Source organism: Acinonyx jubatus, chromosome B4, assembly GCF_027475565.1.
Source record: "Acinonyx jubatus isolate Ajub_Pintada_27869175 chromosome B4, VMU_Ajub_asm_v1.0, whole genome shotgun sequence".
Lineage (NCBI taxonomy): Eukaryota > Metazoa > Chordata > Mammalia > Carnivora > Felidae > Acinonyx > Acinonyx jubatus.
Window position 1 is genome coordinate 26694505 of NC_069387.1, and position 72089 is coordinate 26766593.

The 72089-nt window shown below is 38.0% G+C and overlaps 1 protein-coding gene and 1 pseudogene across 1 annotated transcript; both read left to right on the forward strand.

The window, feature by feature from the left end:
* The first annotated feature begins 11329 nt into the window (after nucleotides 1-11329).
* MTPAP (mitochondrial poly(A) polymerase) lies at nucleotides 11330-43393 on the forward strand. The gene is made up of 9 exons (XM_015074793.3): nucleotides 11330-11521; nucleotides 17648-17820; nucleotides 18342-18575; nucleotides 20410-20634; nucleotides 26722-26933; nucleotides 28733-28959; nucleotides 40138-40230; nucleotides 40310-40383; nucleotides 42438-43393. The coding sequence occupies exons 1-9, from the start codon at nucleotides 11368-11370 to the stop codon at nucleotides 42798-42800; spliced, it is 1755 nt and encodes a 584-aa protein (XP_014930279.1). The 5' UTR covers nucleotides 11330-11367; the 3' UTR covers nucleotides 42801-43393.
* Nucleotides 43394-71292: 27899 nt separating this feature from the next.
* The window catches only part of LOC106977431 (E3 UFM1-protein ligase 1-like), a 5751-nt pseudogene continuing 4954 nt past the window's right edge, over nucleotides 71293-72089 (forward strand).

Consider the following 72089-nt stretch of genomic DNA (forward strand, 5'->3'; position numbering starts at 1 on the left):
CAAAGAAAATACAGTATTAAATGTGGCAAGAAGAGGGGCGCCTGGGTGGCTCAGTTGGGTAAGCGTCCGACTTCAGCTCAGTTCGTGAGTTCGAGCCCCACGTCGGGCTCCGTGCTGACAGCTCAGAGCCTGGAGCCTGCTTCACATTCTGTGTCTCCCTCTCTCTCTGCCCCTCCTCAACTTGTGCTCTGTCACTCTCTCTCTCGAAAATAAATAAATACTAAAATTTTTAAAAAATGTGGCAACAAGAGGGGCGCCTGGGCGGCTCAGTAGGTGTAGTCGGACTCTTTGGTTCAGGTCATGATCTCATGCTTTGTGAGTTCAAGCCCCCACATGGGGCTCCGTGCCGACAGCGTAGAGTCTGCTTGAGATTCTCCATCTCCTTCTCTCTGGCCCCACCCCTTCACTCTCTGTTTCTCTGTCTCTCAAAAATAAATACAAACTTAAAGAAAATGTGGCAAGAAGAGAAATGCGTTTTTCTGCCCTGATGACTGTGTGTCTGAGTGCGTGGGCTGGTTAGGATCCAAGTTCATAGAACTCCATATTACAGTTGGCTTCACAATCAAAATTGACATACAGTATCTGTGTATCCATAGAACTCTTTGTAATCCGAGCAAAAAATTAGTATAAGTGAATTCAGCAGCTGTAACAGTTATTATTAGTATTGTTATTGTTGTTGTTGTCGTTGTTATTCTGAATATGGCAAGAAAGCATTAGACTGTTCTCCAGGGAGAAAAGCAACAATAATCTAGCCATAACTCGACTATGTGAGGTGTTTTTCACGTGGTAAAACAACCTCTTCAGAAAAGCTAGACTTCCATGGGATCACACACACATGCAGTGATGGCCTTCAGCGGTGCCTCTCAAGTTTTAGCACACCTGACAGCTTCCAAAAAACGCAGATTCCTGAATCCCACCCCTAGACAGTCAGATTAATAAGCCTGCAGGTAAAGCCCAGAACTCTTGTATTTTAATAAGCTCACCAGATGCTTCTGAAGCGAGAATCAGGTCCCTGGACCAACTTTAGAAAGCCTATCCTCCCAAAAAGAGAAAAAAACACTTAGTCTAGAATATGCAAAGTCAAACTGCAGCCACATTAGGGTGACATCCCAAAAGCTGACGTTCACATTTTCAAAACATTTATTTATAAGCACTTGTACATGAGGTTAAATCTAATCGACCATTCATAGTCCCAAAATAGCAGCAATTGCTTAGAAAAAAAAAAATCATACAGGAGGGGCACCTGGGTGGCTCAGTCAGTGAACATCTGACTCTTGGTTTTGGTTCAGGTCATGATCTCATGGCTCATGAGTTCGAGCCCCATGTCAGGCAGCTAAGAGGCTACTCGGGATTCTCAGTCTCCCTTTCTCTCTACCCCTCCCCTGCTAGAGCTCTCCTCTCTCTCTCTCTCTCTCTCTCTCTCTCTCTCTCTCTCTCTCAAAATAAATAAATAAAAATTTTTTAAGAGAAAAAAATCATACAGGAAAGAGAAAAGTTGTCAATGCTACTTATTTGCATAAAGCATTTCAGAGGGTAGTGAAGAAGATACAGAACTCTCTTTTTTAAATTTTTTTAATGTTTATTTATTTTTGAGAGAGAGAGAATGAATGAATGAATGAATGAATGAATGAGTGGGAGAAGGGCAGAGAGAGCGGGAGAAAGAAAATCCCAAGTAGGCTCTGTGCTCTCAACCCAGGGCTCAAACCCACGAGCCGTGAGATCATGACCTGAGCTGAAGTCGGTCGCTCAACCGACTGAGCCATTCAGGTGGCCCAGAACTCTTTCTTTGTAGCTCAGAGTTCTATGAAATTCATTGAATTAAAGACATTCTTATAGTCCTGATGGAAATGTTTCCTATGATTTCAGGCCTGTCCAAAAGTCCTCCATGTATTCTGAGGTGCCCAAATCACTTTGAGGATCTTAGGTAGTTTTTATTTTTTTAATATTGTTAAAATATTATACTTTTCCTTCAGAGAGAGGTAGAGAGAGACACACAGAGATCTATCAAGATGGGACTGTTGAACACTGATCACTGTTCTGTCTTTGCTTACAGTCTTTTGTTTTGTTTTTAAACATGGAGCAAATTATTTAATCTCGCTGTGCCTCAGTTTCCTTACCCATAGAACAAGAGGTAATAGCTTATTTTAGTAAGTCTAAGATAAACACTTTCCCCATATTTTAAAATAAGTGTGCTTACCCATATTTTAAAATCTCCGAAACCATCAACAGTGAAAAAGCATTGTGTCCCAGGTTAATTGGCAGCATTTTTCTCAGTGGTACCTAAAATAATGGAGTGTTTTATAATAATGGAATACCTATATCCCAGGGTCTTGTGGGGGTTACCTGAGTCAAGAAACAAGATACTTAGAGCTGTGACTGGCTGGTATTATTCACTTAATAAATTCATGTATTAGATTCTAAATGAATTAGTCACTCCTTGTTGAACCTCTAGATTGTCTCTAATAACCCTACATCATATACTGTGTTGAAGCCTTGTGTGTAAACCTTGAAGTGTATCTCTAATACAGAAGTAGAATTCCTAGGTCACAAGCACAAACATATTGAAGGGATGGACTTATAATCATGGTGACTAGAAAGTCAGTCAGACCTGAGAGTGACAACTTTGCGATCTTGGTCATTTTACCTCATCTTTTCACATGTGTTTTTGCATCTATAAAGTAGGAATAATGATAACATTCACAGGCATATTGTGAGGTGTAAGTAAGACGATGCAGTTAGACACAATATAGCATAGGTCCGTAGTGAGTTACAAATCAGTGTAAGCTATTTTTTTAAACATGTATTTCTTTTTGAGAGAGAAAGAGAGACAGAGCGTGAGCGAGGGACTAGCAGAGAGAGGGGGAGACACAGAATCGGAAGCAGGCTCCAGGCTCTGAACTGTCAGCCCAGAGCTGGATGCGGGGCTCGAACTCATGGACTGTGAGATCATGACCTGAGCCGAAGTTGGACACTCAACCGACTGAGCCACCCAGGTGCCCCAGAATAAGCTATTTTCATTAGGACATTGGGACACAGGTATGACTGCATAACCTCATGCCAGCTTTGGATGATTCTGATCTCCAGTTTTCAACAGTGTCCCCATGTGGCCATAACTGGAACAGCAGCAGCAGAGAATGGGCGAGCGTAGTAAGAAATGGTCAGATTCATCTGTTCTGGTGGTGCTGACAGAACATTTGGAAGGCAGAAGCCTGTGCAGAGGATTCATGCATGATCTGAGGTAGACAGCCTCGGGAAACAATGAATGCTGCCAATCTGAATATGAGAGCCTGAGCGATTCCTCTAAATATTGAAAGACGATCTCATTTATATCTCATATGAGAACTGGTGAAAGATTACAACATCCTTTCTGTGGATACACCATAGGAACAGTTTATTTCTCTGCATAATATAACCATGAGAAATCACTTAGACAATTTTATTTGGACCCTATAAATTCTGGAAAATTCTAAGAAGACTGAATTTTAGTGAGTGGTCGGGATAAGCATGCTGATATCCAAGCTGCAATTCATGATAGGCCTCCTGGCTTGAACTTCTGGAAAAAATGGGATGCCTAGAGCTCAGAAAGACAACCAGAGGACTTCAACATATCTTTTTTGGACGGCACAATTCAGTCCTTAATAGTAGATACACTTTGTAAACAAAAAAATTAAGGCCACTATCTGTAACAAATATTCAGTAGTACCTGGAAGTTTGGTTCTTTCTTCCTGTATTTGAGAGAATCTATGTGGACAGTTATTGATAGACATAGAGAAACCTGAATGAACTGACCTCAGCTAACTAGAACCCCCAACTTTTGAACAAAGATTTATTTACACTAGCCTTTTCTTTTTTTTTTTTTTTTAAGTTTATTTTACTTATTTTGGGAGAGAGAGAGCAAGCACGGGAGGGGCAAAGAGAGAAGGAGAGAGAGAATCCCAAGCAGGCTCCACATTGTCCGCACAGAGCCCGATGTGGGGCTCGAACTCATGAGTTCATGACCTGAACCAAAATACAGAGTCGGTTGCTTAACCAACTGAGCCATACAGGTACCCCAGTATTAGCCTATTTAAAGAGAAGTCATTAGGGGCTCCTGGGTGTCTCAGTCGGTTGAGCGTCCGGCTTCAGCTCAGGTCATGATCGCACAGTCTGTGAGTTCGAGCCCCACGTCGGGCTCTGTGCTGACAGCTCAGAGCCTGGAGCCTGCTTCGGATTCTGTGTCCCCCAGTCTCTCTGCCCCTCCCCGACTCATGCTCTGTCTCTCTTTGTCTCAGAAATAAATAAACATTAAAAAAAATTAAAGAGAAGTCATTAACAATAAAAGAATCAGATATCATGGGTCTAACTTTTATTAAATATTAAGTAGATACAAAATAATATTTACAAATATGTGTATAGTAAGAAGAATTCGAATGTAGTGAACACACGTGGCCCTGCCACACAGTTTAAAAAATAAAACATTACCATATCTTTGAAATGTCCTATATGGAATTTTTTTAGCGGTAAAGTTAATATATTGAGACACGCTTACTGTAAAATATTGTATATAATTAGAATTCTATGATGTAACAATTTGAAGTCTTCTCATGACAAAAGTACTCTCTAGGCAAAGTAACTCATTCTTTGTAATAAAGGAAGAGAGTTTCATGGTATGTCTGCACCCTAGCTGATATAACCAACAACTGATACTGAAGTTATTTCCATCTTTCTGCTTTTACATTTAATGCTGCAGTGAACCTGATTGTATACATAATATTGCTCACTTGTGCAAGTCTATCTATAGGGTAAATTCCCAGAAATGGAAATGGTGGGTAAAAGTCATGAATGTGTATTTTACATTTACATAATTTGAGTTGGTTTTCTGATCTATCACATTAAAGTGCTTCCACGTAAAAGAACTGTTGCAACAGTCTCTAGAAAATGATAACAAGTCAGCCCTTGAACCCAAATTTAATATGGTAGACTATAACCTAGTTGACCATACTACATACAAAGATGACTTCAGTTCACAAAGGAGATCAGGGAAAGCCCCCTGATGCAGGGCCACTCGTTGGAATTTTCTGGGGCAAGTACTTTACTATTTGGATCAACCGTGAGTCATTCGTTTAACAAACATACTGTCTACTTACATCGTTTCCACAGGGTACAGATTTCTAAGTCCAGTCCCTTCACTTGGGAACTAGATTCCATCCTGCTGAGGACATAGCTCAGCAATTTTCTCTTCTGTCTACCATAGCACCTATGTTCTAGCTCTGCTGGATTGCTTTGATCAGCAAACATGCTATTTCTTCATAACTCACTTCTCTACTCACCTACTCACTCACCTTAGTAGTAAAATCCCTAAAACGATTTTCTGTATTATCAGTTTTGTCTCCTCTCATTTGCATTTGAACCCATTTCAATTGGGTTTTCATTATCCATCTTCCATTAAAACTGCTTTTATCAACAATATTAGTGACCTCCATATTTTTGGCAAAATCTTTCTCTATTCTACTTACCACCACTGACATACTCTCTATTTTAATTATATTTGTTTATTGAATGTCTCTCCCTGCTAAAAGATAAGCTTCATAAGAGCAAGGATTTTATCTGTTTTTGGTTTTTTTTTTTTTCATTTTATCTCCAGCATCTAGAACATTGCCCATAGTATTAAATCAATAATATTTGTCCAATAGGTATGTAAACATATTTAATTGAGCTTATGCTGAACTTGAAGAAAAACAGATAATAAGTAAAACAAGCATATAAATATATATAGAATGTCAGATGGCAAAATATGCTATCAAAAAAGGGCAGGTTAGGAGGATGGGGAATACCAAGCCATATTTTGGGGGTAAAAGCATTGTTATTTTATAAGGTGATCAAAAAAATTCTTCCCTCATGAGGCAATATTTGAAGAGACATGAAGGAAGTAAAGCAGTAAGGCATATGGGAGAAAAACAACCAAGGAAGAGAATACAGCAAATGCTAATGTCCTGAGGTGCAAACTTTCTTGGAATTTTGAGAAATATCAAGGAGACTAGTATTAGAAAGAGCAGAGTAGATGGGGCAGAGAGTGACAGGAAATGTGCTCTAGAAGAAGTGGAAGGCTGGCTTACAACAGATCTTGTAAGTTTTTAGCTTTTACTCTGGAGTGGGAAGAAGTCCCTGGAGGGTTTTGAAAATATCTACACATTCAATGCAATCCCAGTCAAAACTGCACCAGCATTCTTCTCGAAACTAGAACAAGCAATCCTAAAATTCATATGGAACCACAAAAGGCCCCGAATAGCCAAAGGAATTTTGAAGAAGAAGACCAAAGCAGGAGGCATCACAATCCCAGACTTTAGCCTCTACTACAAAGCTGTCATCATCAAGACAGCATGGTATTGGCACAAAAACAGACACATAGACCAATGGAATAGAATAGAAACCCCAGAACTAGACCCATAAAAGTACGGCCAACTCATCTTTGACAAAGCAGGAAAGAACATCCAATGGAAAAAAGACAGTCTCTTTAACAAATGGTGCTGGGAGAACTGGACAGCAACATGCAGAAGGTTGAAACTAGACCACCTTCTCACACCATTCACAAAAATAAACTCAAAATGGATAAAGGACCTGAATGTGAGACAGGAAACCATCAAAACCCTAGAGGAGAAAGCAGGAAAAGACCTCTCTGACCTCAGCCGTAGCAATCTCTTACTTGACACATCCCCAAAGGCAAGGGAATTAAAAGCAAAAATGAACTATCGCGACCTCACTAAGGTAAAAAGCTTCTGCACAGCAAAGGAAACAACCAACAAAACTAAAAGGCAACCAACGGAATGGGAAAAGATATTTGCAAATGACATACCAGACAAAGGGCTAGTATCCAAAATCTATAAAGAGCTCACCAAACCCCACACCCGAAAAACAAATAATCCAGTGAAGAAATGGGCAGAAAACATGAATACACACTTCTCTAAAGAAGACATCCGGATGGCCAACAGGCACATGAAAAGATGCTCAGCGTCGCTCCTCATCAGGGAAATACAAATCAAAACCACACTCAGATATCACCTCACGCCAGTCGGAGTGGCCAAAATGAACAAATCAGGAGACTATAGATGCTGGAGAGGATGTGGAGAAACGGGAACCCTCTTGCACTGTTGGTGGGAATGCAAACTGGTGCAGCCGCTCTGGAAAACAGTGTGGAGGTTCCTCAAAAAATTAAAAATAGACCTACCCTATGACCCAGCAGTAGCACTGCTAGGAATTTACCCAAGGGACACTTGTACCCCAATGTTTATAGCAGCACTCTCAACAATAGCCAAATTATGGAAAGAGCCTAAATGTCCATCAACTGATGAATGGATAAAGAAATTGTGGTTTATATACACAATGGAGTACTATGTGGCAATGAGGAAGAACGAAATATGGCCCTTTGTAGCAATGTGGATGGAACTGGAGAGTGTTATGCTAAGTTAAATAAGCCATACAGAGAAAGACAGATGCCATATGTTTTCACTCTTAGGTGGATCCTGAGAAACTTAACAGGAACCCATGGGGGAGGGGAAGGAAAAAAAAAAGGGAGAGGTTAGAGTGGGAGAGAGCCAAAGCATAAGAGACTCTTAAAAACTGAGAACAAACTGAGGGCTGATGGGGGGTGGGAGGGAGGGGAGGGTGAGTGATGGGTATTGAAGAGGGCAACTCTTGGGATGAGCACTGGGTGTTGTATGGATACCAATTTGACAATAAATTTCATATATTTAAATAAATAGATAAATAAAGTGGAAAAAATGAAAAGAAGAATGGGATGATCACTACACTGTAGCCAATGGGATGAGAACAGACTGTATGGAGCATGAGAGAGAGGCAAACTGGTTAAGAGGTTAGAGCAAAACTACAGGTAAGCTGAATGCAGCAACATGTAAAAAGAATTACACACCATGACCAGTGGGATTATTAGAGAAATGCAAGATTGGTTTAAAGGCTGAATATTAATTAATGCTATATGCCACATTAAAAGAATGCACTTATCATCTCGATAGATGTAGGAAAAAAACAAAACAATCCAATGTCCTTTCATGATAAAAATGCTTAACAAACAGAAAGGGAAGAGAACTTCTTCAACCTGGTAAAGGGTATTTACAAAACACCCACAACTAACATCATAAACTATACAGGAAGACTGGATGCTTTTCCACTAAGAACAGGAAGAATACAGGATGGTCATTCTCACCACTTCAATTCAACATTTCGCTGGAGGTTCTAGCCAGAGTAATTAAGTAAGAAAATTAAATAAAGGCTTCCAAACCATAAAGGAAGAAATAAAACTGTCTCTCTTTGCAGATTATCTTGTATATAGAAAAATCTAACACAGCTACAAACAAAACAAAACAAAAACAAAAAACAAAAATTATTAAAGCTGAAACTGAGTCATCAATGCTACTGGATACAATATAAACATACAAAAACCAATTGTGTTTCTATACCCTTGCAATGAACAATCTAAAGGAAAATAAGAAAATAATTCCATCTATAATAGCATCACAAAGAATAAAATACTTAGAAATACGTACATTTAATAAGTACAAGACGTATACACTGAACACTGGAAAACATTGTTGAAAGAAATTAAAGAAGACCTAAGCAAATGGAAGGCCCTCCCATGTTCACATTTTAGATCTAATGTTGTTAAAGATGACGATACTCCTGAACTTGATCTACAGATTCAGCACAATTCCTCTCAAAATCTCAGCTGCCTTTTTGGAAGCAACTGAGAAGCTGATAATAAAATTTATATGGAAATACAGGGGCTCATAACAGTTTCTAAAGTAATTTTGGAAAAAAAGAACAAGGTTGGAAAACTCACTTCTCAATTTTAAAAAACTTTCTGCAAAGCAACATTGATCAAGACAGGGCGGTACTGATGTAAGGATAAACATATAGATCAATGAAATAGAATTGAGAATCCAGAAATAAGCACAGGTATCTGTGATCATCTGACTTCAACAAATATGCCAATGCCATTTAATGGGCAAAGTAGAGCCTTTTAAACAAATAGTACTGGGACAAATTGAATATCCACATCCAAAACCATGAAATCAGATGCCTAACTCACACCATATACAAAAATTTACTCAAAATTAATCAAAGACCTAAATGTATGAGCTAAAAATGTTAAAATCTTAGAAGCAAACATAGGGATAAATCTTCACAACCTTGGGGTAGGCAATGTTTCTTAGATATAACACTAAAACACAAGCAACAAAAGAAAAAAAATTAGATTTCATCAAAATCAACTTTTATGTTTCAAAGGACACTATCAAGTAAATGAAGTTAAACCCACAGAATAGGATCAAGTGCTTGCAAATCATACATCTGATAAAGACATATCCAGACTATGTAAAGAACTCTTAAAACAGTAGTAAAATAATTCAGTTAAAAATGGGCAAAGGATCTGAATAAACCTTTTTCCAAAGAAAATACACAAATGACCAATAATCATATGAAGAGAGCTCAACATTCATCAAATGCAAATCAAAAGTGGGATACCACTCATACCCATTAGTAAGGCTATTAAAAAACACACACACAAAAACCCAGAAGGGCTACCTGGGTGGCTCAGTCAGCTAAGCATCTGACTTCGGCTCAGGTCATGATCTCAGGTTCATGGGTTTGAGCCCCACATCGGGCTCTGTGCAGACAGCTCAGAGCCTGGAGCCTGCTTCAGATTCCGTGTCTCCCTTGCTCTCTGCCCCTCCCCTGCTCATGCTCTGTCTCTGTCTCTCAAAATGAATACACGTTAAAAAAAAAAAAAAGAAAATAACAAGTATCGGTAAGAATGTGCAGAAATTGGAAACTTCTTACACTACTAGTGGGAATGAAAATCATGCAGCTGCTTTGGAAAATAGCCTGACATTTCCTCGAAAGATTAAACACAGAATTACCATACAGCCCAGCACTTCTACTCATAGGTATATGGCCAAGAGAAGTGAAAACATATGTTCATACAAAAACTGATAATGGATGTTCATAGCAGCATTATTTATAATATCCAAAAGACAGAAACAACAGAAATGGGAAACCATATGTGGCATATCCATTGTTAAAAATAAGACAACAGGCCCCAGATAGAGTCACTTGTGTAAGCCTCATGTAACCAAAACAAAACCTAATTACAGTTTCAACTCTCCCAGAAATAGAATCTTAAGCCCATCAATCAGAACTCACCTGATTAGAACCAGTTTATTTGACTGATAAACTGGGACGTCCCCTAAAGGAAAGTAACTTTATGCAAACCAGTGTGTTTTTTGCTCACTATTACTTCCTTGTTCCTGCTCTCTTCTGCCTGTGAAAATCTTTCATTTATATTTTCAAGTCTTCCCTTCTGCCTATAAACGCCCTTTCTGTCTGCTAGATTGGACGTTGCCTGATTTGAATTTATTTTTGTTCAAACAATCTCTTAAAATTTTTAATATGCCCCAGCTTATCTTTTAACACCACGTGATGGACTATTATTTGGCCATAGAAAGGAATGAAGTGCTGATAGATGCTACAGCATAGAAGAACCTTGAAAGTATTATGCCAAGTGAAGGAGGCCAGTCACAAAAAACACATATTGCATGATTCTATTTCTATGAAATGTCTAGAAAAGGCAAAAGCATGGAGACAAAAAGTAGATAAGTGGTTATTTAGGGCTGGGGGGAATGTGGGGACTGGGGGAGTGCTAGCTAATGGGCACAAGGTTTCTTTTGGAGCTGATGAAAGTGTTCTAAAAATGATTATGCCTATTGTTGCACAACTTTGTGGTATACTCACTCACAACCACTGAATGGGACACCTAAAGTGGTGAATTGTGCAGAATATGAACTAAATCTCAGTAAACTTGTTATAAGAAAAAAGAAAAACTTTGCACCAGGTAATCTAGGTTTAACTCCCATCTCTGTCCCGGACTGGCTGTGTAACTTTACAAATGTTACTTAACTTGCATACGCCTCAGTCTCCCCGTAAATAAACGGCGATAACGATAGCTCCCATCTCACAGGGTTGTTGTAAGGGTTGAGAGCCAGTACGTGTAAAGGTCTGATAAAGAAAAAGTGTTATCACTTACTCTACTCTTAAGTATAGATTCCCAAATAAGTGCTCCTTCCCTATGACCTTGAGGTCCGGTTCTATTTTCATCACTCTATTTGAAAGAGTAGGTGGTGGGCTCGTTCTACGGGGGGCTCTTCTTTTTAGAGAACCGTGGGAGAGCAAAACCAAAACGAATCTGAAAGCAAAAGCATCTTCAGGCCGGCAACTTTCGCCTAGTTTGACCCTCTAGGCTTCCCGTTCCTTATTCCTCAGCACGCACGCGCAGGAGCCAGGTGCCCTTTTCGTCTTCCTGCCTCTGTTACTTTGACAATGGCGGCTCGCGCTGTGGGGTTGTTGGCCAGTTTACCCCTATGTGCTCAGAGAAGTCAAGTGCTGCGTCCTATCCACAGGCTTCTCAGTTGCCCAAGAACTGTGGCCGCAGAAATTAAAAGAGAAGAGCAGTCGTCGGGGAGCGTGGAGACAGGTGATGGCGCCGTGTCCTCGGTTTGCTCTGTAGCCGCGACCCACCGCGGGCGAGGGAAGGGGGAAGAGACTGGGATCGCGGCCGAGCGCGTGGCCTGCGGACACGGCCGAGGAGCCTTTGGCAATAGGGTGAGGTTGTGTCCCATCCTCCTCTAATCTCACTAGGGGAACTTAGAGCCACCCGCTGCTCATGGTAGTAGTGGGGTGTGATGTTAATTCGGGGAGGCCTGTGCACAGTAACGAAGTTGTTTAAATCTTTGTGAAGTTCAGGCCACGAGCACAGTTTGCTTATATTTTATACTTTGATAAAATACAGTGATAACGGTGATGCCACATATCGGTCAGTTGCTTCATTCACAAATGTATCTGATTTACAAGCTGTTGGAGGACGGGTGTATTGAAGCATTAATGAGTAACAGTATTCCCCGCTTCCGAATGTAGGATTCTGCCTGTGAAAATTATTGCCTTTTGCTTTATCCTTTTGGCCGTTTTAGTAACCTGGTAACGGGTTTGCATTCACTGGAACAGGCTGCCGACCCGGTGACGTTCTAAATTTAGATGCTTCTTTGCGTATTATTGAAGCCCTGTTGTGACCCCCCAAGAGCTGTATCTTCTGTACAATTTTTAAAACAATCTAGCAAAAAATGTTTCATTGTCTCCACTTAACAGGTGTAGAAAGAGGCTAAAAGAACCAAGCACCTTGTGTAAGGTTACATATCGAGTTAATTTAGATCTCGAGTGAAGTTAATAGGCAAAATGTTTATTACTACCATTTCTTGGAGCTGTAGTTTGAAGAGAGAAAATTACTTCTGGTGGTAGTTTTATAGTAGGCTGAACAAGTAAAATGTTGCCTCCGAAAGTAAATGGTAGGATTTTTCTTCTCCCCAGACTGTAAATAAAGGGTCGTATTGACAGGGAGTGGAAGTGTTACTAATATGACTTTTCATGGAAATACTGATTGGATTGTTTTTGGTAGAAGCTGCTTCTGTTAAAAATTCTTAAGTAACTCTGAAAATTTGAGTAAGAATTCTGCCAAAGAAGCTGTTTTAATTTAGCATCTGAATAGTGGTTTAAATTTGGGAGTATTTTCATATGCTCTTTGAGAAAATAGAACTCTGTAAAGTTGGTATGAAAGGAGTTATTACTCGTTTATAGATGAGAAAACAGGCTAGTCCAAGTGGCTAGCTCAAACTTATCCATCTATTAAGTAGCAGTGGTAAGGAAAAAACCTGATTCCAAGGCTGTACTCTTCATTTAGTACAGCTTTGTTGTCTTTGTTAGAAAATGTGTTTCATTTTGTATCATATAACTGGCTAAATATACAGGGACTCTTGTGGTGTGCAACAAAATCATCATTCGAATTTCTTTTCCATTTTTAAAAAGAGAAGGAAGTAACTGCACCTAATACTCAGAAGCATAAAATTTTATCATTGGAAGGAACTTGGGAAATATCCAGTTGAGGTTTCCATTTAATGTGAGAACTCATTGGAAAACATTCCCAGTAATGTTTTCTAGTAACAAGGAACACACTATTTCATAAATCAGCTAATTCCCTCTTTTGGTTGGGTTCTGATGGTTTGAAAATGTTTGTAATGAGCTAAAATCTACTAATTTCCCATTTCCATGTTAGTTTTGACATAGCTTTCATTTGAGTAGTGGAAAAGAACCCTGATTTTAAGAGTAAGAATATATAGTGTATATAGTGTATTATACTCTTTGGGATGCAGGTGACAGAAGCTAAGTCAAATTAGCTTAAGTAGAAAGGGGAGAATGTACCAACCCATGTAACCAAACTCCAGAAAGAGCCAACTGCTTTAAGGTCAACTGGGTGGATATGGTCAATGTGCGGTAGTGTTTTCTTCAGCTGTTTTTTGGTGGCCTCCTTATCTCAGATTCTTCTGCATGGAGGCATGACCACCAGCAGCTTCAAGTTTACATGCGTATAGCCTTTTCCAAAGGGAAGAGTAAGATAATCTTATACCTAAATTTGAAGAATTCTGAGAAGGAGCTTTTGATTGATCACACCCCCACCTCTTGGACCAAGAGGAGCTTTCCAAAATAGTCTGATAATCTTAGTCTCTCCGAGGGGATGAGGGTCAGTATCCTAGGTAGGATAACAATATTGACAGCCCCCCACAACCTCGTAGAGTGGTTTCCTGCCAGCAGGGGTGTGCTATCACTTAAACAAGGGGGACAGAGGCTAGGCAATCAGATAACAGATAGCAATCTAGAAGATGCTATCCAGCTTATTAGATATTTGATTTTGTGCAAGTTTTTTTTTTTTTTTTTTTTCTTTTTTACCAGTAATGATAACCTGCTCCATCACAAAGCTTATTCTGAGATTTGAAATAGAGCGTATTTGTAGAGGCTTGGAAAACTGAAGTGCTGCATGAACAGAGGGTTTGCTGTTAAGAGTTGAAGACAGCATTCGGGTTCTCATTAGTTTTCCTCCAGACTGCAAATCCCGCTTAATCTACAGTAATTCTCTGTCAGCTTCTAGACCTTTTACCACTCCTCGCCAGGTGGTCTCTGTTTCATCAGTATCCTTCATATCCATTATGGCCACAGTAGAACATATACTTCGTACGTGGCCTGACCAGTAAATAGTAAAGAAATGCTGTTATCCCTTGAATTTGTGTTTTTAAGAACATTTGTTTCCATGAAGTTTGGAATTTTATAGATGTATATATATCTGTTCATTCCCTGTGCACATCCCAGAGGTGAAGACGTCGCTTTGACTCATTTTGAGCTTTCATCAAATCAAACTTTTGGGCCTCTTGTATGCAACTGCTGCTAGGTTAATTTTCTTCCCCATTATGTCATTGTGTCTTTATTTGTTTTTTTTAATGTGTATTTATTTTGAGAGAGAGAGAGAGCGAGCAATCAGGGGAGGGGCAGAGAGAGAGAGGGAAACAGAGAATCCCGAGCAGACTCCGCACTGTCTGCACGGAGCCCGGTGTGGGGCTGGAACTCATGAACCTGTGAGATCATGACCTGAGCCGAAATCAGGAGCCAGGCACTTAACCGACTGAACCACCCAGGTGCACCACCCAGGTGCCCCGATGTTGTTTTCGATTTTAAGTGCAGGACAGTATTTAGTCTTAGTTTTTTTTTTTATTAAGTTTATGCTTACCAGATTATGTCATCAAGACCATTGAAATTGAGTCTGTCATAAAATATTAGCACTTACTACTTTTCAGTCTCAACTTTGTGTTATTCGTAGGTTTGATAAACCTTTTATGAGGGAATAAATTTAAACTTCCTGAACTTTTTGTCTCCCCTTCACAACTTTGTCCTCATCATTTTTACCTACTGTTGTTCAGGCCAGAGCTGTAAATACTTTAGACTGTACTGTACCTCTCCCAGCTTTTTAAGCAGATTTCTTCATCTTTTATCAGACTTCTCTATCAATCTTAAATTCAGTCTCTCCTCTTTCTTAGTGATCAGCTGCAGGGATATACTTGCATAAAAATCAAAGACATCGTATGCAGATGATATTGCCGTATTGTTTGTAATAGTGACAGGAGGTAAACCATCTGAATATCAGTAGAGAATTGGCTAAACTGTGATAAATTAACAAGAATACTTACACAGTTACTTTTTTTTTTTTTACACAGTTACTTTTAAAATGAGGTAGACATATACTGATACAGATATCCCCAGTGTATTAAATTTTTAAAGGCATATTATAAAACAATGTGAAATATGATTTTGGTAATTTTGTGTAAAAAATGTTTACCTGTGGAGAAATGCAAATATTTGTATATGCCTTAAAAATGTATGAAAACATAGGTACCAAACTTAATGGTTGAGTGTTATTGGGGGCAGAGAACTAGGGAAGGATTTATACTTAAACTTTATAAAATGTAATAATTTGACTTTACTTTTACAATAAGCATTTAGGCAACAGTCTGGACTCCGTAAAAATCAGAGACAAGAATGTGTAAGTGGTAGTTACAAAGGGAAAAGTGGGTGAGGTGGTCTAGGCAGAGCCTACATCAAAAAAAAAAGAAGAAGAAGAAGGAAATAGGGACTAATTGGAAGGACTGTCAGTGGACTTGAGATCACAGTTAATAGTAATAGTCTCTGTCCTCAATATCTAGAAGACATATATTCTTCCATATTGTTAAGTTATTACAACACCGTGAATTACGTTCTTTCACAGATGTTGAAGTAAGGTAATACGGAGGTGGAGGAGATACCTACCATGGGAAGTCAGAAGTCTTCGCAGACCTATGGGAGGATGAATGGGAGTGTTCGGGGCAGAAAATGAGAAGGTGGGCATTCCAGTCAGAGACAAGAAGATAGTCAAAGTTCACAGTGTGTGGGGTACCTTAAGTGAACACTGCAGAAGGAGGAAATGGTAGAAGGAAATGGTAGACATTGAAGAGGAGAGATGGGGCAAAATGCCAATAACTATCCCCATGATGTTGGGTTTAGGCTTGATCTTGAATGCAGTAGGGAAGCTATTGAAAGGTTTGAAGCAGGGAAGTCAAAGAATACGACTTTTTTTAAAAGATTGATTTATAAAGATCACTTTGGCACCAGAGAATGGCTTGAAAAGGAAAAGACCAGCGTGAATAAGACCATTTGAGGAATCTGGCTGTTGTGACACAGGCCTTGAAATAAGAGATTGATGTTAAAGAATTGGCATCCGGAATGGAGATGTGGACCCCTATTTAAGAGATGTATTTTCAGCATCTCGTACAGTGAAGGCAGGAATCAAACTCAGCATGTGTTTGAGCAGTTAGAAACGTGGGGTATGTCAGGGCTAAGAGTTCTGTGGTGTGCCACTGGAGACTGCCTCCAGGCCTTTGCTAACGAACAGGGTTTAGGGTACAGTGAGCTCTTACTGCATTAACACACATTTCTGTCTTGTCCATGAGAATGTCTTGGAGTTTGCTGAGATCAAGGTACAGTGTGTTTGCAGTGTTCCTTGATCTATCAGCTTTATAACCTTTTGAAAGGAGTCGAAAAGCATCTACTGATTTCCATGTTATCAGTTATATTTTCTGTACTATTTAATCTCTTTGGAATTTTTTGTGGGTATTGTTACCAGACTTGGTGGTTTATAATCTCTAGAATCTACCATTCCAGATATTTAAAAGAAACACTTTTAGGCCACCCAACTAGAAGTTACGTATCTTGGAGGAAAAAATATGTTGCTAAAATTCAGCATTTGGCTTTAATACACTCTTTACTTGGTGGTTGATTCTTCGTTTGTGGTCAGTTGATTATTAATATCTAATTCTTGACTGTTATAGCTCTTGTCTTCATTTCCTGTGATGGTAAAGCCCCCAGCCCTAGTTTGGTTTTGAATGAAAAAAGAAATTACCCCTATTTCTTTAGTAAAATTACCATGAATTCTTAAGGACAGCAGCTGAGTTTTAAATTGGTTGATGTACCTGTGATACACAACACAACATAGTTGGTAACGCACTGTTAATTGTTTGAGCTAGATCAAGACCCATGACAAAGAAAAACAACAGTAACTTACTTTAGTACATTAAAGTTATTTTTTAAGTTTATTTATTTATTTTGAGAGAGAGAGTGGGGGAGGGGCAGAGAAGAAGAGAGAGGGAATCCCAAGCAGGTTCCACAACGTCTATGCAGAGCCTGACATGGGGCTCGAACCCATGAACCCTGAGATCATGACCTGGGCCAAAACCAAGAGTCTGACTAAGCCACCCAGGTGCCCCAATACGTTAAAGTTCTAAACTTCATTCTCATTTACACTCAGGTTTATAATAATTTCTTTTAGGCTTTGGTATGTTACAACCTTGTACAGGTTTTATATGTGTGTATTTGGGGTAGTGTTAAACGGGTGATTTTACGTTCCTGATTTGGCTTTTAAAACTTTGTGGATATTTCTCTTTTCAGTGCTCTGCATTGAATATAGTAAATCAAAACTGGGAAAGTGGACAGTATTAGTGATAATTACAGGAGAATGGTAAATGAAAATCGAAAGTAGTGTAGCTTCATTCTTTTACAGGTGAAGAAGAAAGAAGATGAGATTTGGATAAAGTGGTTTTAGTCAGCTATAAAATCTGTATATACCTTATCAAAATATGCTTTACATTTTATATTTGTGTGTGTTTATGTGTTGGAAATATTGTCTCATTCGTAGGCTCTGAAGGCAGGACTCCCAAAAAGACATTCTCTGAGGTGCAGAAAGAAAGACGAGAACAGGCACAGCGAACCGTTTTGATACATTGTCCAAATAAAATCAGTGTAAAAAAGTTTCTAAAATATTTATCCCAACATGGACCTATTAATAATCATTTCTTCTATGAGAGCTTTGTAAGTATTTGAAAAACAGTCTGACATTCATGCTTTTGAAAGTTAAATGTTCCATTCATTATTTGCAGTATGGTAAAGTTAGATTCTCTTTTGATATCTTACATCTCTCTTTAAATTTCTTTAATGATCTTTTTATAGGAGAATAAAAATCCTTATGGCATTATTACTATGGGATTATAAGTAATTTATAACTGACTGATTCCATTATTTGAATCCTTTAAGTAGTCTCTTATCTTACTGATAAAGTCCAAGGGGAGGGGATTTTTGTTTTGCCTTTTAATTTTCTCTTTCATCATTGTTTTCAGCTTTTGTTGACTCTTACCAGTTTATAGTGTTCCTTTTCTTAATCTGCTTGTAATGATTAAAACCAGTGCTTGTGTTAGAAGTGTATCATTTGTAAATTTAAAAAAATCAATATTTTTTTAGTATTAACAATGATTGTTTGGAAATTTGAGCAAAAATGCTATTTAAAATATATCAGTCTGAGATGTGTTCTGTTTTTTCTTATGTTTTTGGCATAGGGTCTTTATGCTGTTGTAGAATTTTGTCAAAAGGAAAGTGTAACTTCACTGCAGAATGGAACTCGTACTCCAAGTATGGGCACAGAGGCTGCAATTCCATTCAGATCACGTGTCTTCAATTTAAAGACGAAGAATCCGTCAAACCCGACTTCAGAACAGTCACGTGTACAATGTAGTATTCATGCACCTCCTTCTAGCAAGAAGCTTCTTGAGTTACTTTGTTACGCAGAAAGTGTAAGTTTGTAGGTATACTTCTCCAATATCTAAAAATATGTGTGTGTGTGTTTGACATTATTTTCTTTATTATAGGTTCTTATAAAATATTCAGACTACAGAATATGTTGAGTGAAAAGTGAAAGCAGTCCTTCCCCACTCTCCTCCCCCACACTCTGCTTGTATGCCTGGCAAGTAACCACAGTCTTACAGAGTTTTCAGCCTTTGGACTATTCAGGTTTTCTTTCTTCAGTCAACATAATGGCATATAGTTGTACCTGGCATTTTTCTATAAATGTAAAAGTATCTTGGGGCACCTGGGTGGCTTTGTCAGTTGAGTTTCCAACTTCGGCCCAGGTCATGATCTCACAGTTCTTGAGTTCGAACCCATATTGGGCTCACTGCTGTCAGCTTGTTGGATCTTCTGTCCACATGCCCCCCCTGCCCCTGTCCCACTTGTGCTCTCTCAAAAATAAGAAGTATCTCAAAAAAAAAAAAAAAACCCAAAAAACCTCATTTCTGATTTAATCTATTTTTGCTGCCCTAACATTGTTTATATTAGTTTTGGCTTTATCAGTTCATGTTTTTGATCAAAGTGCTATTTTTTGTTTTGATTTTCTAATTTTAAAAATTTTATTTCTAACCTTACACATTTTCTTTACTCTCTGTTACTTGTTTTTCTTGATTTGAACACGTAGTTCAGTTATTTTCAATATTTTTTCCGAATATGGGCATTTGAAGCTATGATTTTTATTTTAAATACTCCAGTGCACAGTTTCAAAAGGTGATGTTTTTAACACCAGTTTTCTGGTGAAGATACAGGATTACTATTCTGAGGAGTTGAGGGATCTTGGGCCTTGGTTACCTGAAGCATTGCTTAGTTCTTGTGTTTCCTGCCTTTAACATTGGTTCTTCTTCCTCCCCAACTTTGTTTAAAATGTCTAGCTTTGTGGTTGTTTTGACCTCTTTCTGGAGCATTTTAACTACTTTCATTCTCCTGAAACAATACTTTATACATATTGCATAAGAAATGCAGTGGTTTTGATTTTTGCCGACGTCATCATTCCTCAGTCCTTTTTTTTCTTTGAAATTAATTTAACTATTTAACCCAATAAATGTAAAATATGCATTTCAGCATATAATCACTATACAGTTATTAATGAGATATTTTAGGTTTTTGTTTCAAAAAAAATCATCAGATCTGGTGTGTATTTTGCACATACAGCACAACTCAGATCACACCAGCTACCTTGTCTCCATAATCCTCAAAGACATTGTGAGGGATATTTTCTCAGGGTGCGTAAGCTGTGGGCTTGAGTGTATTCTATTTAAATATTAAATACCCAGATTCCTTGAGTAGGTTAGAGACTTGGGCAGATGATCCCCAGGTTATATGCAGACTGGTTGACTAACCATGCTCCGGTTGACCATTAGCTGTAGAGACTTAGTAACCATTTGCCGAATAAATGGATCATGGTCTGGACTAACAATTGACTCCTAAACTTGTTTCATCAGAATTACCTATAAAACATACCAAAATTTTGCTTACTGGCCCCAACCACAGAGATGCTGACAATTTAGTTGTGGATTGAAGTGCCAACATTTGTATTTTTATTTTCATTTACTTATTTTTTTTATTTTTCTATGGTTTTACACTTTATTATTATTATCATCATCACTCCTCAGTCCTTTTTAAAGGATATTTTTAAAACATCTGCTTTTAGGGTAGAAGGAAAAAAGTACATGTTTTTCAGCTCGGTCTCCAAAGCCATCGAATCTCTAGAAGTAAAATGGCAACTATCTTATGTGACCTGTACGTTTTTTATATGTTGCTGCTTTTGTTTTGGCCAGCTAGATAGATGATCAGCTGAACACTCTGCTGAAGGAATTGCAGTTAACAGAGGAGAACACTAAGCTCCGATACCTCACCTGTTCTCTTATTGAAGATATAGCAGCTGCGTATTTCCTGGACTGTACTGTCAGACCCTTTGGCTCTTCGGTGAACAGTTTTGGGAAATTGGGATGTGACTTGGACATGTTTTTGGATCTGGATGAAATTGGAAAATTCAGCGCCAACAAGGTAATTGTATTGCTTTAGGTCACTAAAAGTAATCTTTGGACTTAATAAAATTATAACTTGATTTCTAAACTTTAATAAACATTGTGGTTAAAGAATATGGTTTATTTGATATTAACTCTTTGGAATTGTAAAGTCTTTCTTCGTATTGGTGTAACGTAGAATCATTTTTTGTGACTATTCTACACATAATAAAATGATTATTTTTTCCATGGGTTCTGAAGTTTTTCCATTAGGCCAAGGTTATTCATTGTCTTACTCAAATGATCTGTATCTTAACTAATTTTTTTTAATCTGTGTGATCTAGTTATTGAAATATTTTGAAATCTCATGATGTTTGTTTGGTTTTGTTAATTTCTCCTAGGAATTCTTTTGATTTCTGTTTTGTTCAAAGGCTGTGTTAGCAATGTGTAGGTATATAGGTGTATGATTATTATATCTTCTGACTGGGTTCATTTATCATTAAATTATGTCTTTTATCTCTGTACATGCTTTTTCCTTAAATTCTTTTTTGTTAAGATGACCACTTGTTACTTCCTTCACGTATCTTTTGTATCTTCATTTTCAGCCTTTATACATGCTCTTGTATTTTGAATATCTCTGATGAATAGCAGATCACTGAATTTTGTGCTTTTACTCTGATCTTGAGTCTTTGAAGTCAATGTGTTTATTCATTATTACTGATAATTTTTGAGTTCATTTTTACTGTGTTATTTTTTATTTATGTTTTTCAGTGCTTTATCTTTGCTTTTCATTTCCTTTTCCTTCCTCCTATTGGAGTCCTGCTTTTTTTAAAAAAAATAAAGCTGAAGTACAGTTGACACAATGTGACATAAGTCTCAGGTGTACAGTACTTAAAAAGATCATATGTTATGCTGTCCTCACCACAAGTGTCTGTCTTGTCACATCTGTCACCATACAATGCTCTTGCAGTACCAGTGACTGTATTCTCTGTCCTCTACCTTTTATTCCTGTGGATTGCTGCTTTATTCCTGCCTCATCCCACTTTCTCCTCTTCGAGTTTGGAAATTATATATTCCATTCAGTTCTTATTAACATGCATATGTAACAGGTGAAGTGAACCAGTATCTCCGCCATTCTCCCACACAATATGAGGGACGCTTTCATTTAGTTACAACTTGGAAAAGGCTTCTGTGTGTTTATAAAATGTAGGTTTTTATAAACCTCTGTCTTCTCTTACGTATTTCAAACTAGGAATCTTCTCTATGTGGATGTCCAGTTGACACTTGAACCTACCATTTTGAAAATAAAACTTTTTTCATTCTTTGTAGATACTCTTGGTGAGTTTTTATGAAAGTGCTTAGGTATGTTTCACATGTTAATTAGTGGCATTTTCGTTTTCCTGATATTTGCCATCTTCTTTGATTCTAAGTTATCTCTCGTATCTCCCCCTTTATGTACATCCTCAAAGCTATAGTGGCACAGTTCCTTATAAACTCTCACTTAGATTAATGTCACAGTATGCTGTTTTCTACCTCATTTCTTGTGTCATGTCTTGGTTTTCCAATCTTTGGACCGTACTGGAGTTATCCTAAAAGACTGATTGGATCTTCTCACAGACATAGAATGGGTCTTCTCGTTAGTATAGTATTGAAATGATCTGTCTCTTAATTAATTTTAGTAACGATTTCTCATTATATGTCTTTGTCTACCCAGTGTTCCAATCACATCGTTTAATTACCAAATTATAAGGCACTTTTAGAACATGAATACTGGCTAATCTGTCTCTTCAGTGGGGAGTGCTCTTTCCCACTATTCCCTGACTGCCGTTCCCTGGTACTTTTCAAAGGCCAGTTCTTACTCTGCCTTCTTGACACCATCTTGATTTTTTTTCTTCTCAGAATTAATTACTCTTTTTTTTGTAGTATCTTGCTCATATTTCTGTCTCCAGATTCCTCCTGTGTTATGTTTAGTTAGCAGCTGATATATTCCTCCCACTATATCGTAAGCTAGGGCAGGGCAGCAACCATGTCTGTTCATTTTCTTATCCCACACAGTGCCTGGCATAACTCAATATGTTCTGCTCAGTATATACTTACTGAATTAAAGTAATACAAAACACATAAAAATGAAATGGATCATTCTTAGTAAGACTAACATGTACTTGAAATTGTATTAAATTCCTGGCAGGGACACTTAAGTTGTGCTAGGTTGTTTTTATTTTAAGTAAAAGACTTTGCTAAATAATCAAGGAGTGTAATAATATATTGTAATGGCTAAAGCCCGGGCTCTAGAGCCAAATTGCAGAAGAGTAATTCTTCTACTTACTAGCTGTGTGATCCTCGATAAGTTATTTTGGTCTTCTCTGTGCCTAGATTTTTCTAGCTGTGAGATTGGGTTGGTGCTATAGCACCTGGCTCGTGGAGTGCTGGAGGGCTTCATCGAGCTAATACATGTGAAGCACGTAGGACGGTGCTCAGTGTGTAATAAGTGTTCCAATGTTGATCACCATCAGCAGCCATATTACTAGTTATTTCATTATTATGCAAGTAGGAAACACTTTCCATTGGAGGCAGAGGTAAGCGTTGGAAACTTTTAGTTGGGTCTTAGATTTCTGAAATATAGAGGTATTCCAAAAAGATGTTTTCAAAGACAGTGCTCCAATCTCACTAAGCAATTTGATGTTATTTGGTGTATAGGTTTAACTAATGAGATGTATTATAAATGTGTACCTTGAAATATGTGCGTGTTTAAGATTATAATAGCTTTGCTACTAGAAATATTAAAAATGAAATGTAATGAAAACCAAAAGCACTTTTAAATTCATCTACTTCATGAAAGAGTCTCTTGGACAGCTTTGTGCAATTGTGCACTCTCCTTCCTCTCCTCTTGGTTTGTGTCTCCTTTGGCACATCACCTTGCTTTATAATTCTGGGTGCTTATTTTATTCAGTCTGAGTTGAGGGGAGTTAGGAAGAGTGTGTTAGACTCTTGTATGTCTTTTAGCACTATGTAGAATATTTTGTGCATCACAGGCACTAGAAAGAGATGATTTGCTAATGAGTAAGGGAAAGTTATTTAGCAACTAAATTGTAAACTTTCATGTTTCTTAATGTGTGAACAATGCTCACAAGTGAAATGTGCTGCCTAAGTTATCACAAATATCATTTTAGTACAAAATTTAAAAAAAAAATTTTTTTAATGTTTGTTTATTTTTGAGAGAGAGACAGAGTGCGAGTAGGGGAGGGGAAGAGAGAGGGAGACACAGAATCCGAAGCACGCTCCAGGCTCTGCCCTGACACCCCCCAGAGCCCGAAGTGGGGCTCAAACTTGCAAACCACGAGACTATAACCTGAGCCAAAGTCCGATGCTTAACCGACTGAGCCACCCAGGCACCTCAGTACAAAATTTTAAGCTAAAATCTTGCTCTTTTTCTAATAGGGTTTTTCTTTTTCTGATAGGGTTTTATGTATTACAGGATTTAGGTAACAGAAGTAAAAATTGGTGGCCAAGTCCTATCCTCTTCTCTAAATTATTGCTGTGGGCAAGGCGCTTACCTTGTGTTTTATTTTTATGAGATATTGGCATAATACCAGAGTAACTAGGAAGAACATAAAAATTTTTAAAAAATTTATCTGAAACAAAGAGGTGGCAGAGGAATAGCAAAATTAGTAAGAAATGTTTATTGATTTGGCCGTCTGAGAAATTTCTCTTATTTTTATTTGTTCGTTAGAGGAGAGTAATTGGGGGGGGGGTCTTATTTCTGCTCATTATAGATGTGCTTTTCATCATCTGCATCTTCCATAATTGCAGTGTTTTATTCCATAATGCAGTGTTTTATTTCTCTGTGGAGTGCATTTATCTAAGTAGAATTATCCCATGTGGTTATTGATCTCTTGCTTCTTATATCAGCCAGATTAGGCCAGGTTATGCTTTGGTGATAAACACCTCCCCAAACTTTGCACCTCGCTGTTAATCTCTTGCTAAGGCTGTGTGGCCAAAGCAGGTCAGCAGGGGCACTCTGCACGGGTCTCTTAAGCACCCAGGCTGAGTAGCTTTCACCGCCCGTGCCCATGCTTCTAGCACTGAAGCAGTGGAAAGGCACAGTGGAGAATGGACCACTAGCTTTTAAAGCTCTGCCTGGAAGTGACTTGTGAAGCCTCTGTTCGTATTTCATTGGTGACAGCAAGTCACGTGACTGTGCTTCACTTTAGAGGGGCAGGAGTGGGACACCCTCCTAAATGTCAGAAAGGCAATGCAGAGTATTCGGCCAATACCTTCTGTAACTTCACATTCGTACCTATAGTTTACAGCTAGTTCTAGTTTCTAGACTGGAACTCAATTATTGCATTACTCAAATCTGTTTTTCTCTGGTGTCATTTTCACTTGTTGCCTCAGCGATTTTATTTTTATCTCATTTGTAGTGAAAATCTCATTATCTCCTTTCTTCTGAGTACTTCTAACCCTTCCTTTGCATCTGAGTCCAACACAGCTGATACTAGTCTGATACTAATCTCCCAATTCCCCCTTTTTTTTTTTTCTATCCTGAGAGTATTTCACCTCAAATCTGTCTCTTTCTTCTGGTACTGCTTTATCCTGATAGAAGATGTTTCTTTTTCTTTACTTTTCTGTTGAGTAGTTCTGTGCTCTATTTGTTGGTTATTCTTGTTTGGGTTCCTTCCCATATAAATTGGTGTGTGTTTGAATTTTAAAATCGAATAGACCAGGGAACCAGAAGTTACTAAGATCTTTTAACAAAAGGACTAAGCTAGATTTTTGAAATTTTGATGCTCTTAAAGGAAATCCATTTTTTTTCTTCAATATAAAAGTTTCCTAGTTTAAGAAAAAGCTTGTCTCGACAGAAATAAATAGAGAAAGTACAACATGTTTATTTCTGGGGATTGTTTGTATACATGTCACACCTGCATATTTTTTAATGTCTTTTTTTCTGATTATGGAGTAATAGTTCCAGAAATGTATAATGTAAATATCTCTGATGGTCTCACCACTTGCAGAGGTAACTACTATGAATAATGTAATGAGTTTTGTTCTGAATTTTTTTCCTCTGCAGGTAGAAATCCTTCTACCTTTTTATAATAAAACCCTTTATCTTTGCAGATTATAACCTGATTTTTTTTTCCAGTTAATAGTGTCTTGGCAGTTCAGTCTACTGCATCTTTTTCAGTATTCCACTAAATGAATGTACTGTAATTTGCTTAACGAGTCCTTTATTTGTTTAGTAACCACATGCGAAGTAACCCCGTTTGAGCTAAAGCCGACCCACGAGTCCTTTATTTGTTAAGACAGTTAGGGTGCTGTCTTTTATTCCCCTCTTAATTGTCAACCGTATTAGTTAATATTCTTTGCTCATTCACAGATACCAGCTCAGACTAGCTTAAACAAAATTTTTAAAAAAGTAGAGGAAGTGTCATAGAACCCAAGGCAAGGAATGTGAATGAGTCTTAGGAAAGAACCAGAACTAGGAAGTGTAAATTATCAAGAGTACATGAGGTACTCAGTTTCTTTCCACATACTTGCTTTATTTTTCTTTCTTCCTTTCCCTTCCCCCTCTCTACACACCCATTGATTTTTTTTTTAAAACATTTATTCATTTTTGAGAGAGTGTGAGCGGGAGACACAGAATCACAGAGAGAGAGGGAGACACAGAATCTGAAGCAGGTTCCAGGCTCTGAGCTGTTAGCACAGAGCCCAAGGTGGGTCTTGAACTCATGGACTGAGAGATCACGACCTGCGCCGAAGTCGGACGCTTAACTGACTGAGCCACCCAGCCTCCCTTCTTCTTTTTTATTTTTAAGTTTATTTGTTTTGAGAGATAGAGAATGCAAGCAGCGGAGGGGCAGAGAGAGAGTGGGAGAGAGAATCCTGAGCAGGCTCCCCACGGTCAGTGCAGAGTCCGACATGGGACTCGATCTCCCAAACCGTGAGATGATGATCTGAATGGAAGTCAAGAGTCAGACGCTTCACCAACTGAGCCCCCCGGGTGCCCCTTGAATGTGTGTTTTTTGTGTTTTGTTTTGTTGAAAATGACTTAGAGCTTTCTTCTAGAGACTTTATTTAAGAAATTCCTTCTTATTAAAAGCTCTCATTTACAAATGTTTTTATTGTTCAGACCTCAGGAAATTTTCTGATGGAATTTCAAGTGAAAAATGTACCTTCAGAAAGAATTGCAACTCAGAAGATCCTGTCTGTGATAGGAGAATGCCTTGACCACTTTGGCCCTGGTTGTGTGGGTGTACAAAAAATCTTAAATGCTCGGTGTCCTCTCGTGAGGTTCTCACACCAGGCCTCTGGATTTCAATGTGATTTGACTACTAACAATAGGTACTATATCTTTGTTTTGTCATCTTAAATGTGAATATCATAAGGTGTTAGCATAGTTTTTCTTGTACAGAAACAGTGGCTTTGGACTTTTATACGTGCTTTAATAATAACTTCAAAATTTTTTGAATACTTGGATTTAAAAATTGGAAATATTTTCTCTTAGATATATCTGTTGGCTTTTTGATATTCATAAATAAAATGTTAGGACGCTGTGTTTGAAGTGTTAACATACCTAACGTCATCTGAGAAGAACTGTTTCATTGTTCTCACCTTACATAGCGTGATACCATGAAAACACCTGTAACAGATCTTCTGTATGTAGTCATCTAAGTATACTTAGAAAATAAAGTAGCACATTGGGTTTGACCCTGAACCTCTGGGTATAGACAACTTAGGGTCCTAAACCCAGATGGTGTTTGCTTTGGATGGAAAGTGGGTCGGAGCAGCTTCAGTCTGTATAAGTGTTTTCCTTAGCATATTTTCATTTTATTATCCTAGCAGCCTGTTTCCTTAAAAAAATGGGGTGCAAGTGACAAGTTCTTTCCTACTCTGACTCCTTATCATTTTTGTTCTTAGCAGGGAAAACTCCTCAATGCAAGAGTTGAAGTCAGAACTGTAGTGTCCTCACTGCATGCATTAGATTTCACTACATTATCTGTTAGATAATCTGTACTAACAATAGATTCAGAAAATCCATTCAAGAGCAGTTTTGCTTAAACTCCTGCTCACGAACAAGGCAGTGCTAAGTACTTCTGAATTTCTCTCAAGTAGCCCAAGGGAGTAAAAATAAGTATACATACTGCGTTTTCTATCATTATTATATTTTCTGTATAGCATGTGTGATAGAACAAAATGGCATCTGTGTCTGTAGCAGTGTTATTTTTATTGTCTTGTTGGGACAGGTTTTTAAAAATTTGTTCCAAAATCTTTCAGGTTTTTATATTCCTGCATTGTTTCTTTATATCGAATACCTGGCACTATTTGACATTTATTTGCAACTTAATTCAGATTCATTTACATAAAACATGTAATCACCTTGAATTTCTAATTTGCAATTTCTTCTGTTCTCTGTAAACTCGGAGGAAGGAAATGTTTTGATACTTCACAGTTTGAAGTTGATACCGTTAATGGTTTTGTGCCCTCTGTCGGTTCTTTGGGACATTACAAGACATGTTTTGATCAGTAGGAGCTTAACTTTAAAATATTTCTGATTAATAATTTTTTGCATTGTAATTATGACTAGGAAGCTTTTTGAAAATTGGCTCTAAAGGTCGGTTTCTTTAAAAGACATTTTATCTTCATAGGTTTTGGTTTTTATCAATGTTAGACGTATGTAATTTTGCCTGAGTTTTAAGACATTTATACTCTTGATAAAATTAGTACAGTGTTTTCCTTGCTTGCCAAGAACTAGATAACCAAAGCATGAAAGTCAGGTGTAGAGCCTCTCACTTACTAATGTGTCTGTCTTATCGATAGTTACTAAAGAGCACATCTGTAGCGTTTCTCTTAATTAAGTCATGTTTAGGAACTTTGATTTAAAAATTCTAAGTTTTACAACTACATTATGATTGTCAACATTTAAAGAATATTTTAGTGGTAATGAATGTGTTTGATAATCAACCATTCACATTCAGTTTTATGTTGCAAATACATAATGCTTCTGATTATCTGATCATGGTGTTCTGAATACACTCAGAAATGGTAAGATATTTACATATGTTCCCAGATATGTGTTTTATTCTAGTCTGGAGCCATAATTTGGTGGTTTGAAAATTCTTTTTTTTTTTTTTCTTTTGAAGGATTGCCTTGAAAAGTTCTGAACTCCTTTATATATATGGTGCTCTTGATTCACGAGTGAGAGCCTTGGTGTTCAGTATTCGATGTTGGGCTCGAGCACACTCATTAACGAGCAGTATTCCTGGTTCTTGGATTACAAATTTCTCTCTTACAATGATGGTCATCTTTTTTCTCCAGAGGAGATCACCCCCTATTCTTCCAACACTAGACTCCCTGAAAACCCTAGCAGGTAAGACTAGAAGCAATCTATTTTCTCTTTCTGATGTTTTAAATAATATAATTACCATGTGTTATCAAAGACATGTGTGTTTGTTTATTAGTCATATAATTTGTCTTCTGTATTTTTAAAACATTGTGAATCTAAAATTTAAGTGTTTTCTATTTTTTTAATGCCCACCAGGGGTCATGAGAGCAGAGGATTTGCAAAGCTGAGGTCTTTAGAATTCTGCCTTATTTGTGTCAGTTGGCAAGGTTGTTTACAATTATCATGAGACAGTTGGAGCCTCTCTCTTAGTTGACCAAGCCTGGAATGACATTGGGAAAAAAAAAAAAAACCTATGCTAGATACAGCTTCTGAGTGGATCATAGTTTCAGGATGGCTTTCCAAATCTGAACTTCCAGATGTATTTATTTATTTATATATTAAATATATATGTATATAATTATAGTTATATTTTTATATATATAATATACATAATATATATTTTTGAGAGAGAGAGAGAGACAGAGCATGAGCAGGGGAGGGGCAGAGAGAGAGGGAGACACAGAATCTGAAGCAGGCTCCAGGCTCTGAGCCATCGGCACAGAGCCCGACGCAGGGCTGGAACTCACAAACTGTGAAAACATGACCCGAGCCGAAGTTGGACGCCTAAGTGACTGAGCCACCCAGGTGCCCCCAGATTTATTTTTAAAGAAGCTAAACACTGTTCCATGATGTTTTAAAGATCCTAAATGTGGTTTTTAGTTAAAAGTTTACAAGCAGTCTTAGGTAAATTATTTTAAAATTATTATGTTATTTATGTCACAAATTATTTGACATTTTGGTAGACTGCCAGAAGAGATATTAAAGTATTAGAGTTCTAAATTCTAAACGGAAGGTGGGCACCTGGGTGGCTCAGTCGGTTAAGTGTCCGACTTCAGCTCAGGTCATGATCTTGCTGTTTGTGAGTTCGAGCCCCACGTCGGGCTCTGTGCTGACAGCTTGGAACCTGGAGCTTACTTCTGATTCTGTGTGTCCCCCTCTCTCTGCCTCTCCCATGCTCATGCTCTGTCTCTCTGTCTCTCAGTAATAAATTAACGTTAAAAAAAATTAAAAATTCTAAAAGGAAGGTAAACAAGGGATACACTGAAAATGTATATATGCTCTATCTTCTGCCCATCCTGTGTATTACTGCAGGATAATACTTCTAAAGTATATCCCTGAATCTTCCGTGTTTAAAATAACCTTAAAAGAGATTTTATTCCCTGTGGAGTAAACCTTGGTTTACTCAGCTTCGTATTTGAGATCTTCACTTATGGAGCCGTCCCTGATTTCCCAGCCCCTTCTCTCATTCCTCCTCTTCATGTGCTCCCACATTCCACTTGCTATGGTGATGACTCCTTGTATTCTGTCTTAGCACTTTGGTTCATGCTGTTTGTTTTTCTGCCTGGATTGTGACTTCTCTAAATTCTCTCATCTATGCCACTTTCTCTTATCCAAATTAGAAGTAATTCCTTCCTGTGAACGCTGTTAAGTACTGCATGGCTTAAAGTTGAGCTTTAAAAAAGCTCAGTATGATGGGTTAATGGAAACTGGGAAGTTTTCAAAAGGTAGGGTAGTAGTCACATATCTCACTGTTGAGGTTGAAATAGATGGGCAGCATCCATGGCTGTGCTCATCTCATTGTTTGGTGTCATTCATTCACTAAATATTTATTGGTGACTTATTCTACATCAGGTGTTATTTTTTGGTGCAGTGACGATATGGACGTTGTTCTAAGGTAACTCAATCTGGTAGACGTAAGACATACGTACACACACGCATTAAATATTAAATGTGGGGAGATCCTCACCAGTAAGCAACCTGTAAATAGTGCTTCCTCTTTAACCTTTGCTGTGTGCATTGATGCTTAAAACTGCCCTCATAGAGACCATTTTGGGAAAAAAATCATGGAACTTTTGGAGTTCAGCAAATAAGGAAAGAGTAGAATCTGTAGAAAGTAGGAAGAACTAAGGCAAGTTTATGCTGGGAGCAAACTATCCCTCACATCTTGATGGCTCTAGTCCAGTCTTACTCGTACTGCTACTCTTCCCAGAGTTGGGCCCTTGACATTCCCTTCCTGGGAACATTTTACTGCCTTTTCTCCTCAGCCCCATTTGTTTCCCACCAATGTACTTGTAACTAGCAGAGTGATATTCACAAATTCATCTCTGATTGTATTATTCTCTCTTGAAATCCTTCAGTAACTTTCTAAAAACTTTCTGCTAATTATTTTAGAAAAAGAATATGATCTATGGACACATTTACAGTATGTTGAGTTTTTATTTCAAATCTATTTTTTAAAACAGTTTAAATTTATTCACATCTAATGGCATCAAAACAGACAAAACTGATTTTGGAATTGTTTAATTTTCTGTTTTAAAATACCACATTGGTGGTTTAAAATTTTTCTGTGTTAGCTTTTAAACACTAAGTTTGAATTTGTTGTTGCCGTTACTACTCTGAAATTGCCAATAAATGAAATGAATTGTCAATAAATGAAAAAGCAAATTTAACAGAATTATTGCTACTTTTTTATCTTTGGTTTTGAAGTTCTAATGATATCTTGAATTTGCTATCAAAGAATTTTTCATAAGTGAATGTATATTAAGGATGTGGTGAGTATTTTAAGAAGAAGTTATCAAAGTTTCTTCTTCTGTTCATTTAAGTATTTTTCAAATTGCATGTTTTTTTACCCTTTCTGATTTTAACCAGTGGTTCCACATTGATATGTATTCACCAGTCTCTGGCCAAGAATGAAAACAGTGTTAGACCATGAAATAGTCAAAATCGTCTTGGGTATTCTATGATTGATGGGCTGAGTGAGTTAAGTCTTGTGTACATTTTGTTTCTTCTGAGTCGTGCCCCTCACTTGATATCCAAATAGAGGCTCTCAATTCTTATTTCTTAAAAAAGAAAAAATACATTTGCTTGCCTGTTTGTTTATTAATAAAAGGCGCATAAATTTGTGGAACACCTATGAGCACTTCTAGGACTTGATAAACCACTGTTTGGAGCTTAGAATAAGTCCAAACATTGTAGAGTTGTATTTAGGGGTCTCTTTGATCATCCTTTTCCTCCTCTCGTCTCACATTCACTTCTTTGTGCAAATCGGGAGCGGCAGCACTCTAAACTCCTCGCTGATCCTCAGATGTTTTGGTCTTTTTTACATCTCTGTCTTTGCCTAAAATTGCTTTCTCGCTACCTCCTCAGTTTACGTGGAGAACCTCCTCAAGATTAGGCCAGCGAAGAAAGAAGACAAACCGAGTCCCAGATCTCTCGTGTTAGGTCACCCCTGTCTGGCTCCCTCCCGCCTTCCTCGCAGGAGGTGGTGCTCTGGTGGCCTCCAAGTCCTTGGTGCACACCTGCTCGTTGACAGCTGTAACATAGCCGATTTATCTACCCAAGGTGGCCAGGCCTTTCTAGGGCACGCAGTCTCTGATTCATTTCTGCATCTTCTGTTCCTGGCATAGGATTGGGTCCATAGTGGAAGTTCAGTAAGTAGATTTCAGATGCTGGGTGAACATTATAAAATTGAAAACTTTTTGTACTGAGCATGATGGCAAGTTTCATGTTTTGGTTATTCTTGAATTTCTGTTTCTCTGTGTTTTTGTATAATCTCCACTTCTCCTCATACCCCCCATGTCTCTTATCGTGCGTTCTCTCCTTTTTTGGTTTTACTGTCTTTATTTCTGTGCTTAGTGCTTCGTGTGGCATTTTCCTTTTATAAACAGTTGTTTGATTACAGTTTTTTGTTTAGGACTTCTTTCCTGTGATGAATTAAAGGTTGGAGGAAGAAATGACTGGGTACGGTATTGTTTGTAGTGTTGATGCAGAAACCCCCGAATGGAAGAAAGTTTTCATTGGTAGCTCTGTGACTGACTGCCGAACAATTTCTTGAGTGCTAACTCTGTGCCAGGCATTTAGCTAAAAAATCTTACACACCATCTCATTCAGTCCTCCCAACAAGTCTTATGAGGCAGAATTATATTTTCATTTTATAGGTGAAGAGACTGAGGCGTTGAGAGGTTTTCTAAATTTCTTAAGGTAACTGAAATATAATACAGAAGTATGTGCGCGTGCGCACACACACACACACACACACACACACACACACACACCAATTTTGACCAGCTGAATACACCCAAGTGAACATCACTCAGATTGAATAAATACTGCAGAAGTACTGGTGTGTTCCCTCCAAGTCCCTACACATCCCCACACCCCTTCCCAACAATGGACTTGCTTTTACCTGTTTATGTCTGTTAGCTAAAGGGCATCATGTCGTGTGTATTGCTTTGTGTCTGGTTTCTTCCCGCTCAGCATTGTGTTGAGGAGACTCGTTCCTACTATTAGCATATTTGTGGATCATTCATGCTCATTGCTGTACAGTATTCTTTTACGTGAAGATACCAAAAGATATTTTTAATTCTATTTTTGATGGGTATTTGAATAATTTGTAGTTTGGGACTATTACAAGTAATTGCTCATATCATTCTAGCACATATCTTTTGGTGAGCATAGGTACTCCTGTCTTTCAAGTATAAACTAGGAATAGAATTTCTGAGTCTTAGGATTTGGGTATATTCAGCTTTAATAGACACTGCCAAACAGTTCTCCAGAGTGTAAACTCCCACAGGCGTTATGTACAGGTTCAAATTGCTCTCTGTCTTTGCCAACACGTGATACTATCTTGTTTTATGGTAGCTATTCCAAATGCACGCGTAGTGGCATCATGGTGTGTTTTGATTTTCTTTTCCCTAATGACATTGACCCCCTTTTCATACACATATATGTATCTGTCAGCTATTTGGGTATCTCTTGTGATGTTTCTTTCAGTCTTTTGCCTGTTTTTCTCTTGCACTCTCTCTTTATTTATTTAAAAACATTTTTTTAAGTGTTTGTTTTGAGAGAGAGAAGAGAGAGAGAGCACAAGTAGGGGGAGGGGCAGAGAAAGAGGAGAGAGAGAATCCCAAGCAGGTTCCATGCCGTCAGCACAGAGCCCGATACAAGGCTCATCAGTCCCAGGAACCCTGAGATTATGATCTGAGCCAAAATCAAGAGTAGGATGCTGACCTAGCCACCCAGGCACCCCTATCTGTCCTTTTTATTTATTTATTTAAAAAAAATTTTTTTAAATATTTATTTATTTTTGAGAGACAGGGATAGAGCGTGAGTGGGGGAGGGGTAGAGAAAGAGGGAGACACAGAATCCGAAGCAGGCTCCAGGCTCTGAGCTGTCAGCAGAGAGCCCGACGTGGGGCGCTTGAACTCAACGAACTGCAAGATTATGACCTGAGCCGAAGTCAGATGCTTAACTGACTGAGCCACCCAGGCATCCCACCTATCTGTCCTTTTTAAGGGATTCATTTGCAGGAATCCTTTATATGTTCTGCATACGAGTCCTTTGTCACGTGTTATGGATACATGTGTATGTCTTTATGTGTCAAATACATAACTGTGGTTCTCTTTTCACTGTCTTAATGATTGATGTTTGGTGAAAAGAACTATGATTTTTTTTTTAATGTTTATTTATTTTTGAGAGAGCGAGAGAGCGTGAGCAGAGAAGGGGCAGAGAGAGAAGGAGACACAGAATCTGACGCGGGCTCCAGGCTCAAAGCTGTCAGCACAGAGTCTGACACAGGGCTCGAACTCACAAACTGTGAGATCATGACCTGATCCGAAGTCGGATGCCCAGCCGGCTGAACCACCCAGGAGTCCCAAAAGGACTATGATTTTTAAAGTTCAGTTTTATCAAAGTTACAGATACACATAGTTAAATAGTTAAAGAGTAAAAGATTCTACAAATTTCATAACAATAACTTCCACTCTGAGCCTCTGCCTTCGAGTCATTTTGTCCTTTGTGGGCACCACTTTTTTTTTTTTTTTTTTCTTAAATTTTTTTTTTTCAACATTTATTTTTTTTTGGGACAGAGAGAGACAGAGCATGAACGGGGGAGGGGCAGAGAGAGAGGGAGACACAGAATCGGAAACAGGCTCCAGGCTCTGAGCCATCAGCCCAGAGCCTGACGCGGGCCTCGAACTCACGGACCGCGAGATCGTGACCTGGCTGAAGTCGGATGCTCAACCGACTGCACCACCCAGGCGCCCCATGTGGGCACCACTTTTAAGTCTTAGATGATCTGTTTGCTGTTTTAAACCATATTCTCAAAATAAAATGCTTTAATTTCTTTATGTAGTTGGGGAGTATAATTGACCTATACAACATTATATTGGTTTTAGGTATACAGTGTGATGATTCAATATTTGTATATATTGCAAAACAATGACCATGTTTCTTGAGTTTTAGTTTTAAGCATCATATATGACTTCCCTTTATGAAAAAAGAGGAATTATCTTCTTCCCCCTGTAGCCCTCACCATACACACGCCTCTTCCACCCCTCATATTCTGAATATGGCTGTAGCATAATTTTACTATGCACTTTTTTTTTAATGCTTATTTATTTTTTTTTGAGAGAAAGAATGTGAGTAAGGGACAGGCAGAGAGAGAGAGAGAGATAGAAAGAGAGAGAATCCCAAGCAGGCTCCATGCTGTCAGCACAGAGCCCAAAGCAGGGCTTAATCTCACAAACTGCGAGATCATGACCTGAGCTGAAATCAAGAGTTGGATGCTTAACTAACTGAACCACCCAGGCTCCCCTGCTTTGCATTCTATATATTATGACTATGTAAATGCTATTCCTGTTTAATCCATGGAGTAAACTAAAATTAATTTCCTTTCCTACCCAACTTTTTCTGTTCTTTGGAGTTTATAGTTTGTTTGCTTAGTTTTTTATGTGCTTAACATTACTTGAATCTCCAACTTGCTACCGGTTGTCTAAATCTTTTCTCAGAATAGTCAGAATCATCTATTATTCTGTGAATTAATTCTTTCTTATGTGGCCTCTTTTGTTTCTAAGTAGCTTTTTTCATTTTATTTCATTTTTTAAGTTTCGTGTCCTCTTAGAGGCCTTCTTCAGGTGTCTGATAATCTTTGATTTTCTGCTCATGTTTGAGTTGGAAACTAAAAAGTTAATTTGAATCTCTGAGCTTAGGTGGGGCTTGTTGACTCTGAGCTTCATTGTAGGGCAGTGTAGCTGGACTATTGCATTGGTGGGCACTTTTTATGTCACTTTCCCCAGGTCATTCCTCTTGAGCTATTCAGATTCCCCAGAGATGACTTAAAAAAAATTTTTTTTTTGCTTTGTTTTTGTTTTGGTCTGGAACAAAAGACCCAGTTACTAGCATGCTGTAACTTTGATATTTACTGTGCTTTTCTTCTTGCTTTTAGAACAATTTTCCCAACCACAGCCATGCCTTGTAACTCCGTGTGTAGATACCCTCTCTTTTACCCTCTCCAAGTACTCCAAAGTACTCTAAAGGTTTTCTGTCAGGGAAGAAGAGATCTGGGGGAGTCTAACTGCTTCTTTAACCAGGGAGCTTCCAGTCATGGTGCTTCCAGTTAGACCTGGTGTTTCTATTTCCTGAGTTGTTGGGAGAGAGCTCTGCCTTGTAGATCTGGTTTTTTCTTTGCTTTTTTTTTTTTTTTTTAAGTTTATTTATTTTCAGACAGAGAGAGTGGGGAAGGGAGAGAGAGAGAGAGAGAGAGAGAGAGAGAGAGAGAGAAGGAGAATCCTAAGCAGGCTGGGCACTGTCAGCACAGAGCCTGACAGGAGGCTTGATCCCACAAACCATGAGATCATGACCTGAACTGAAATCAGGAGTCAGACGCTTAACGGACTGAGCCACCCAAGGCGTCCCTTTTTTTTGGCTTTCTTTACTACTAGTTTAGGATTTAGTCTTTTCAGAGTTCCTAAGTCTTTGCTACTTGTCCATCTGTTCTTCCACTGAAAAATTTTTGGTTCTTATTTCTTCTGTTCTCTGTCTTCAAGATTTTATGTCATTTTACTGTCAGTTCATAGGTGTTTTGGGAGGGGGTGAAGATAGATGCTTGTGTTCGTTTCATCACCTTCACCCCATAGCATGTGCTCATAACTGGTGTATAGGCTCCCTCCGAGGGAGGCTGAGTGTCACTGGAGCATATGGCATGGTGGGAGGAGCAGGTAGAACTTCACCTGTCTGTTGATTAGCATAAGTGATTAATAGGGAACAGTCTATATTATAGATGTACGTATGTGAAGAATAGTGTCTAAGTATGAGTCGCATTCTGGAGTTGAGTGAGCTACAAGACAATCAGTAAAGCTACTTTGAAACACGGATATAACCATAACACTTACACTCTTCTCAAAGTTACATCCAGGCACTTGAGAGGCAGTTGCTTGGATGTGCATTCTCAAAAAGGGTTCTGGCTGGGTGGGTTAGAAGGAAGCAAACTGCCAGTGTGTCTAATGTCTAAGTGTATAGGACTCCCTGCCCCGTATGCAGCAGCCTGCGTTAATTAGTACAGCAGGGATCACCTTTTTGCTTATCCCATTTAATTACTACTGACCTCTGGAAGGTTTGGACCTGTTAATAGTTATAATAGAAGCTGAACATAGTTATACGATTTTTAGGTATTCAAGTTTTGCTCCAGCTCCTCGTAAAAAACCAGGAATCGTAAAAGATTTGTTATCGAAGAAAAAAATAGTAAGCCTTCATATGAACTTTATGCCTGTTATGTCCCTAATACTCGTGCTTCTCAACTTCAGGTTACTTATTAGAAATGCATGTAGCTGGCACAATGTAGATTTTGCTCATTTGACCAGAAAGATTAATGTAAACAATCACACAACCCGTAGACAGGATTATCTGTACTGCAGCCCCTGGGTAAGTGCCAGTAGTGATCTCTGTGACTAATTATGAGTTATTATAATGTGGATATTAGTACCCTGAAAAAATGTGGGTAAGTTTATCGATCTGGCTGTGGCTGTGAGAACATTATTCAGTGAATTTCATTCGTCATGTGTACTCTGCTGAAAGAGTAATTGACGTACCAATCCGTGAGGGTCTAAGGTTTCCCAAGGAAGCCAGAAAATCAAATTTAGTAAATGTATAACCTTACTTTTTCATAGTTTTTAAGTTCACTTAAGGTGAAGTTGAAGGAATGTGTCATCAAGCTCCTAATGTGAGTTAAGTTGCTTATTACATGGCTATTTTCCTTACAACTGAGAGAGTTTGTATTTACTTATTAATTTTTGCCAGTGTTTCATATAATACTTTTAAGAAAAAAGTGCCACAGGTTTAAACTAATAGTGATAGGGCTTCCTGTGTCAGAATAGGTTGAGAATAATTTTTTTTCCTTTTTTTTAATGTTTATTTTTGAGAGCCAGTGTGCATAAGTGGGGGAAGGGCTGAGAGAAGGAGACAGAGGCTCTGAAGCGGGCTCTGCACTGACAACAGAGAGTGCGATGTGGGGCTCGAACTTGCAACCCGTGAGGTCGTGATCTAAGTTGAAGTCGGACACTTAACTGAATGAGCCACCCAGGCACCCCGAGAATCATTTTTCTAAGGCAGCACTATCCAATAGAACTTTCTATGATGATAGAAGTGTCCTGTATCCATGTTGTACATAGGGTAGGTGCTGGTCACTTGTGGCTCTTAGGCCTTTGGAATATGGTTAGTGTGGTCCAGGGACTGAATATTTTATTTTAATAGCCACCCGTGGCTGGTGACTGTTATATTGGACTGCGTAGATGTTGTCTGGGTGTTACAGTAAACAATGGGGGACAGACAAAGGAGGGGAGAGCCTTGGCCGCCAGGCTGCTAGGTTTGAATGCCTTAGGGATTTTGAAAAAACAAAGATGGTCCCATCTTAAATCAGAAGATACTTTTTTTTCTTTCAAGTTTTAATGCTTTCTGTTAAAAAACCCTTTTAGTGAAGAGCAGTGGTCACAGAGACAGCTTAGCCCTAGAAATATTTTCACATGGAGCTCATTTTTCTATGGTAGGAATGCTTTAATTGGACATACATTTCTGAGAAACTAAAAGAACATCGACATATGTGACTGGTACTGTTGTCACAAGAAGTATAACCTATTGACAGTGTAAAAGAATAAAACATGTGTCTGGGTCCCATAAAAAACCTAAGTGTAACTAAGTGTAACAAGTTCTTCAGGATACTATAAATTATTAAAATTAACATGTTAGGATCTAGAATAATTTTTGAGAAATTACATTCGTAACCCAGGTCTACCCAAAAAATGCCAACACCACACACACAAAAAAACAAAAATTTGAAGGACCCTTATTTATTTCTTTCTAATTTCTATATTTAATCCCCCTGCTGGGGATCATAGGCATTCATTGATCATTCACATTACTGGTTATGTGCCTACTGTATGCTAGACACTTGTTGTAGCTGGACTGGGTGTGGGGAGGGGGAATAATGAATAGGACCATGACATTTGTCATCCCAGAGTGGGGTAGGGGAGTGGAAAGCGTGCCTGCAGTCACAGTGCAGTCAGACAAGTGCTCATGGGGCACAGGACAAGGATGGCCCACTTGGAATTAGGAAATGCTTTCAGATGAGGCGGCTATTAATTAGATTTTTGAAGAGTGGGCATTTGCCTGCTGATTGTACAGTGGAATGTAGATTAGAATGGCTGAGGGATTTCATGGTGGCTGTATATTTATCATGAGGGAAGGGATTACTTCTGTAGGTACAAATACTATTAGAAAAGGTGAATGCTAACGTCCAGTGTGCCATTTACTATGTGGTGGTGAATTCTGGTTGCTAGATCACTGCATTTTAGAACTTGCCAGAGGTTGTTCAAAACTCTCAGAGCATTCAGTTTGTGTCACGGATGAATTGTTGAAAATACTATGCATGAAAGGGTGGTAAGGACGGAAATGGAGAGGAGATTAAATATTATTGATAAAAAAATAGAGCCAAGATTAGAGCTGGTGAAAGATGGGAACTGTCTGCATTTTCATGTATAACTGAGAAGCTGATTTCCTGAAAAGATAGATTAAGAGTCATTGGATTGTTGATAGTTCTAGTATGATAAAAAAAAAAAAAATGTAATGCTAATTTCGTTGTACTATAATTAGTCTCAAATCTTTTTTTAATGGAGTTTTAAGACCTATTAACTGTAAACATACATAGCATTGACTAATGATAGGACACATTCATCTGTAACTTTGATTTAGTTAATTCTGAATTTCTCTTCTGAAGCAGGCCAATATCTTTGAAATAGAGTGTGAAATATTTTCCATTTCTGTTTATTTAAGATGCAGAAGATAAATGTGTAATAGAAGGCCACAACTGTACCTTTGTTCGTGACTTGAATAAAATTAAACCTTCGGGAAACACAGAAACACTAGGTAGGTGTTTTCTTTCTCTGCGTTTTTTTAAAGTTGAAATAGACCTTCCTCTTATTCTCCTTGTTTTATTTTCTTGCAGAATTACTACTGAAAGAATTTTTTGAATATTTTGGAAATTTCGCTTTCAATAAAAATTCCATAAATATCCGACAGGTAAATAATATTTTAATATTTGGTGATTAAGTATCTGGTCTTCTGCTGTACTAATACTGAATTAGTTTAGTTTACAAAGTACTCTAATGTGTTACTGTATTTCAACTCTGCAGTAATAGATACTAATAAGGAAATTGAAGCCTGTAGGAGCTGCCTAACTTGAATAAGATCAGTCACCTAATTATTTGGAAGAGCAAAAACCAGCTCTTTCAGCATCTAATACCACATCCTTCAAAATACAGAATATATTCTAAAAATGTTTCTGGAAAACATAATTTTATATACAGTTCTTTTTTTTTTTTTCTGAGAGAGAGAGCAAGCACAAGCAGGGGAGGGGCAGAGAGCAGGAGAGACAGAATCTCGAGGAGGCTCCACACAATCAACGCAGAGCCCGAGGTGGGGCTCGAACTCCAGAACTGTGCGCGGTCATAACCAGAACCAAGATCGAGAGTCCGACTGAGCCACCCAGCGCCCCTACAGTGTTTTTTTTTTTTTTTTTTAATTTTTATTTGAGAGAGAGAGAACGAGAGAGAGAACGAGAACAAGTGGGGGAGGGGCAGAGCAAGAAGGGGAGAGAACCTTAAGCAGGCTCCAGGCTCAGCTCAGAATCCGATATGCAGCTTGATCCCAGGATGCTGGGATCATGACCTGAGCAGAAATTGAGTCAGACCCTCAACCAACCGAGCCACTCAGGTGCCCTTATACAGTTCTTTCTAAACTGCTTTTGTGTTTGTGGAAGAAGTAGGATACACAGCCATGGAGGTTTTAGTGATTCTGTCAGTTTGAGCCCTAAATTTATTTAGGGAAATGAATTTATGATTTTGGTTCATCTGAGTAGCTGGAATGATAGACATTTTTCTAAAACAAGAAAATCTAGAGCAGAACCCTAGGCAAAATTTGTTCATGGTGCGGGATACTTGAGGTAGCTCTCTGGGTTTGTGTTTAGCATTTGGGTACTTAATTATAACCATTGTAAGACTGGCTACATAAAACACATCCTCAGGTATTTTTTTCTGTTGTTTCTTTAGCTCGCCTTTGTTCATTCTCGCCTAACTCTTATCCTGCTCATGGAGATTTTGTTTAACAGCGACAAAAAAAGTGTGGGGAAGGGCAGGGGAGGGGACACAGAGCTCTGAAATGCAAGCTAGTATGGAGTTAGATTCCATATGAGAAAAAGGTCGCTGATCATACGAAGTTCTTTATCCTTTTCGAACTTTACCCCCAGGGCTCAAAGATGATGGATAGGCAGGACCACTGCTGGCTAGGGCATGAGAGAAGTTAGGGAATCACTAGGTGCTGCTCACATTGGGGAATCTTGGCCATTTGCTTTGTAATAGTTGAGTAATACACGTGATAGCCTTTGAAAGAGGAAAAGCTTGTAGAGACTACTGCATCTGCTGGTCGTGTGATCACAGCTGTAGCATTTCTTTTACTTCTGTGAGATGTTGTTGTACCTGTTAGAGCCTCACAGAATAGAAGTTGGATCTTTAGGAATATAATAAGAAACTTCCAGTGTTTTAAAATGAATAATGAATAATCCTTTGTTCCTTCTCTTCCTTTCTGATTTTATACTTGGGAAACATTAATTACCGTATTTAATTTAAGGATTCTAATTTTGTGTGCTTCTATTATGTTTTTAGCAAGTCTTAAAAATAAGTGTCTTCATCTTATTTTCTGCTATTTTTCTTTGTCATTTTTTTTTACCCTTCCTAGCTTTATCCTGTTAGGTAAAAATTATGTTATTTTAAGAATACTTCTATTGGTTGACTTAGTTGAGGTGCCTCTCATCTGAGCATCATCATCCATAGCTCATAGACCTAATTTATTTTTCTCTAAAGAATAATCACAGAACTACAGTGGTAAAAAAAAAAAATCAGAAGTACATGTTCACATGACATGCACACATACCTGGTTCCCTTAGGAAAGAAATCCTTTACTCTGTAAAGTTCATGCTGGGATTTTACATGTTTTTTAACATTTTATTAAACCAAATGGTTGTTCTGTCTGAGCTTTTCGTGTATTTATGCATTTCTCTTCCTTATAACAATCTATAGGGAAGGGAACAAAACAAACCTGAATCTTCTCCGTTACACATTCAGAATCCTTTTGAAACTTCTCTCAACATCAGCAAAAATGTAAGTCAAAGCCAGCTACAAAAATTTGTTGATCTGGCCAGAGAAAGTGCCTGGATTTTAAATCAGGAAGATAAAGATCGGCCTTCCTCATCGAGGAGTCAGCCCTGGGGGCTGGCGGCCCTGCTGTTGCCGTCTGTCGTGAACAGCGCGTCTCTCGCCAAGAGGGTAAGGAAGAAGCCCGCAAGTGAAAGAATTAAAAGCCTGCTGGAATCCATAAAAAGTAGCGGTCCAGAAAATGCCACCAGCACCAACGGGAAAAGAACAGTTAGTACTCAGGCATGATGGCTCCTCCTCCAAGAACTGGTTTTCTGCGGTAACATGCTCCTTGGACTACCTGGAACCACTTTCCCCTGATCTTCTCATGGGGCCCCTTTCCGGTCTGAAGTTCTGGGATGGTTTCAGTCTGATAAGCCTCCTTTCCACCGGCACTTTGAGCTGTCAGCCACGAGGAACAGGTGGAAGGAGATCGGAATGTTCTTTAAATAAACTGTACAAAGAAAGTGGTAAAAATCCGGTTTCAGATCAAACCATTGTTGATCTCTAAATCCGTCTCTGGGTGGAAATCATTTAAAAGGACTTCTAGATATGTACGTATGTAGTCAGTGGATACAATAAAACTTCCGAATTTGCTAGTACTGTTTAGTATGTATTTTTTATTTTTTATTCTTCAAGCAAAGTACTGTACTCTTATTCACATATACATTAAAACAGGTTGGTAGTGATTTCCAAAAATGGTCATGTTTTTAAGATATGAGTGCGGACACTTCATTCACTGCATTTGAGCTATTCCAAGCCAGATCTGTAAAAATATTGGTACATTGTATTTTAAAATATTAGTCACTTTTGTTTTCAAAAATAAAACCCTGTTTCTACTATATATTTCCAATATTCTTTTACTTTTGAAACCTCCTTTCTTCCTGTTCGAAATAGAGACATATTGAAATAGAACTTCCATGACATTTCCTGTGGAATAATTTTCAGTTTTAGAAGCAAATAGTGCGGTGCTAGAAAACAGGGGACTGGAGCCAGCCTGGCTTCCTGGTAGACTGCTCAGCCTGTCCGGGGCCCCGTTGTTTCATCTGTCACAGGGGGGACGACAGTAGTGCCTACTTCACACATTGTTTTGAGTGAGGTACGTAGGAAAGTGCTAGGTCAAGAGCCTGGCACATCATACCTGTCACTTTTCTTTAGCTGTTACTTTTTCGTGTTTGTGGTGTGTAATTCTTGCTATTCAGAAATCAGATTTACAGTTTGTGGTGCTTTTCAAAATGGTTGCCCATCTAAATTTTAGGTCAGAAACTCTAACCTGTTTGGGGAACTCACTAATAGAATTGTTACGGAGCAAGTAAGTTCTGCACCCTCATGGCTCTGCTGTTTTGATTTCACATCTGAAACCAACAAACAGGTGTCAGTGTTCTTGTATACAGTTCTTTTAAAAGCTAGTTTTCATTTGTTCTTCAGTTAGGTTTACTCTGTTGGGCAAGAAATCTGTACTAAGAATTAAAAAGAGGTTTAAAAAGCATATTTGGTTTAGAGTTTCCAAAGGAAGTGATTTTCTGTTCACAGATATTTGGACATTTTCTTTGTAAAGTTGGACATTTTTTTTTTAAAGTCTAAAATGATCATTGAGGCACATAAAATATGTGTTAGCATTTTCTTTTTTTTTTTTGTAATCTATAGAACAACTCTGACACTGTAAGTTTGTATTACTTTTCAGGAGCAGATTTAATTATGTGGGAAATTTTAATCTACAAAGATCTTCTAATACAAAGTTTTAATTCTGGTTAACTGAATATAGACTACAAACAAATTTAATGTTTTCTCATAACTTCTCTGTATCACCTCCCAAATTTTTAAAAAATAGTTTTATTAGATTGTGGAGATAATCTTCAGTTGCTTACCATTGCCATTGCTTAATTAAAACTGATTGCAGCAATAAGGTAAGGAAAAAGTTTTGTTCAGTATGTGAAAGACTTGATATGAGCCCACCTAGCTCAGATTAATTTCAGTTCTACATTTTTCTGGATTTTATGGCCCACTGGTATCCATCTGTAATCTTAGAGGCACAAAGCCTCTAAGTGATCATAGAAGAGAAGAGAAAATACAGTTGAAGTCAGTAGGACTTCCTTCCTGCTGTCAGTTACTCCTTGCCTCTCTCTTCTTTGGCTCAAGGGCTGTTGTCAGGTGAGAACAGAATTAGATGGTTTCAAGCTATGTCGTGTTCCTGGCAATTCCTCAGCCTTTAAAATACAGCTCTATTCAATTCCTTGCAGCCTGTCGGTGCCACAGTAGGGAAAGGCTACATTTGCATGTGTAGTTTAATCCAACACGGTGAACATCTGCAGCAAAGCCAGCAGAAAGAGCAGTCAAGCGGTCACAGCTTGTCCAGGTAGCAACTTTCCACTCTCCAAAGTTTGGCATTCAGTTGGTGAGTAGCTGTCATTGCGTCTCCGTCCAGTCCCTTCAGGAAACGGGGTAGGAGTGGAACATTGAAAATGCCATAGAAGCGAATAAATCGTTTTTGCCTGAGGCGATCAGAAAAGGCTTTATTGATGAATAGCGTAGGTAGACCTTGAAAGAAAGATAGGTAGACTGAGAGAGGGACACAGGGCTTATTGTCTTGAAAAAAGATGACAGTTAAATAAGAGTCAGAAAGTGGGAAGTGTATTGGAGAACCGGTTTGGACCGGCTGGGTTACAGTTTTTACCCTGATACTCAGAAGAGTTAAGGTTGCGTGAGATTGTGAAGGACTGTGAAAGGCAAAGTTACGGAAGTTCAGTGTATTTTCAGTGGTAAGCTGTTGAAGGTTTCTGTGTAAGAGAATAATAGAAAGGCAGTGCATTTCGACAAGTAATCTGGTGATAAGTGCTTTTGGATCACCACTCCTTTTTGCAAATTTGAGTTTCCATGGGTCTCATCCTTAAGTTAGATAAAATTTGGCTGTTAAATTTTCCACAAAGGTCCAGAAGCTGACTCCCCTATACCTCAGAGGAGTTTTTCTTCTTAATATTCAATAAGGAAGTAAGGTTTAAGTAGTTTAAAGTTATCATCAGGAAATAATCAGGCCATGACACCCAATTTCACGTAAAGCCCTATTAATGAGAAATACTTTACAATACATACTTGGAATGACAGCATGACCAAAAATCACTTTTCAGCTTGGGGTGATGTTGGAAAATTTATTTTAGATACTTGAAAAGCTTATTTTGGTTTCATGCAGAATTCAATTATGTGTGGATACGTATTCCAAAGAATATAAACATTACAATGTTCTTCTGGAATTCCCATGGAGCAACTCCCAGAAAATGTCTATTTTAGATAGACTCTTGAATCTGTAATATGTATAATACAGGCTATATAAAGTCACCACAAATTATTTAAAAATATACTGTTCATATTTTAAATATGATTCTTATGTTATCTGTAGCATGTGGATCCCACCCGCCTTTAAGAACTCTGTGGAGTCAAAGCTAGATTAAAGGTGTTATTCACTTTTTCTGTCTACTCTTAGATATACGCATTTAAACTTTTCCCCCCCGTGGTAGAGTTTCTTACTAAGCTGTTAGAATGTAGTGCTGAAACATCTTAAAAGAGAGTATCGGAAAGATTCAACTTGAACGGTGAATAATTCTATGAAGACAATAGAGTATGGTAAAATACCTAATTTAGAATAGGTATAAATATAAGTTACAGATGGCTATTTTTTCTGGGTTTATTTTACATTATGGCACATTGAAAACTTCAATGGATGCTGTCAAATAAAATGGCTCAAATTAACAGAAAGATTACAGATCAGGTCTGTATTATGTTCTGTGTTACCAAAATTCTTTAATTTGTTAAATTGTTAGGTACAATGAACGTCTTATGTTTTTGAAGGTTTTCCTGTTACAAAGTTACTGGTACTTGGCTTAGATGCAAGTGCAGCCTAATGCACTTGCATTAGGTGCAAATTGCACTTAGATGCAAATGCAGCCTAATGATTAGGGTTTTAAATAATCCTTGCTGAGGTTACACATGGACTTGGAGAGTGGTGTAAAGTAGCATATTGACATATTCTCTTCCCCAAAACTAACAGTAAAAAAGGTGCATTATGAAGCTGGCTGATGTCGTGAGATAGAATTTGAAACTCAAAGCCTGTTTTATTTATTTATTTTATTCCATCTAAAACGTGTATTTGTGATTCTGTAAATACACCTATGAATATAAAACTAGCACAAGATTCTCCTTGTTATCTTCATTATTAACAATTAATTTTGGTGATGTAGAGGGGCTGTTTGTTAATGATTTACGTGGTAAAGTTCCTTCATGCTCCCGTCTTTCCCATTCTCTAATAGTCCCAACAGTAAATGTCTTTGGAGTTTCCCTGCTTGATTTCTTGGTGTTAGTGGTTATAAAATTCACTTGTCAGTATTGACTGGTTTCCTTCAACTTTATGTAATTGAGTTTTTTAAAAAGAGAACGAAAGCACTTTTTGCATATTTTTATATTTGATTGATCAACCTTTTTTTTTTCTTTTTTTAAGAAGTAACTACACTTAGAATAATGGTGAGCAGTGGCACTTAGTTTTATCTTTTGTGAACTAGTAAGATGGATTCAAATAAACAGTTTTCAGATAACATTGATTTCCATAGCTTTGTCATCACTTCTGGGCATATGAGCCTCAAATCATTTCTCTTTTAACACTTTGTCCCACCCTCTAGAACTTCAACTTTATTGTGCACTGGACTTTGTGCCCTAACTATCATTCTTCACCTCCAAGTCAGCCTGCGTTGTTAAAGTATCTTCTTCCTTAAAACTGGCTTACCTCATAATTTGCCCATTTCTGTTGTTGGTGCCATTATTTTGTCTGCCACTGAAGCTCAAACTTTGGGATCCTTGTAGACTCCTTCTTTTCCCCTTCCCCTTTGTTTGCCTGACTTTTTCTATTTCCATTGCCATTAGTTTAGTTCATGCCTGTATTTCTTCTCTCCTAATTTAATGCAATAATCTATTAGCTTGTTTTTTAACCTAATGAATTCCTTCTTCTGTGTACCCACTGAAACCATTAATTTTCAAATGATTAGGATTTAAAACCGTACATGTTATGGTAAATTAATATTAAATTATATGTGTGTGTTTATTTTGACTCTACAGATATTTTGGAATAGTACAGAGGTGGTTTTTTGTTTGTTTGTTTGTTTGTTTTTTACTTATTTATTTTGAGAGAGAGAGAGCAGCATCACTTAATGACCTAAAAGTGTACCAGTTTTAGAAAACAGAAAACTTTCAACCATATTTTCTTTTCTCTATTTTTTTATCCTTTATCCCCCTCTTCATTTGTTTTTTTATTTGTTTTCTGGTTCTAGAATTTCTTCTTGGTACTTAAAAAATTGTTTTTGTTAACTTTTGGACAAAATTCTCAAGTTTGTCTGATTTTCTTGTATTAAACAGTTGCTTTAAAGTCTGTGTGTGATAACTGGATTATCTGCTCCCCTGTGGGCCTCTCTGTTTTTCATGATGTTGATCTCTCTCCTGGTACATGGAGTTGTTATTTTGTGTGTTGACACGGTATGTGAAAGAGAGCAGAGATTATCTCTGGGAGGATGATGTTAATCTTCCTTCAGAACTGATTTAGTGTTGCTTTCAGAAGGCAGGTAGGGGTACTTCGGATCCTGAATCCCCTTAATCAAGAAAGGGCTTGAGATTTTGAGGTCGGATTCAGTTCCTGATTCTAGTTACTCTTTACTCTCAGAGTGTGTCTCCATCCAAAGCCACAAACCTTTAGGAGAGTCCTTTCTCCTTGGAAAACCCTGAACTTCAGTTTTTGTCCCCTTTCCTGTGAGATTTTTGAAAGCTCTGCTCACCTCTGAGTTACCTCATCAGCAGCTGTCCCTGTGGGAACAGCAGCCCCAAACGCTAGGCTTCCCTTGTGAAAGTTTACTTCTCCACTGACCTGTGATTTTTCATTGCCTTGTTGGCATTTGGATGCTTTCAAGTAACTGCTGTTGGTTTTGCCCACCTTTTCCAGTGTTCAGAGAGTTGGTGTTTATTACCTAGTCTGCCATTACTGGAACCCATTGAGTTCTGTGTGATTCCAGCTTCTCATTCCCATATAGTGTGTGTGTGTGTGTGTGTGTGTGTGTGTGTGTGTGTGTGTGTGTGTGTGTCTATTTTTAACCTTATACAAATGATGTATACTATTCATTTCATGTGCTTCCTTATAAGGAGCTTTCAGATGGCAGTCTCTCACCAACATCTGTTGAGTGGGTCTTTAGGTAACTGAATACCTGGCTGGAATGAATGCCTAATTCACTACTGAGGAAACAGGGCCCTGCCAATGTTGTTTCGTGTTCTGTCTCAAAAATCAGAAATTGCTTTTATTTCTAGACTGTGATTTCCTCATAGAGGGTTTTGTGCATGCCAGTTCAAAGTTTAAATTTATGCCATGTGTGAATGCGTGCAAAATGCCCAAATAAGAATGGGGAAAATATCTTCTTTTTCCAACCATATTGAGACACCTCAAACAACTATGAAATACAATTTTTCTTCCAGTTTTCCAAAATATTTCTCTGGGTTGAGACCAAGAATGAAGTATTTTTGGCCAGAATGCTTCTTAAAATTTTTATGATTTTATAAGAAATTTTCTTTTGAACTTTAAGCATATGTTATTATCATGATCTCTTATTCATGAACACAAAAACTTCAGTGCATTTTTACATCAGTGAAATAATTTAGGTTTTCTGTATTATGAGTCAGTTATTTCTCTGATGTTTGGCCATTTCATATTTGTAGTATTTCAGCTATGTTATCAGCCTGGATTTGTTTAGGTGACAGAGAAATAGTTAAAAATAACTGTCATTGGGGCGCCTGGGTGGCTCAGTCGATTGAGCATCCAACTTTGGCTCAGGTCATGATCTCTCAGTTCAAGGGTTTGAGCCCTGTGTCCGGGTCTGTGCTGACAGCTCAGAGCCTGGAGCCTGCTTTGGATTCCGTGTCTCCCTCTCTCTCTATGTCTCTCTCTCTCTCTCTCTCTCAAAAATAAATAAACATTAAAAGAAATTTTTTAAAATTTTGAGTTCGTTTTCAACTTGTGTTATAATTTGCTCCATATATTCTAACATTGCTATATTGCCAGAAACTTTCAGGTCTTTAAATATATAATAAAACTGTTTTGAAAAGTGAAATTATTTGATGTTTTTACCTTGATTGCTCTGAACAAAGACAGTACTTCAGACTTCTCCTTGATGCTTCAGGATGAAAGTTGTGTTTACCAATATTTGAATTTAAATGTGGTTTAAAATGTTTCTTAATTCTAAAGTCCTTTGTAGTTTTTATTTTCTAAGCAATATTAGCTGTATTTGATCTTCTAGATGAAGAAAGATTTGACTATGATTAAATATGTACAGTGCCATCCTGGAATAAATTCTGTTCACAGATTAATAAAATATGTCCAGCATGATTTAGGAGAAAATATTTTAGGCCATTAAATTTAGTTACATAAGCTGCCGTCTGTTTTAAATTCTATGCAACTAAAATCTGTTTTGCTTTGTAAAAAAAAAGTCCATTACACTGGGAAATGTAGAGTATTTGTTTTCCAAAACCATTAAAAGCATTCTCATTCACTCGTTTAGGAAAATTAGGAAATACTAGTTTAGCCTTTCAGCTCAATGACGGTTACGATCATTGTCCAGTTTTCTTATCTGTACTTAAAAGCCTTAACACACTGATAATTGATTTGGCTACATGCTTTTTTTAGTACCTCTGTGGTTCAAATGCTGTTCTTTTCTCTGACATGGGGTAACTATAAAGTAAAGGAATCTTTACTTAAAAGTAAAGGCACGGTACCTGGCATATATTGGGTAATCAGTTAATTAATTTCTCCCCCAAGCGCCACCGCACACACATCTTAGCCCATGATTTTAAATGTATTAAGATACACAAATAGTATCAAGAAAAATATGAGCTCAGCTTCCATTTAAATCTTTAAACTTCTTTCTCTAAAAGCTTCAAATTAGACAAGGTAGGCAGAATTCTGTTACAGTTCCAGGATTCCCACCCCTGGAGTACACACCCCGTGTAACCTCCTGCCCTTGAGTAGAATCAGACCAATAGTCATTCTCTTGATGGGGTTCCATTAAATGGCAAAGGTGATGGTTGAACCATTCCTGTGATTGTAGTATGTGATCTGAGTTTCCTTGGCCTACCAGAGATATAGACGCCTGCTGGCTTTGAAGGAGTAGGCTGCTGTGTTGTGGGGGACCACGTGGCTGGCACCTAAGAGTGACTTCGTAGAGCTGAAAGCTATCGCTGCCAACAGCCAGCAAGAAATCAGGACCTCCGTTCAGCCGAAAAGAATAAGCTTTTAAGAGGATCCCAAGGATCAGGTAAGATTGCATCCTGGCCAAGGCCTTAATTTTATTGAACCTTCTGAGACTCTGAGCAGAAGACCCGTTAAATCTGCCTCCGACCCCCTAGCCACAGAAACCGTGAAAATAAATACATGGTTTTAAACCATTCAATTGGTGCTTGTTTGTTATGCAGTAACAGAAGATGAATATATTTGGGAAAACCTCTTTCTTTGTGCAAGTTTAGGCACTATCTATCTTAATACTATAAGTATCTAAGTTCAGGACTGGCTGTGAAAGGGTGAAGGTTACCAGATGTGGCAGGCTGAGTAATGGCCCCCACTGTGTCTGCATTCTAGCCTCCAGAGACTGATAATGTTCCTTTACGTGCCAAAGGGACTTTGCAGATGTGGTTAAAGGTCTTGAGATGGGAAGATTACCCTGGATTATCTGGGTAGGCCCATTATAATCACAAGGGTGCTTGCTTGAGGGAGACAGAAGGGTCAGATGAGGGAAGAAGATGCGTTGATGGAATCAGAGCTATTGAAGATAATACTCTGCTGGCTTTGAAGATGGAGGAAGAGGCCATGAGCCATGGGCTGTGAGTAGCCTCTAGAAGCTGGAAAGGACAAGGAAACGGATTGTCTTTCAGAGCCTCCACAAGGAATGCAGCACTGCTGACACCCCGATGTTAGGATTTCTGACCTCCAGAATGGCACTGTTTTAAGCCAGTAAGTTTGCAGTAATCCGAGCAGCAATAGAAAAATATTACACAAGGTATGTGAGAAGCACTTAACAGGGAGAAACCAAAACAGTGATTACAGAACACACTATCCAGGAGAAGGAAGAAATACCTTAAAGATAGAAACTCTCCCTAATATGCTTGGAGAAGCAAGTGAATGAAAGAACAGAATGATACATATACATACAAACACTCAAAAAATCTTAAAAATTGACATATAATAGAAATTTAAAACTCAATATAAGGGTTGGTAGATAAAGGTAAGGAAATTGCTCAGAAAGATAAAAATAGGATAGATATAATAGATATAATAGGAAGTAGAAAGCAAGAAAGAAAGAAAGAAAAAAAGGAACAAAGCAGTAGGTTTGAAATGTGAACATTAGGACTTCCACTGAGAGAAAAGAAAAGAGGGAAAAAGTCATTACGAAAATTTGCCAAAGTTGAAGGATATGAGTTTTCAGGTTGAAGTGAGTGACCAGAACAGGGGATAAATAAACTCATACTAAAGCACATTATAAACTTTGCTGGAAATGATTAGAAAATCCCATAGCCCCCCAGAGACATGGAGGGAGTGAATAAAAAGAAAGATCATGTACAAAAAACAATGTCAACATACAAAGGAATATTAATAACTTTGATCTTTTTAACAGCAACAAGGAAAACAAGGTAATGGCCAGTGCCTTCAAAGTTCTGATGGAAAAGGAATTCTGACCTGAAATTCTATGCCTAGCCAAACTGTCATAGGAATACTCCTCAGGTAATTTTACAGAAATTCCCCCTTTAAAAAAAAAATGTTTATTATTTTTGAGAGACAGAGACAGCATGAGCAGGGGAGGGGCAGAGAGAGAGGGAGAAATAGAACATGAAGCAGGCTCCAGGCTCCAAGCTGTCAGCACAGAGCCCAATGTGGGGGGTCGAACTCACGGGCCGTCAGATCATGACTTGAACCGAAGTTGGACGCTTAACCGACTGAGCCACCCAGGCGCCCCCAGAAATGCCCTTTTTTGGGGGTGGGGAGAGGGAAAGAGGGAGAGAGAATCTTATGCAGGCTCCATGCCTCAATACAGAGCCCAACTTGGGGCTCAGTCTCACAACCTTGAGATCATGACCTGAAGCAAACTCAAGACTGAAGACTCAAGATGCTTAACTGATGGAGCCACTCAGGTGCCCCAGAAATGCCCTTTCTCACAGTATCACTGAAGGGTGTCTTCTGTAACATGAGGGGGCAAACCAAAAAAGAGGAACACAGGACTCAGGAAAAGAACAAAAACAGAAAATCGAAGAGCATACCCAGAATGATGGTGAGGAGGAGATCTGAGAAATGCCCCAAGCATAATCCTTAGGACTCTTTTCTGTCAACAAGTACTCAAGGTGAAATTTTCCAGTCTTTAAAAAAAAAACCCAAAACACCCAAGTTCAATTTCCATATAAAGTCATAAAGTCACTGCACATACCTAGGTGTAAAACTTTATAAGTTTTGACTTAGGTGTGCACTCATCACCGAAATCAAGATACTGGATATATTTGTCATCTCTGAAAGTTCCATGTTGCATCCTTGTAATCCCTTCCTCCTGTGTCTCCACCACCCCCCCCCCCCCCCAGCACCTTTGTTCCGTTCCCAACCTGGGCTCCCCGGCAACTACTTACTGCTTTCTATCACTGTTGATACTTGCAAATAGAAATTATATAAATGGGACTATACAGTTTGTATTCTTGTCTTTTAATCTGCATAATTGAGATTCAGCCATATTATTACATTTATTACCAGTTCAGTTTTTTTTAAATTACTGAATAGTACTTTATGAACTATTTGGGCCATTTCTAGTTTTTGGCTGTTTTAAAGTTGCTATGAACATTCCATGTACTGATCTTTATTAGAGCATGTGCTTTCTTTTCTCTTGGTCAAATACCTAAGAGTAGAATTGCTGGGTCATATGGTCAATGTCTGTTTGGCTTTTTAAGAAACTGACAAATTATTTTCCAAAGCAGTTGTATATTACTTTCTCATATGTGTATTGTTTCCACTTCCTCCTCATCCTCACCAACATTGAATATAGTCAGGCTTTCTAATTTTAGCCATTCTAATGGTGTGTTGGTCACCTGGTATAGGTGGGATGGAACCTCCCCACCCCCGTTAAAATTTGGCTTGGACTTCAAGACTGATGCCACACACGGACACACCAAGGTGGCATGAAAAGGTTTATCATATAATAAGACCTTCTGAGGAGACCAAAGCAGGCTTCCCAAACTGCTCTGAAATTGGCTTGAGAGAGCAAGGAAAGGAGAGTGGCTTGGGGTTTTAGTGGAGATTAAGGGGTGGGATTGGGTTGAAGGTTCCTTTGCATGGGCTGTGGTTGTGTGGTTTAAACTTCCTGCTGGCGTTAAAGCTAGGAGCACCCCTGTGTGTGTGTGTGTGTGTGTATTTTTAAGTCCACTTTCCCAGTTGGGGGGCAGAAAGGGAAGAGGAAAAGATGGACTTGAAAGCTGTTAGCAATCAAATATCAAAACTGGAGTCAGATATTTTATTACAAATGATCAGATCCTATTTTTATGTTAGTTTGTATTTTCTTATTAACTAATGTTTAACATCTTTCCATGAGTTTACATGCCATATTTATATTTTAAAAAATTTTGGTGAGGAATATGAATGTACAATCCGGTTTTATGCTTGAAGTTGCACCCATAATTCCTGGTGAAGTCCCTTTAGTATAACCTTTTCATTTTCTTCTTTTCTTTTTAAACAGTTTTTTTCTTTACAACTCAGCTTTATTGAGATATAATTGACAAATAGAAGTCATATATATAATTAAGGTGTACAATTTGATGTTTTGATATGCATATACATTGTGAAATAATTACCAAAATCAAGGTAATCAACATATCACCTCACTAAATTACCCTTCCTTCTTTCCTCCCTCCCTCCCTCCCTCCCTCCCTCCCTCCCTTCTTTCCTTCCTTCCTTTCTTCCTTCCTTCCTTCCTTCCTTCCTTCTTTTTCTGTGGTGAGGACATTTAAGATCTACTCTTCCAGCAAATTTCAAGTATATAGCTCAGTATTAATTATAGTCACATCAATATACACTGTATCTTCATAATTTATTGATCCTGTATAACTGAAATTTTGTACCCTTTGAACATCTCCCCATTTTCCACTCCATCCAGCTCTTGAGAACTACCATTCTATTCTCTGCTTCTATGAGGTGGAATATTTTAGATTTCATATATACATGAGATTGTGCAGTATTTGTCTTTCTCTCTGGCTTATTTCACTTAGTGAAGTGTCCTCCACATTAATCCATGCTATCACAAATGGCAGGATTTCCTTTTATTAAGGTTGAATAATATCACTTTGTGTGTGTGTGTGTGTGTGTGTGTGTGTGTGTGTGTGTGTGTGGTACTTTATCCATTCATCTGTCGATGGACATTTAGGTTGTTTCTGTATCTAGGCTATTGTGAATAGTGCTGCAGTGAATGTGAGAACACAGTTATGTCTCTGAGATACTGATTTCATTTCCTTTAGATATATACCCAGAAGTGGGATTGCTGGATCATATGGTAGTTTTACTTAATTTTTGAGGAGCCTCCATACTGTTTTACATAATGGCTGTACCAGTTTATATTCCCATCAGTGTACAAGGGATCCCCTTTCTCCACATCATCTCCAACACTGATTATGTTTTGTTTTCGCTAAAAGCCATTCTAACAGGTGTGAGATGATATTTCGTTGTGGTTTTGAGCTGCATTTCTCTGATGGTTAGTGATGAGCATCTTTTCATATACCTGTTGACTCTGTATGTCTTCTTTTGAGAAGTGCCTATTCAGGTCCTTTGCCCATTTTTAATTTTGCTATTGAATTTTATGAGTTCCCATAAACTTTGGATATTAACTCTGTATTGGCTATGGTTTGCAAATTTTGTCTTCCATTCCATAGGCTGCTGTTCCACTTCACTGATTGTTTCCTTTTCTGTGCAGACATATTTAGTTTGATGTAATCCCACTTGTCTCTTTTTGCTCTTGTTGCCTGTGGAACATTTACAAAAAACCATTGCCCAGATCAATGTCAAGAAGATTTTTCCCTGTTTTTTCTAGTTTCATGGTTTCAGGACTTACATTTAAATCTTTAATCCACTTTGAGTTGATTTTTGTGTATGGTGTGATATAAGGATCCACTTTCATCCTTCTGGATGTGGATATCCAGTTTTCCCAGCACTGTTTATTAAAAAAGCTATCCTTTCCACATTGTATGTTCTTGGCACACGTATTTTTATTGTTTACTTATTTATTTTGAGAGAGAGAGAAAGCGTAAATAGGGAAGGGATGGGGGGGGAGAGGAGAGAATCCCAAGCAGGCTCTGTGCATTCTGTGCAGAGCCTGACATAGGGCTCAATCCCATAAACTTTGAGGTCATGACCTGAGCTGAAATCAAGAGTCAGGCACTTAATGAACTGAGCCCCCCAACTGTCCCTTCTTAGCACATTTATTTATTGAAGATCAGTTGACCATATGTGTGTATTTATTTCTAGGCTCTGTATTCTGTTACATTGGTCTGTTTTTTTGTTTTCATGACAGTGCAATACTGTTTTGATTACCATAGCTTCATAATGTATTTTGAAATCTGGAACTGTGCCCCCCTCTTTGTGTTGTTGTTGTTGTTATTGTTTTGTTTTCCTCAAAGATTGCATTGACTACACAGGGTCTTTTGTGGTTTAATATGAATTGGATTTTTTTTTCTATTTCTGGAAAGAATGGAACTGGCATTTCGATAGGAATTGCATTGATTGTTTAGAGCACATTGGGTACTATGGACATTTTAATAATATTAATTTTTTCAATCCATGAATATAGGATGTCTTTCCATTTATCTGTGTCTTCTTTAATTTCCTTCATTAATGTTTTATAATTTTCAGTGTACAAGTCTTCATCTCTTTGTTAAGTTTACTTGTAAGTATTCTTTTTGTTGTTATTGTAATGATATTGTTTTCTTGATTTTCTTGTCAGACAGTTCATTGTTTATATAGAGAAATGTGACTGAATTTGGTATGTTGATTTTGTAGCCCACAACTTTACTGAATTGCTTTATTCATTCTCACAGTTTTTGTTGTTGTTATTATTGAGTCTTTGGGGTTTCCTACATCTATGATCATGTCATCTGCAAACATAATTTTACTTCTTTTCAGATTCAGATACCTTTCCTTCTTTTTCTTGTCTAATTGGTCTAATTAGCACTGCTAGGACTTGCAGTGCTATGAAGTAGTGAGAGGGGGCATCCTTGCCTTGTACGAGGTCTTAGAGGAAGAACTTCCAGCTTTTCCACATTGATTATGATGTTCGCTGCAAGATTTTCATATATGGCTTTATTGTGTTGAGGTAAATTTCTCTATACCTATTTTGGTGAGAGTTTTTATCATGAATGGATATTGACTTTTGTCAAATGATTTTTCTTTGTCTGTTGGGATGATCATGTGGCCTTTTTCTTTTATTCTATTAATATGGTATATCTCATTGATTGATTTTCATATGTTGAATCAATCTTGAATGTGAGGCATAAGTCCCACTTGGTCATTGTATATGATCCATTTAATATACTATTGAATTTGGTTTGCTATTATTTTATTAAGGAGTTTTGCATCTGTGTTCATCAGGGATATTGGCCCATAGTTTTCTTGTGATTTTTTGGTTTGGTTTGACTTTAGTGTCAGGATGATGCTGGCTTTATAAAATAAGTTAGGTATTCCCTCCTTCTATATTTTGGAAGAATTTAACAAGGATTGGTATTAATCTTCTTTGAATATTTGGTAGAATTCACATATGAAACCATCTGGTCCTAGGCTTTTCTTTCTTGGGAGGCTTTTTGATTACTGATTCAATCTCCTTGTTTGCTTTTTTTTTTTTTTTTTAATGATTTATTTACTTTGAGAGAGAGAGAGAGAGAGCACATGCAAGCAGGGAAGGGGCAGAGAGAGAGGGAGAGAGAGAATCCCAAGCAGGCTCCATGCTGTCAGCATAGAGCCGGACTCAGGGTTTGATCTCACCAACATTGAGATCATGACTTGAACTGAAATCAAGAGTTGGACACTTAACCAACTGAGCCACATGGGTGCTCCTCAAGTCTCCTTAATTTTTATCAGTCTTTTCAGGCTTTCTTGTTTCTTCTTGGCTCAGTTTTGATAGGCCTTATGTTTCTAGGAATTTACCCATTTCTTATAGATTATCTAATTGGTTGGCATATAATTGTTTATAATAGTTTTCTATGATCATATTTTTTCCTGAGGCATCCATTGTAATGTCTCCTCTTTCATTTGTGATTTTATTTGAGTCTTCTCTCTTTTTTTACTTACCTAGCTAAAGGATCATTGATTTCATTCTTTTCAAAAAATAAACTCTTATTTTTGTTAATTTTTTTCTATTGTCTTTCCATTCTCTTTTGATTTACTGCTGCTTTCATGTTTATTATTCCTTCTTGTAATTTTGGGTATGTTGTTATTTTTCTAGTTCCTTGAGGTGTAGAATTAGATTGTTTATTTGAGATCTTTCTTTTTTAATGTGGGCATTTATTGCTATACAATTTCTTCTTAGTACTTTTTGGTGTACACCCTATACTTTCATATGTTATGCTTTAATTTTCTTTGGTCTTGAGATACAGTTTAAATTCCTTTTTTATTTCCTCTCTGACCTAATGGTTGTTCAAGAGTATATTATTTAGTTTCCATGTATTTTCAACTTTTCCTATTTTCTTATTTCTAGTTTTATTAAATTGTGGTGAGAAAATATACTTGGAATGATTTTGATGTTCTTAAATTTGTTAAAACTTGTTTTGTGACCTAACCTGTGATCTATCCTCGAGAATGTTCTGTGTGCACTTGAGAAGAATGTGTGTTCTGCTGCTTTTAAGTAGGAAGTTCTGTCCCTTGGGTCTATTTGGTCTATAATGTTATTCAAGTCAACTGTCTTATAATTGATTTTCTGTATGGAAGTTTGTTTCATTGTTCAAAGTAGGGGATTGGAGTTTCCTATTGTTAACTGTATGGCTGTTCATTTCTCTCTTAAGATCTGTCAATATTTGCTGTATGCATTTAGGAGCTCTGATGTTGGGTGCGTATATATTATATTTAGGAGCTCTGATGTTGGGTGTGTATATATTATATTTAGGAGCTCTGATGTTGGGTGTGTATATATTTATAATTGTTGTACCTTCTTGTTGAATGGACCCTTTTTGTCCCTAGAGACAGTTTTTGACCAAGTCTGATGTAAATATAGCAACTTCTGCTTTCTTTTGATTACCATTTGCATAGGATATCTTAAACCTCTTAATTTTTAGCTTCTATGTGTCCTTAAATCTGAAGTCAGTCTCTGATAGATTGCATAGCACTGGGTCTTTTTTGTTTGTTTTTTTATCCAGTCAGCTACTCTAAATGCCTTTTGGTTGAGGAGTTTTATCCATTTACATTTAAAGTGATTCTTGATAGGTTGAAACTTACTGTTGCCATTTTATTAATTGTTTTCTGTCTGTTTTAGAGATACTTTGTTCCTCTCTTGGTAGCTTCCTGTGTTGTTTGATGATGATGATGATGACGATGGGTGTGGTGACTTGCTTTGATTCTTTTCTCTCTATCTTTTGTGTATATATTATAGGTAATTTTTTTCTTAGTGGTTACCTCAAGGCTTGCATAAAATATCTTGTCATTATAATCATCTGTTTTAAGTTTTATACAAAAACTCTATACTTATACTCTCCTCTCACCACATTCTGTGTTCTACTCAGAGGTTGCTTCTTTTTATATTGCATATTTGTTAGCATATTATTATCTTTAAACTTTTATATTTGGGTCAAATGTAATTTATATACTATCATTTCAGAGTTACAATACTCTGTATTTGTTCACATAATTACCTTTACCAGTGAGATTTATGCTTTCATATGTTTTCACGTTGCCGTTTAGTGTGTTTCACTTCAATTTGAAGAACTCTCTTAATCATTTCTTGTAAGGCAGGTCTAATGGTGACAGACTTCCTCAGTTTTGTTGGCTTGCGAAGAACATCTCTTCTTTATTTCTTTATCTTTTTTAAACAATGTTTCTTTTTTTTAATGTTTATTTTTGAGAGAGAGAGACAGAACATGAGCAGGGGAGGGGCAGAGAGACAGTGAGACACAGAATCTGAAGCAGAAACGGGGCTTGAACCCACAGACCATGAGATCATGACCTGAGCCAAAGTCGGCCACTTAACTGACTGAGCCCCTCTCTTCTTTATTTTTATTTAAAAAAAATATTTTTTAACATTTATTTATTATTGAGAGACAGAGAGAGACAGAGCATGAGCATGGGAGGGGCAGAGAGAGGGGGAGACACAGAACCCAAAGCAGGCTTCAGGCTCTGAGCTGTCAGCACAGAGCCTGACATGAGGCTTGAATTCCCAAACTGCAAAATCATGACCTGAGCCGAAGTCGAATGCTTAACCAACTCTTCCACCTAGGTGCCCCTCTCTTTTTTATTTTTAAAAGGTAGCTTTGCTGGGAGACTTGGGTGACTCAGTCAGTTAAGCGTCCAACTTTTGCTTTCAGCTCAGGTCATGATCTTATAGCTGTGGGATCGAGGCCTGTGTTGGGCTCTGCACTGAGAGTATGGAGCCTGCTTGGGACTCTCTCTCTCCCTCTTTGTCTGTCCCTCCACCACTCACGCTCTCTCATTCTCTCTTTCAAAATAAATAAACTTAAAAAAATCTTTAATAAAAGATAGCTTTGCCAAGTACTCTGAATATCTTTGTCCTCTCTCCCGGCCTACAAGATTTCTATTGATAGACCTGCTGATAGTCTCATGGAGACAGGGGTCCCTTGTATGTGATGAGCCATTTCTTTTCTTGCTGCTTTTAACATTTTCTCTTTGTCTTTGACTTTTGACAATTTAATTAGGATGTGTTTCATTGTAGAGCTCTTTGTGTCCCACCTGTTTGGCAGCTTTTGGACTAATTATTGAATCTAGATGTCTGTTTTCTTCCCCAGATTGGGGCTTTTTTTTTTTTTTTTGGTCATTATTTCTATAATAAGCTGCTGCCCCTTTTCTCCCTTCTCATTGTGGGACTCCTATAATTTGTATGTTGATTTTCTTACTAATAAATCCTATAGTCTTTCTTCCCCCTTTTAATTTTTTTTTTCTTCTCCTCTGACTGGATAATTTCAAATATGTCCTTGAGTTCACTGATTCTCTCTTCTGTTTGCTTCACTCTGCTGTTGAAGAGCTGTACTACATTTTTGTTTCATTCATCTCTAGAATTTTTGCTTAGTTCTTTTTTAGGACTTCTCTCTCTTCGATGAACTTATTTTGTTCATGTATTGTTTTCCTGATTTCATTCAGTTGTCTTTCCCTGCACCCTTGTATCCATGGACCCTTGTAGCTCACTGAGCTTCTTTAAATCAATTATTTTGAATTCTTTCTCAGGCAGTCTATTTCTTTGGGGTCAGTTATTGGAAATTAGATGTTCTTGGCTCCCTTATCAATATTAGTTGGCTGTATATGTAGAGGTTTCATTATGGTCCCTCTGTTTGGTTCCATTGGTCCAAGTGTCTGTTTTTATGCCAGTACCATGCTGTTTCAATTATTATAGCTTTGTAGTACAGTTTGAAATCAGGAAGTGTGATGTTTGCAGTTTTTTTTTTCTTATGATTCTTTGGGGTCTTTTGTGGTTCTGTATGAATTTTAGGATTTTTTTTTTTTCTGTGGAAATTACCATTGAGATTTTTATAGGGATTGTATTGAATGTATAGATGTCTTTGGCTGGCATGGACATTTTAACAGTATTAACTTTTCCAGCATGAACACAGGATGTCCTTGCATTTATTTTACTTTCTTCAGTTTCTTTCAGTAAAGTGTTACTGTTTTCATTGTATAGATCTTTCACTTCTTTGGTTAAATTTATTACTAGGTATTTTATTGTTTTTGTTCTATTGTTCATGGAGTATCTGTTTCCATTTTTTCACTTGAGTCTAAATGCCTCTTTAATTCTGAAGTGGGTCCCTTATAGTTGGGTCTTCATATTTTTAAATCCATCCAGCCACTTTGTGCCTTTGGATAAATGAATTCAATCTATTTACTTTTTTTTTTTTTTAATTTTTTTTTTCAACGTTTATTTATTTTTGGGACAGAGAGAGACAGAGCATGAACGGGGGAGGGGCAGAGAGAGAGGGAGACACAGAATCGGAAACAGGCTCCAGGCTCTGAGCCATCAGCCCAGAGCCCGACGCGGGGCTCGAACTCACGGACCGCGAGATCGTGACCTGGCTGAAGTCGGACGCTTAACCGACTGCGCCACCCAGGCGCCCCAATCTATTTACTTTTAGAGTAATTATTGATGTGTAAGGACTTGGTAATGTCATTTTATTAACTGCTTTCTGGGTATTTCATATTTCCATTGTTTCTTTTTCTCTGTTTCTGTCCACATTTGTTAATTGGTTTTCCATGGTGGTATGTATGCTCTTTCCCCTTTCTATGTCTATTGTGGATCTACTCTAAGTTTTTGCTTTGTGGTTACCATGGAATTTACATAAAACATTGTATAGATAAGACAGTCCATTTTAGGTCGATAGGAACTTATCTTCAATTGCCTATAAAGGCTTCAACTTTTTACTCCTCCCTTTTGCATTAATAATGTCACGATTTACCTCTTTTCATGTTGTGTTTTGTTAGCAATTTATACTAGCTATATTTAATTTCACTACTATTTCCCTTTAGCATTTGTAACTACAGTTCAGTGGTAATACACTATCTAATATAGAGTTACATTTTTCTCAGTCTTACTGTATGTTTTTCACCTTTACCAGTGTGTTGAATACTTTCATATGTTTTCATGTCACTGAAAAATGTTGAAGGGAACTCTTTGAGTGGAAAGGAAAGACCATAAGTAGGAGTAAGCAAAGTAGAAAGCACAAAAGCAGTAAAAATAAGTGTATCTATAAAAATCAGTCAAAGGATCCACAAAATAAAAGGATGTAAATTGTGAAACCATATACCTAAAATGTGGGGGGAGAGGAGTAAAGAATGGGCCCAAACTTAAGCAACCATCAACTTAACATAGATTGTTAAATGTATAAGATGTCATATATAAACCTAATGATAACCACAAATCAAAAACCAGTGATAGATATCCAAAAAATCAATAAAAAGTAATCCAAGTATATCACTGAAGAGAGCCAGCAAACACTGACAAGAGAGAGCAAGAGAATAAAGTAATAGAGAAGAAATACAAAAACAACTATAAAACAAGTAAAAAAATGCAATAAGTACACACCTACATGTATTTTGAATGTTAATGGACTCAGTGTTCCCATCAAGAGATATAAGGTGACTGGGAGTGCCTGGGTGGCTCAATCAGTTAAGTATCTGACGCTTGATTTCAGCTCAGGTTGTGATCTCAGGGTTGTGAGATCAAGCCCTGCATCAGGCTCCACACTTAGCATGGAGCCTGCTTAAGATTCTCTCTCCCTCTCCCTGTGCCCTCCCCAACTTGCACGCTCTCTCTCACTTTCTAAAAAAAAAAAAAAAAAAAAAGATATAAAGTGATTGAATAGATACGAAAGCAAGACCCATCTATATGCTGTCTACAAGAGACTCATTTCAGATCTAAAGACACATGCAGATTGAAAGTGAAGGGGTAGAAAAGCACTTACCATGCAAATGGAAGTGAAAAGAAAGCCAGAGTAGCAATACTTATATCAGACAAAATAGACATTCATTTAAACAAAGACTGTAACAAGAGACAAAGAAGGACAGTATATATTCATAAAGGGAGCAACCCAACAAGAAGATACAAAAACTGTAAATATTTATGCACCTGACATGGAAGCACCCAAATACATAAAGCAGTTAATAACAAACATAAAGGAAGTGATCAGTAGTAATATAATAGTAGCAAGGGACTGTAACACCCTACTTACATCAATAGATAGATCATCCAAACAAGATCAACAAAGAAACTGTGGCTTTGAACAACACATTACACCAGATGGATTGAATAGACATGTTCAGAACATTCCATCCTAAAACAGCAGAATGCAAACTATTTTCAAGGACACATGGAACATTCTCCAGAATAGATCACATATTAGCCACCAAACAAGTCTCAACAAATTCAAAAAGTTCTTAGTCATACCACGCATCTTTTCTGACCACAACACTATGAAACTAGAAATCAACCACAAGAGAAAAATCTGGAAAGAATACAAATATATGAAGGTGAAATAACATGCTATTAAACAACAAATGAGTCAGCCAAAAATCAAACAGAAAGTACAAAAATACATGAAGAAAATGTAGAGGAAACACAACAGTCCAAAATCTTTGGGATGCAACAAAAGCTGTTCTAAGTGGGAGTTTTATAGTAATACAGGCCCACCTCAAGAAGCAAGAAAAATCTCAGAAAAACAACCTAAACTTACACCCCAGGGAGCTGGAAAAAGAAAAACAAAACCCAGAACCAGTAGAAGGAAGAAAATGAGAAAGATTAGCGTAGAAATAGATGAAATAAGAACTAAAGAAACAATAGATCCATGGAACCAGGACCTGGTCCTTTAAAAAGATCAACAAAATAGATAAACTCATAAAAAAGAAGCAGGGGCGTTATGGAGAAGAGTTCCTGTAGTGCCTATAGTGTAATGTCCCCTTCACCAGAACCTGGTGCTTCAGGGGCGTCTCCCGTGTGTGTCCTGTGTGCCCAGTGTTGTGACTGAGCTGCATTTGCCTTCAGTTCAGTTAGCTGCAATGTCTCTCTTTGCCTGTTGTGGGCAGTGTTTGGTCCCTCTGTCATTAGTGGACCAGTCTGGGGCCACTTCAGGCTTTTGTTGAGTTAGACCAGCTGTTTGCCACTGAACTGCACAGTGCTTTCCCTGTGCTGTCCCTCGAGAAGCTTTTGTTGGTGGGCAGGCCCTGCAGTCAGACCTGATGTCTGCCCCCAAACCCACTGCTGGGGCCAAAGTTGGACTGATGTGTATGGTTATCTTCTCCTCTCCCCGGGGTAGGAGTCACTTTGGAGTCGTGCTGGCCCCTATTTAGGGCTGCTTGCACACTGCCGGTCTTGTGGCATTGCTTTGGATGGGCCCCGGCCAAAGGCATATTGGAGGGGGTAGGTCTCCAAGAGAATGCAGGGGTGGGATGTGCTGTGCCAGCAAGGTGAGCCCTGGTGCATTGTGAGACTGGACCTGTAGCCACCTGGAAAACTCCTGCTGAGACAGTCAGAGTTGGAGGGGGAAGATATGCAGAAACAAGTGGGGGTGGGCCACACTGTTGGCAAGCTAGGTGGAAAGTGTTCCATGTATCTCGGCCAGGGTTGGGTAGCGGAGGAAAATGGCACCCACCACCTCTTTTGTTCTCAGAGAGGTCTCCCAAAGATCCTTGCCCCTCCAGCACACACTCTGAGGTTAGTAAATAAATCTCCTTCCCATATACCCCAGGTGCTTTTCAAACTGCTGGTTCTACTGCTGTATCTTAGTGAAGTTGTTTGTTATGCTGTCTCTTCAGGGGCAGGGACTCTGACTTCCCAGTTTTCCTGGAGCTAAGCCTGCTGATTTTTAAAGTTCCAGGTGTTGAGCCCCACTGCTGATTAGGACCCTCTGGTTTTCAAAGGCAAATGTTACGGGGATTCATCTTCCCCGAGCCGGTCCCCTGTGCCTGAGGTGCCTGGTGTGGGGTTGCTCCTCTCCCCTTTCTGAGCCTGCAGCATCCCTCCCTCCTGCGGACACTCTCATAGGACCATTTAGCTGGTCACCACATCTCCACCCTTCCTGCCCTGTAAGATGTGGCCTCTTCCCTACATTTAGCTGTGGAGAATCTGTTCTGTGAATCTTTAGGTTGTTTTCTGGGTTGTTTACACTGATGTGGGTGTTATATAGTTGTATTTGTGGGAGGAGGTGAGCTTAGAATCCTCCCTAGTCTGCTATCTTCCCCGGAAGTCCCCTCAGCTGTTATTTCTTTAAATAGGCTCTCTGCCCACCTCCTTCCTCTTCTCCTTCTGGAATCCATATTATTATTATATTTGTCTTTCTGATGTAATCCCATAGCATTTGTAGGCTTTCTTTACTCTTTTAAAATCTTAGTTCCTTTTTTCCCCTTCTATTCGTGTTATTTCAAAATTCCTATTCTCCAAGTCATTTCTTCTTTCTTCTTTCTGGTCTGCCCTGCTACAGGCACTCTATATTATGTTCTTCATTCCATTCATGGAATTCTTCAGCTCCAGAATTGTTATTTGGTTCTTTTAAGTAATTTTACTATATTTGTTAAAGAAATCACTTTGTTAATATACTTTATTCCTTATTTCATAGAATTGTTTTCCTGAGTTTCCTTGTAGCTTGCTGAGATTCTTCATAACAACCTTCAAAAATAATTCAGATGATTTAATATTTTCTTTTCTAACTTATTTTTTATTCTAATTCAAGCATAGTTAACACACAGTGTTATAGTAGTTTCAGGTGTAGAATATAGTGATTCAGCACTTCCATACATCATCCTTTGCTCATCACAAGTGTACTCCTTAATCCCCATCGCTTATTTTACTCGTCCCCCCCATCTACTTCCCCTTAATATTTTCTAATAGCCACATTAAAAAGATAAGAGAAAAAAGGAAATTAGTTTTAATTATATATCCATATATATTAAAGATAATTTCAGTTTTTTATTTCATTTTTACATAGCTATGCATCACATACTGTTGTAGGTACTGGGGATATAATGGTGACAAAAGCAACACGACTCCTGCTGTCATAGAACTTAACATGTTTTGGGTAGGGTGGGGGGTGGGGGGAAGATAGACATTATTTGAAGGTTTACAACAGAAAAAAGTCCAAATACCTAAGTGGGAGTGTTTGTTTGCTTGAGAATTCTCCTTTTCTTTTTGTAATGCCATGTTACCTTGACTTTTCATATTCTTTGCAGGTATGTGCTTATGCTTCTGAATTTGAAGTCATAGACACCTTTAACTCCTTTCCTTCAGCAGATGGAGTGTTATATTCTATGGTATTGTTATTAAATGAGGATTTTTTTTTTCTTTCTTCTTCTCGGTCTTCATGAAAGTGTCTCTGCTTCATTTTTCTTGTTCCCTCTTGTGGATGAATTTTTAAGCTCTTATATCTACTCTGGTTTTTTTAATTCTACCTTGCTAAATATTGGAAACCTGCCTTCTTTTCCATCAGGTGGCAGTATAGTTCAAGTTTGCGGTCTGTCCCTAGTCCACCAATCTTGGCCTGTTTTCTTAGCCAGTTCCCTATTTACTGGATCTTGTTCTCCCAGGCACACTCCTGATCATTCATAAAGAACTTGTAGCAGAGTGGGGGGACGTGTGGGTTTAGCACTTCGTGCATTGGGGCACCCCTGGACTAGGAGGGAGATCTTCAGAGGTGGTACTCTCAGAGGCTTATGGGTGGATTTCTGCTAAGTATAGTCTAACCCTTTGAAATTCATATCTGCCTCTTTCTCAGTATGCTCCCTCCCCCTGCTGTAGAGCTCCCACCTTAGTACTGTGGGTGTTGATGGGGAGAAATGGGTGTCTTCAGCCGAGTCTCATTCAACTGGATAGTTTGGCTGTCACTCACCACTTCCCTATCCCCCTGTGGGAGATTGTTCTATTTTTAAAGTGTTACTTTTAAACTCCAGGATAACCACTGAAAAAATAACTAAAAGGTATACGGAAAAGTAAGAATTCAATAAAAATTGTATCCTAGAACAAAAAAACCAAAAGAATGCAGTAATGGAAGAATTGAACAAAAGGTATGACATATAAACACACAGACACACACAGACACAGACAGAAAGACAGACAGACACACACACACACACACACACACACACACGCCAAAATGACAGAAGTAAGTACTTTGTCAGTAATTGCTTTAAATGAACATTAAAAGGCAGAGATAGCAGAATCGATTAAGAAACAAGATCTAACTGTATTTATTTATCTATGTACCACCATCCTAAGTATTCTGCATTGCAAACTGTAACGCTTTGATTCATGAAGTCCTCTTGTTTCTGCCTGGCTTCCCCTTCCTAGAACTTTCACTGGTAAGTCTCAAGGCAGTAAGCTGGGAAAAATTTAAGGATCATTTCATTTCTTTCCTGTCTCTCAGGGCTCACTTCTTTTTGCCTTTAGATTCAAAGTCATGAAAACTGGTTTTCTGTTGTTGTTTGTCTGATATTTTAGTTATTTTAAGTGGCACTACAAGTCCAATCCCTGCTATTCCATCTTGGCTGGAGGCAGATGCCATTATTAATTAAGATTTATTCATTTATAAAAGTCACATAATAGGTTAGGGTTATAATTTTTTCACCCATTAAATTTGGATTTTATTAGTAAACTTTAGTTTTTACCAGTTACCATATAAACTGACCTAATATTAATAACCTTACAATTGTTCAAGACAAAAGTATTTCTTTGGCCCTAAAAAAAAATCACTTTAATGATGAGAAATATGTTAATTGAAAAGGCATTCCAGTTGTTTTTTTTTAGTATAGTATAAAATAACAGTGCTTTGACTGATCTTAATGAATAAAGTAATCATCTTTTTTTATTTAAGAGTAAGAGGAAAAAAATTAATTTTGAATGTCTTGATGAGTATTCATTGCCAGTAGGCTAGGCTATTTTTCATGTCTCAAGAAAACACCTGTTGTGTATACTAGGCCACACATGTTATAAGTTCATCACGTGAACTTATATTAACTTATAACATTTTAACTTATAACATATTAAAACTTATAACATATTAACCACAGCAGTTACAGTGGGAAGGAAAGAAAGCTTCATCAGGCCTCTACTTACTGACCTGGAAACAGAACAGCTGGAAATGTGGTTCTAAGTTTACTTTAAAAAATAAGACACTTTGATCTAAAAGCATTAATTTAAGTAGTAGGAGACTCCCAAATTTGGACATTTTATATATATTTTTAGTTTAATCAAAATAATTTTGTGCATCTATGTCTATGCTTGATCTCTTCCTCTAAAAGTTGCTTTTTATTAGAGTAGTCTACTCATTTAAATGTCAGGAGGCTTTAGCCTTCAGTGATGGAAAAGTAGAAATTTGATGGCTCACTAACATTTATATGAAAAAAGAATACAAGAACAATACTGGATATTGTTTTAATTTTGCCCATATAAGTTGCTGTTAGGATGAATAGCAAGATTACATACACTCTAGATGTGACACCAGAAAAAATAATGCTTCACACATCATGAAGTAATAATATTAGATTCTGTATCAATAGGCCATAATACATTTTTGACATAATATTTATTAGTGTCTATTTCTTGGAATACATATTAACCAATATAGAGTTTATGGGTGTGATTAGGAAAAAAAATTACAGGATTAGTCTTGGATAGGAAAACATTAGAAATGAATTTAATAGAATATTTGCTAATAAGAGTTGTAATGTAGTGTATCCCTACAGAATGGTATTTTGTGCTTTTTGACAGCTTAAGACTTTGTGGCAGAGAGTAAGGCTGGATATTGGTCGATAGGTCAGAATCCATGGCAGTATATGGATAAATGGAAGCTATTATTCCAACTTTCATTGGGTGATTTTAGAATGGTGCATGGATGGATGGGTGAATGAATTCTGAGCCAAATCAGACATAACCGAAGAATGGCAGATTGCTTCATTTAAGAGTATCCTAGTACATCTCTTTCCCCAGCCTCGCTACTCTTCTGTTTTAGCTTTATTCCTCCTAGCCAGGAGGAAAGAGAATTATACTTAAAAGAACACATATTCTTATTCTGGGCAGAGAAGGCCAGTCAGTTACAGAATGCATAAATGCATATGGAGGGTTAATTGTGTAGTGTCACATTACAAAAGTTACTAAACATGCCCAAAACAAAAGCAAACTTTTGATAACAAGAAAAAAATTTTTCTGTATAAAAACTAAGCACTTCTGTTTTCCTCTGCCGTTAAAGCAGGCTGTGCTGCTTTGGTGAACTAGAAATTTTATTCTTTTTTTTTTTTTAATTTTTCTTAACGTTTATTTATTTTTGAGACAGAGAGAGACAGAGCATGAATGGGGGAGGGTCAGAGAGAGAGGGAGACACAGAATCTGAAACAGGCTCCAGGCTCTGAGCGGTCAGGACAGAGCCCGACGCGGGGCTCGAACTCACAGACCGTGAGATCATGACCTGAGCCGAAGTCAGACGCTTAACCAACTGAGCCACCCAGGCGCCCCAGAAATTTTATTCTCAAAAGGGCTGGTATTCTCTGAAAATTTATGGCAAAATTAAGGCTGTCATTTAGGATCCCAAGTAACAGCTTCACAGAGATTTCTGGAAGTTCTTTGAAATGATAATCATTCTCGTGTGTGCCCAAATGACTTAAGAGCAATATAGACCTGTGTCAGAATGTGCATTCTAAGGGAATAAGTCACTGGTGACTGTGAGGAGGAAACGTAGGAGAGGCCTTGTTTGGGAGTTAGGGGAAATGGCTTCTATCTCTTTCAGGTGCTGTTGCCTTAATGTACTCTGAGATTGTAGGATCCTGTTATATCGTAAAAACATACATTAGAAAATATCACAAAATGATAAACTAATATATAACATCTCTGTCCTTTATCTCTGAAAGTATCTACTAATTCCTCTGTTTTTCAGTCAAGTGATTTTGCTTCAAGTCCAGACTAAAAATGGAAAGTTGGCCTGAGTTATTTAGTATATATATATATACACACACAGAATTTGATTCCTTTATTTTTCTCATCCTCCACCTCCAATCCATTGGCATGCCCTGTGGGCTGCTCTACGGAGGAGACTTCAGATGTGTGTGCTTCCCATTGTCCCTACTGCTTATGCCCTAGCTCGAGCTGCGCTCATCTTCTTTTATTTCTTAAGTTTATTCATTTTTGAGAGAGAAAGCATGACCAGGGAGGGGCAGAGAGAGGGGGACAGAGGATCTGAAGCAGGCTCTGAGCTGACAGCAACGAGCCTGATGCAGGGCTCAAACTCACAAACTATGACATCATGACCTGAGGTGACGTCAGACACTCACCTGACTGAGCCACCCAGGTACCCGACTGCCATCATCTTCTTACCCCTCTCCTCACTTCCAATATTGATTTCCCCCTTTCTGCTTACCACAATAGTTTGTTAGTACATTAGTCTGCTAGGACTGCTATAACAAAATATCACAGCCTGGAAAGCTTCAACAACAGAAATTTAATTCTAATTTAATACTAATTATGTAAAGGTCGTATCTCCAAATACTGTCACCTTGAGGGGTAGGGCTTCAATATGAATTTGGGGTGGTGGGGAGGACACAACCTGGTCCATAGCAGTTGGATGGATCTTTAAAAAGTTAAAAATCAGATCAGGTTTCTTCCCTGTGTAAAACTCTCCAATGGTGGGGCATGTGAGTGGCTCAGTTGGTTGAGCATCCAACTCTTGATTTCAGCTTGGGTCATGATGACAGGTCATGGGATTGAGCCCTGTGTTGGGCTCTATGCTGAGTGTGGAGCCTGCTTAAGATTTTCTCTCTCTCCCTCTGCTCCTATGCCCACCACTCATGCGTGCTCTCTCTCTCTTAAAATAATAATAATAATAATAATAATAATAATAATAATAATAAACCCCTCCCAAATGGCTTCTCATCACTCTGAAGATAAAATCCAAACTCCTTACCTTGACTTTCAAAACTCTATGTAATCAGGTCCCTGTCTACCCATATTACCCAGGGCCACATCACACAACCTCAGGAGTCATGGTTCCCACACAACAGAATCATTTATGCAGAAACCCTCATCTGTGCTACGTTCAGTATATCTTGATATATCATCAGGCATCCTCGCTGTTTGGTCATCTGCAGAGGCGGATGGACTCTGCTCACCCAAAGTTAGGTTCAGATGTCCAGCCACATGATGCCACCCACACATCCTCAGAAGGTAGAACAAGATTTGTTACTTACCTTATATGAGATCTTTGAGGAGAGCAGGGCAGGTTCCCCCCTACCCCAAGCAGGTCTGCAGTGGCTTTCAAGACCAAGGAAATGAGATTGGCCTGGGTTTTTTTTTATTGTGGATTGGGGGTAGGGCTGCGGTGGCTAGGAAAGGGGCATGACTTGTTTGAGTCTCCTTCCAGAATTCAAGGAGGAAGTGCTGAACTTTTCTCATCAGCGTGTCCAGATATGGAACCCAAAGTGAAGAAGAGGGCATGAGGCTTAACAGCAATCAAATATCAAATATCAAAAATCCATCAGAACTATACTCCTCCAGCTTTTTGTTCCTCAAGAGGTCTTGACTCTTTTTGGCCTTTTGCTCTTGCATATAATTTCAAGGATCATCTCAAATCCCATAATAAGCCCTGTGAGGATTTTTATCAGAATTGCACTGAATCTGTATATAAGTTGGGAGAATCACTGACATCTTTAGGATATTGAGCCCTTGCATCAAAGAACAGTGTGTATCTATTTAAGTGTTCTTTAATATTTCAATAAAAATAAATGATTTTCTCTGTTCAAGGTTTTTATGATATTTAGTCATATATATGTTACATTTTTTG

Coding starts and splice junctions, on each gene's coding strand:
- MTPAP (XM_015074793.3), top strand. CDS start 11,368: ATGGCGGCTCGCGCTGTGGGGTTGTTGGCCAGTTTACCCCTATGTGCT. Junction 17,821..18,341: donor ATTTCTTCTATGAGAGCTTT/GTAAGTATTTGA, acceptor TTTTTGGCATAG/GGTCTTTATGCTGTTGTAGA. Junction 26,934..28,732: donor GATTTGACTACTAACAATAG/GTACTATATCTT, acceptor TTTCTTTTGAAG/GATTGCCTTGAAAAGTTCTG.